Source organism: Rattus norvegicus, chromosome 2 (assembly GCF_036323735.1).
Source record: "Rattus norvegicus strain BN/NHsdMcwi chromosome 2, GRCr8, whole genome shotgun sequence".
NCBI classification, from domain to species: domain Eukaryota; kingdom Metazoa; phylum Chordata; class Mammalia; order Rodentia; family Muridae; genus Rattus; species Rattus norvegicus.
In genome coordinates this window covers 156,737,432-156,809,520 of record NC_086020.1, presented here as the reverse complement: position 1 = coordinate 156,809,520, position 72,089 = coordinate 156,737,432, and the positions used below count along the sequence as shown (strand labels likewise).

At 40.0% G+C, this 72,089-nt stretch overlaps 1 long non-coding RNA gene across 1 annotated transcript; it reads right to left on the bottom strand.

Moving 5' to 3' along the window:
- Positions 1-38,264: 38,264 nt before the first annotated feature.
- LOC134485739 (uncharacterized) lies at positions 38,265-47,788 on the bottom strand. Its single transcript, XR_010064001.1, has 2 exons — positions 47,504-47,788; positions 38,265-38,719 (listed from the first exon to the last, which is right to left on the bottom strand). It is a non-coding gene; the product is annotated as an uncharacterized LOC134485739 (long non-coding RNA).
- Positions 47,789-72,089: the final 24,301 nt, after the last annotated feature.

The window sequence follows — 72,089 nt, the reverse complement described above, 5'->3', positions numbered from 1 at the left end:
AGTCCGGGAGGATTCTCAACCTGCAGGGCAGTAGTAGACACCTCGACTGAGGAGCTGGGTTCAGCTCTAAGTGAGGACCCCTGTCTACACATCTGGGAGCCAAGAGATTCCGTACACTGCATTCGGTCACATAGTTCATACTCAGTGTAGGAAGCCAGCGTCCCTAATATGGAATTCACGGATGCAAATAGTAGGGCTGTTCTTCTGACAAGGAGCTGTTAGCATTTATCAGGCAAAAGGGGGAGGGAGGCTACCTGAGGGATTGAAGTCTAAACCCCAACATTTTCCAAGAGAGTTAAAATTATAGGAGAGAATTTGGCTTTTCTTGGATGCAATTCTGCATACTGATTAGCCTCCTAAAGAGGCAAATTTATTCAAATCTACCTCCCTAAAACAAATGTCATCTCCCCGGGGGAGTAAGATGGTGTGGAACTATAAACAGAGCTCACCATTTCGAAATCCTTTTTCAAGAAAATTCCTCTCTCTGCTCTCCTGCATTAGAGTATTTGTAGCCTGGAAGCAGCAGAAATTCATTTAAAAAGCACTGGCCTCCCAATCTACATATACACTGTGCGCTCTGTAGACTGCTATGATTGCTGTTGGGTGGTCTCTCAAGAGCTCTGCTTCATGGCAAATTAACCTTAGCATTTTAATCACCAAGACCATTTCTCATCTAAGGGGAAAGGCAGTTTTTGTTTTCTTTTTTGTCTCAGTGTATTTTCCAAGCAAGCCTCAAACTTGAAATTCACCTACCACAGCCTCTCAAGTATCTTGGACTATAGGTGTACCGGTATGTATCACAATACTGGGCTTATAGCTGGTTTCCTTTTAACATTTACTCTATGTCAAGTTTTACAAAGGAAGCTGACCTGACAACTCTCTCTCTCTCTCTCTCTCTCTCTCTCTCTCTCTCTCTCTCTCTCTGTCAACACACACACACACACACACACACACACACACACACACACACACACATACAATTACTACCTGGGGAGACTTGGAAATCACAAGGAACGTAAATAGAGCTGACATGGCCCTTTCCAAGCAGCTAAAAGACCTAATTACATTTAGAATGTTGACTCTTGCAACGTGAAAGATCCAGTAGCCCAATGTTCCCATCACACTATTTATAAGGCAGAGTTAAACCCAACATGGAGTATACCCTTCCCTTCGGTTAAGGTAGACTGGCTTTTTTTTTTTCTGAAAAGAACCAAAGAGATTGAAAAGAAGCATATTGCTTTCTTATATACTTGGGAAGAAAAGTGACTGCCATTAAAAATCATACCATTCTTTCTGACAATAGATTTGAAGTCTATAATATGTCTCCAGTTTGCTCTCGGAGGCATCAAATTCCAATTGTAGTAGGAGTATTAAGAGTCTATATTTGAAGCCTCCAGAAATATTTAGAAAGACAGAGCTTCTTCAGCAGGAAGTCGATCTTCCTGGGAGATTCAAGTATACCTGACTTGGATCCCTGGAGAAAAGAAGAACAGCTGAGAAGAAGTGGAAAGCAGAAGAGAGACTAGCACCTACGCACAACCGAGAGGTCAGTGAGATGCCTCTGCCAAGACTCAAGTTTCCGGAAGCCAGAAAGCACATTTCTTCTCTACTACATCAGCATAGCTTCTGGACAATTTATTTCTAAATGAAGAAAAGGCAAAGGTTTCATCTAAAACACTTCCATATCTACCTCAATTTTGGCTTGCTAAAATCTTTGTATTTTACAAACCGTCAGCAAAGTATTGCCTGAATCTCCTGTCAGCCCATAACATCTCTCTTCAGATAGTCACAGTACACTGTTTTCTGGGCCGTAATTTGTACACAGGTAAAATAAGTCATCTGTTTGCTTTTTTCCTATTATTTTCTGATCCGTGATCCCATGTCCTTTAAGGTTTTTGGAGATCGTGGATCTCTTTCAATCTCTTGGCTTTTCTATTATGCTATACAGCAGAAAGCCTTACACAGAGGGAGTTCGGATTGCATTCCTCTGAATTAATGCTTGTGCATTTTAAAAGCCTATACCTTATCTTCCTTTTCTAGTTTTCATATAACAAGTTGATCCTTAATGCCCGATCCTTCCCCCACTACACTTTCACAAGACCTGTATGTTTCTGACATTGATTGCCGAGTGATACTTTGCCATTGCACACACTTCTTTACCATTAATCATGAAAATCTCTTCATTCGTGAACATTTTTTACTCTTTTTGAGAAGACCTATTTCTTCTCGAACTGAATGGCTATGACTTTTTAATCTGCCCACCTAGTGCTACTCATCAGGGTGAACTGGATATGCTCAGTGGGAAACAAAGATGAAGGTTGGCTCACTAGATGACTTATTAATCCGCATCAGCCAAAGCACTTCTGACTTCTCATTTGTAAAATGAGATTTTAAGACTGTCATCATTATTTACTAAGCATTCACTATACCCTGGGAACATAATAAAAGAGACTGCCTTCAAAGAGCTTAAAAAACAAAGCCTCCACTTATAGTAAGGAGGCATAGTGGGAACTCTCAGTAAGGGTCACTCCATTTGGGGTGCTCTACATATTAAAAAGACATCAGTCTTATAAGGGCTCAGATGCACAAATGTTTCCTCAGAGGGAGGTTGTACCCTGATGGCAGAGAAGTGGGATTAGAGATCCCACAGTTGGAGCTTCTAATAAGAGATGGAGAGAGGAAGATAATGTCAGCCTTTAGTTCAGCATATTAGAAGTTTTATAGGGAAAAGCAGGTGCTTCTCTTTTACAGACAGTAAGTTGTGCACATCAAGACAGTCTAGGTGCATTCTCTATTCTCTATAAGAAGGATTTGTTTCCTTGAACACCACGCCAAGTGTGGTAACAACCTCTGCCCAAAACAAGTCCTGCCCGGACTCTTTAAAAAGCATTTTTAGAAAACTAATTTTTACTTACTTTTTACTACAGAAAATGAAGATCTGTTATACTCTTAGTGTCCCCCTGATACAATATAATTAAAGAACAGTACTCTATGTACAAATTTGACTTACCAAAACATCTCAAAATAGAGAAATGATTTCTGCGCTTGGCCCTCTGATCTTTATTTCTTTCTATTCTGAATGGAGAACTGTTATTGTCCTTACTATTAGAACTAGTTAATTAAACCTAAAGTAATCTCTCTCGTGTGACCAACATTAGAAAAACTATCATTAAATAATTCTTTTTTTTCCAGAGCTGAGGACCAAACCCAGGGCCTTGTGCTTGCTAGGCAAGCGCTCTACCACTGAGCTAAATCCCCAACTCATTAAATAATTCTAATAGGCAAATATGGTAAAGAAAAAATTATGTTTTAAAATTTGCAGTCCTCTATTTTCCTTTACAACCTACAGCTTGAAGAAGTATCACTCCTTTTTATTACATCATACAATGTGTTGCATAGTCATTGAACCTTGAGCTCGAGGGAAATCTGGCAATCATATTGCCTAACACATTCATTTTACAGGTGGAGGGCACGCATTTAATAGCAGTGCCAGGTCTTGTGATGCCAAACCTGGTGCGCTTACCCTGTTATTCCACGTCTTCCCTGCCTTGAAATGCTCTAAAGCAGGAATTCCTGTGCTTTATTCTCAACAAGGGTAGAGAATTGCCAATGACTACTATGATTAGATGCTCCCATATGAAAAGCTAAGGACAGGCTGGTGGGGTTTCACCTTGAAGGTTTTCCCTCTGTACTCAGAGCATTGCAGCCAATTGTTAATGTTCCTTAGGTGAGACAGCCTTCTGTGAAAAATCAGCTGATTCCGATGATCAAACAAAACTCCTGAGAAGATATTTGATGTCACTTTAAGCAAAGAAACTTAACTTGGGTAAATGGTGGCTTGTTGGTTATTTCTTAAATACATTGGTGTGTTTATGGGAAAACATTTAAATTAAAAATTAAAATTCTAAGAGAGTATAGCTGCTTACAAAATATATCTTTAGAATGCTTTCTCTCTTTTGTCAAATATAATATGCAGCTGTGTGTAAACAGAGTTTCCAATTGCAAGTCTACATTTTTCACTTCCTTAAATAAAATACATAGTCCATGATGAAAACCATTAAAAGGAGCTATGTTTAAAAGATGCAATTTTCTATTCTGTTCTTATAACATTTTTCTCAAAATGAAACATCTTGTGTCAAACTTACAAATTAGCACTAATTTTTAAGAGGCATTTTTTGGCTGTTCAACAGTGAGATAGTTCTTGGGAAAGAAAAAAAATGATCAGAAAGTGTAACAAAAGTAAATTAGAGTTAGTATTAAAATCTAGGGAGGGGCTAATACATAATGCAAATGAGTTTCAGTCCTGCTTCTGTGTCTCCTTTTGCTTTAGAGTCAATGAGAAAACAGTTCCACTATTGAAAATCACGTAACAGCTACATTTTTGTGAAAATGGTGTTCCAACTGATGATTAACTATCTTTGTGGTTATATGTTATTGACATGCATTAAATATAAACTCAGAAAGTCACATAGGGACTAGTGGAAGAAATCTCTTACCCAGTGGGCCTGGTGACCTGAGTTCAACAGTCACAGCATGTTTGGTTAGAGTAGAATATTCTCTGACCTTCACATGCATGCCGTGCATAGATGCTCATGCATACGCAAAAAGGGTAAATAAATAACTGTTTATAAAAGAATTTTTAAACAAAACAAGCCTGAACACAGACAGAATATGAGCCTCTTGAATCCAGTCTGGGCCTGACATGTTGATGGTAGAAATCTGATAAGCTAACCCCAGTCCTTGACTCGCTGGAGAAAGTGCTGAAGAAAAACAGCCTCAGTGGATTCAGAAGTACAGGTACTTTCGGTATTAGTCAGTAGTCTCAGCAGCTCCCAGCTTTAAAATGTGCTGAGGCAAGTGAAAGAAAAAAATGAGTATTAGGTGGTGCTGGCTGGATCCCAGAAACAGAGCCAGAAGGTCAGGTCCAAGGCTCTGTGGCCAGAAAACAATTCCCCAAGCACACCGTGTACAATCCCTGCTAACCGTGAGTTGGATCCATCCCTGAGCTTACACCCCATCTTAGTTACTGTTCTATTGCTGTGAAGAGACACCATGACCACAGCAATTTATAAAAGAAAGAATTTAATTGAGGCTTTGCTTAACATTTTTTGAGGGTGAATCCATGACCATCATGGCAGGGACACATGGCAGGAGGCAGGCAGGCTTAGCAAAGAACTTTTATCTGATCTGCAGGCAGTAGGCAAAGACAGACAGACAGACAGACAGACAGACAGACACACACACACACACACACACACACACACACACACACACACACACATATATATATATATATAGAGAGAGAGAGAGAGAGAGAGAGACAGAAAGACACAGAGAGAGGCAGACAGAGATGAGCTTTTGATATCTCAAAGCCCATCACCACTGACACACCTTCTCCAACAAGGCCACACCCCCTAATCCTTCCTAAACATTTCCACAAACTCTGAAACCAAACATTCAAATATATGAGCCATTCTTATTCAAACCACCACACACTTCAATGGAGTTAACAGTATATTGTGTAGGGCTTACACACTAGTATTAAACTTCTCCCTCATGTCCTAGAAACTCTTGCTCTGTTCTGCTCCCTGGGTGAGGGTTTTGTTGTCCATCTCCTTCGAGAAATTGACATATTACTATTCTCCCTGCCTTAACTTTTCCATTTTTAATCAACCACACTGGCTGTGATGTTATACACAATACTCTATGCTGAAGCATAGAAGTCAGTCAACCTGGACTACATCTGTAATTTATAAGTTGAGTATTGTGGTTCACACTTGTAATCAGAGCATTGAGAGGCGGAGTCAGGAAGATTTCTATGAGTTCAAAGGCAGCCTGGTGACAGAGTGGCAATCAGGCCAGTTGTGCTATAGGGTAGGTAAAACTCTCTTGTCTGAAAACAAGCAAGTAAATGCCTGCCCCTGGGAAAAAAAATCAAAGAAGGAGACATTCTGTGCTGGAGAAATGGCTCAGAGAGTAAAGTTCATAAACTGGAGCACGTGAGTTCATTCTCTGGAATGCACGTAAAGTGGAGGAAAGAGCTACCTCCTGAAGGCTGTCTTCTGACTTACATACAGGCACTGTGTGTGTGTCTACCCTTTCACAAAGACACACATAGTCACGGTTCTTAAAGAGCAAGGAGATGGATCAATGGGAAAAGTTCTGGTTCTGCTTGCCAAGACTGATAACTTGAATTTGATCCTCAGTACCCACATAATAGGAGGAGAAAAATTATTCTCAAGGGATGTTCTCTGACATCCACAGAAATGCCATAACACACAAACACACATACACACAAACAAATCAATCACTCAACTAATAAGTAAATATAAATGTTTTAATCAACCACTAATTTAGTACTATACCATTTAGGGTATTATTATGATTATTTTATTATTATTATTATTACACCATCTAGGGTATTATTATTATTATTATTATTACAGTAGCACCCAATTTAATCACATATTTCTGTACTAGTCAAGACAGATTTTGATAACAACAACAACAAAAAAATCAAAACTGTCAACTAACCAACAAACGTTCATTTTTCATTGTTATTACTTGTCCAATTTGGGTCAGCCTGAAGGCTCTGTCTGTTGTAATCACTCAAAGACCCAGTCTGACAGGAACTCAATTGCAGAAAATTTTTTTTCAAAGATGGTAAGCCAGATAAGGATGACCAGATATCAGGTCATATGCCCTCACACTTCATTTCATTGACCACAGCAAATGACAAAGTACTCAACTCAAAGGGGGTTAAACAAGTATACAGTCTTACCGTTGCCTAAAAATGAAAGGCAAACATTTATGACTAAACATTTTTGAAACCGTTGTAACCCATTGTTGCTTCTATTATACTATCCATGAATCAATCTAAGGAAAAAGTTTTAATTAGCTCAAACTTCCAGAGGTTCAAAGTAAGAGGAGCAGCATCAAATCTCCCTGGTGGACACCTCTTGATGTGCAACTCCATGCTGGTCAAAGCACTTGTAGGAAGATGATATGGCATCATCAGATAGGAATGCATAGAGCAACTCAGTAATCAGGCTTCCTCTCAGGATAACTTGCTGTTTTAAGGGCTCAAGCATCCCATGAAAATATCCCCCACTAAGTCCCACCTCCTCTAATACCTCCTAACACCATGACCCTACAGAGCAAGTTGCCAACAACTGAACCAAAGGACACAGTCAAGCTCTACCCAAACCGTGGCAAGGAGAAAGAAACTTTTGTATTTCTGAAGCATAGTAACTATGTTCTAAAGATTCTACAAAAAAAATGAGAGCTGTTTTCTTCAGTATAATTTTTACTTTCAAATGCCATTAAAAAACTGAGAAAGTTATGTTTTTATTTCTTAGCTTAGTCTGATTTTGAACACTCTTTGAACTGAATGTACCATAGTCCATGTAGTAAAGTCTACTGTAGTGGACTGACCTTGGGAAGGACATCATGGGCTCTGATGGCTGAGTGTCCAAAGCTGTGTATAATCCCTTCCCTATAACCTGGAAGACCCGCACCATGCCTGTGCATAATGTAATAAATGGAAACAAGCTAACGCCAGATACTCATGTGCTGTCCTTGATTAATATCTGAATGTCAGAACTGTGGCTACTCTCTGAGATAATGACAGGGTTTAAATAACAGCTAGTGAGAAACAGAGACCCTCAGTCATAGAACCTCAAGCAAATAACTTCTTTGCACAGACTTAGTGATTTTTTATAGTGTCTATTTATTGGATACTTTGTTTCTTTACATTTCAAATATTATCCCTTTGCCGTGTTTCCCCTCTGGAAGCTCCGTATCCCATCCCCCCTCTCTCTGCTTCTGTGAGGGTGCTCCCCCTCCCACCCACCCACTCCTGCCTCCCTGCCCTGACATTTCCCTATGCTGGGGCATCAAGCTTTCCCAGGACCAAGGGCCATCCTTTGCTACATATGCGGCTGGAGCCAAGGGTCCCGCCATGTGTACTCTTTGGTTGTTGGTTTAATCCCTGGGAACTCTGGAGGGTCTAGTTGGTTGATATTGATGTTCTTCCTGTGGGTTCCAGACCCCTTCAGCTCCTTCAGTCCTTTCGCTAACTTCTCCACTGAGGACATCGTGCTCAGGTCAATGGTTGGCTGGCATACCCCTCTGTATTCCTCAGGCTCTGGCAGTGCCTCTCAGGAGACAGCTATAATAGGCTCCTGTCAGCAAAAGTATCTGGGTTTGTGTCTGTATATGGAATGGATCCCCAGGGTCGGTGGGGCAGTCTCTAGATAGTCTTTCCTTCGGTCTCTGTTCCACACTTTGTCTCTGTATTTCCTCCCTTGAGTATTTTATTTCCCCTTCTAAGAAGATTGAAGCATCCACATTTCCGTTTTCCTTCTTCTTGAGCTTCATGTGGTTTGGGAATTGTATCTTGGATATCCCAAGCTTCCGGGCCTCCAAATTAAAATGCAGCCTGAGTCAATCTTTTGATCAAAATCTTGTAAAATATTAAGATGAACTGTGTTTAAAACTCCATTTCCCCAAAACTGAGTAAATAAAAGGTGGTAAATTGTTATGTTTTATTGCTCTACTGCAAAAAATAAAAATAAAAAATAGAAAAACACATCTGCTTCTTACAGTTCATCATCACTAGTCTTATTTATCTTTTGCATGACTTTCATCAATTTTTATTTGAAACCTTGATTTGGGAATATAAATTTACTGAAAAGTTGCAAGGTTGATATGCAAGAAAGGTCCAATACTGGACCTTCTAGACATCTCAGCAGGATAAGGCACTTGCTAGCAAACCCAAAAACCTGAGTTTGATTCCCTGACCTACAAAGAAGAAAGAGAACTGGTCCCTAAACTGCACATGCGAGTGCGCGCGCGCGCGCACACACACACACACACACACACACACACACACACATACACACACACACAGCGGCATGTGTATGTACACACACGAACAAACAAACACTAATAAATCAATGCAATTAGCAGAAGGGGAGCACTCATATACCCACCCATCAATGCCCCACCCATGCCAATAACTTTACCATCTACTCTTTTGCATACGAAAGTTTTCTGAACCATTTGACAATTGGCTGGAAAAAATATTTTTTTAAACCTAAACATCTTATGTCCCAAGACATGGCATTTTCTAGCAGTGTGGTCTAATTATTTAAAATGAAGATAAATGTTTAATTTTCTAATCCACAGTTACTATTCAAGTGTCACAAACTGTGCTAATAAAATAGGTTACATCCAGCTCCTTTTTACCTCTTTGATCTAAAATACAAATTAAACTCATGCCATTTCAGTTAGCTTTGTTCTGTGCTCCGTAATTGTTTCTAAACGTATCACCAGAATTCTTGGCTTCACATTTTAAAGCACAGGGACAGGGCTGATTCGGGGTTTCTTTGTGATGGGATGCAATTGTGGAAAACACCACGGAGGTGCCCTGTGTCTGGTCCATGGTACCATTTAGAAGGCATGCAGACTCTGCCTGAGGATTATACCATAATGCCATGAACACTTAGTGAAATTTTTCCTGCCAACCTTTTTGTTTAGTCCTATTGGGTAGATATCTAGGAAATTTATTTCTCAATCATAGGACATATGGATGCTTAACCTGATAAGAAACTACAAAGACTTTTCAAATGGTCCTTTGTACTAAGTTCTTCACACCCTCACCAACCATGAGGTGTGTCCAAACTGTGGCCCATAGGCCACTTGGGATAACATGTAGCCTAAGATAGCTATCAATAGGGCTCAAAACAAAGTCATGAACTTACTTAAAACATTGATTTTTTTTCTTTTTTTATGATTTGTATTTAGAACTTAATTGTAAACTTCTTATTTTCATGTCAGTTTGAATAGTTCTGTCTTGGTGGTAAGCACCATTGAATGCTCAAATATGCATGTTGGCCATTATTATGCATGTTTGAGTTCTCTGAGTCATACAAAAATCATATTTCCTGTGTAGAAATTCTTAATCAAATGCATTCCACAATGACTTTCTCCAAATCCATGATGTTTCTACTCATTGTTGTGATAATCACTTGATGAGCAAGAAATCTCAATTTTAACAAAGTCTAATGTATCACCTTTTAGTTTTCTTTATGATAATCATTTTCAGTATTTTTATTAAATTTTGCTAGAAAGAATATAGCTTTTGAACTCTCTTAAATTATTTCCTAATAAGTAAGAGTAGTAATAATTTTGAGAACATGCTTATAGATTTAGATTCTCATATGCCATTTAGCCTTTTTTTTTTCTTTGCAGTAGATTTTAAACAAGCTTGCTTAAACTCTCAAAGATGTTTGGTAATGTATGATGGCATGAGAAAAATGTCAGATCTGGAGGAAAAGGGAGTGCCACAGGCTCAAAGTTCTAGTGATGGGGATGCTACCAATACCCTATGCAGGACAATCTTGACAACGAAATATCAATGGTGTCAAGACTGGGAAACTGAATTATAAAGTAGAGCCAGCAACAGAGGCAGTGATTTTTGTATTAGACAGCAACAAAGAGAATTCCATATTTGTGCCAACAAAAGGTGAATAACGACTTGACCTCTGTGCAAGTGCCTAGGTTAGTATGAAGCCCCTGGGACTTTCTGAGTCAAAGGAATCTAAACCAACATATTGGAGAGAGAGAGAGAGAGAGAGAGAGAGAGAGAGAGAGAGAGAGAGAGAGAGAGAACAAGCCTATTATAGAAGGAGTCACATTAGTGAAGGGTTACTGATCAAGCTAAATTAAAACAAATCAGTGACATTTTTCTCTCCATTATGTGCACAAATCTCCCATAAAAATCAATGAAAACCACATCTGTGCAACTGAGATCCGAATGCAGCTAATTCCAGCTCTAACTCGTCAACCCTTCCAGGGCTCATAAACCCCACAATCATTGCTCAGGAACAGGGGGACCCTAAGATGAATACAGCAGCTCAAGCCAAATCCTGGATGAATCGTCGAGATCATTCTGCTGTCTGGTTTATTGGGCAGCTGAGGAATCTGAAGGTTCTGGATGCAATCACAACTGGAGCAGAGCGTACGGGAATAGTCCTGAATCAAAGGAAAAGCTACTATGGTTTAAAAAAAAAAGCAGGTGGTAGGTTGTGTCTCCCAATTACAAAGGCAGCCAATACTGACTGGAGGGAGGGAAAGATGAGGGACAGAGGGAAGGAGGAAGTGGGGAGGGAAAGAAGGAAGGAAAGAAAAAGGGAGGGAAGGAGAGAAGGAGCTATAAATCCAGAAATCATTATTTATAAGCAGTATAACAGATTTAAGTACAATTTGTCTACATGATTCTGTCAATTTACTTGGGATCTAGTGTTATATACAGTTATGTACACTGGGCCTATGTGCTTATAAAATCCTTTGAAATAGTTTCCATGTGTAACTATTACGGCTTGGGCTTGGGGATGACTTCCTTGATCTTGCTGAGAGATCGGTCTACAATGAAGTGCTGCTGAAAAATGATGAGCTCTTCAAGATGTGGAACCTGATGGAAGATGGTCAGGTCATCGGGATACTGTCTTAGAGGGGCTTCAAAAAGTGTTTTCTAGACAAGAGTTAGATGCTATACAAAGAGCTTGTCCACCCAATAACTGCTTATGTCTTATTTTGTGAAGAGATCTTTGCCTCCCACGTATGTAGCTCACCACTGTGCCCTCTGCATACGCCACTAGCCTCATGTTCTTGAACCATCAGATGCTAAATGAACCTTATTTCATTGTAGCATTAGCTTACATATCAAATTATAATTATGCAAGCAAATACAGCACTTAGTCAGGAGGTTTTGCTGCAATTTTTACCATTCCAACTTTATTTCACGTTGAGTGTCTGGTTACAATTTAGGTTTTGGATCACACAATAGTAATTTTATGTAAGAGGAACTGTTCCTCTCCTTTTATTGTCATAGACTATAACATACAAGGCAGAGTTGTAGAATCATGATTTTTACTGTTTTAATATCCATTATAAATGGTAATATTGCACCAATATAGCTTATTCGGATCATAATACTCACCCTATTGAAGCATGCTTTAAACTATACTAATGGTATTATTATGATGTGTGTTTATTTCTTCTCCTTCTCTGAAGGAAGCAACAAGAGAAAAAATCTAATAGACAAACATATTAGGAATAACATAGTCTTCAATTGATAATAACCCAAATGTTTTCCCATAAAATATCAAGGAAACAATAAATCATAAACACATGGAAAATACTTATCTAAAGTGATAAATCTTACTTATTAAGGTAATAGCTCCTAAAAGTTTCACATAAAAATGTTTTTAAAAAAGTAAAAGCATATTTAAAGGTATGAAGTCAAATACAACACATTTAACCTATTTTTCTTTTTTAGTCTTTAAGGTAGCATACAAGATAATGGATTTTATTATAGCATTTTTATATGTGTTTCATTGTTATTTATGTCTCTCTTCCAGGTTCCTGGCACCCCTTGATGCTCCTTTCCCTCTTCCCAAAGCTTCTTTCTGTCCTTTGTCACATGTATTCTAACAGACTCGCTTCTTTTCTCCGATCCTCTTAAAATGTCTTCTTCACTCTCATGCTCTCCTTTTCAGTTCCATGTCTTTTACACACACACACACACCCCCACACACACACACACACATACAGTTAATACCTAGAGGCAATTCAGTCAGTAAAGCACCAGCTTACTACACAAGCTTGAGGAGCTCAGTTTGAGTCCCCTATACCAACACCAAAAATCCAAGAGTGTGTATCATCATTTATGTTTTATATTTTCTCTAACAACTGGAGCTGAGGGGGTTGGGCTGGGTAGAAACAAGCTAATACCCAGAGCTCATTGGTCAGTCATCCTAGCCAATCCATGAGCATCAGAAACAGTGAGATACCCTATCTCAAAAGATAAGGCACAAAGTGATCAAGAAAAATACTCAACATTGACTCCTAGCTTTCACACACATACATACTTGCAAGTATTGATATGTACACAAATACACACACACACACACACTACAGATACGCATATATGCATGATAAACTAGAATCCACTTTTTCACAAATGTTGTGACTTCATGTACAAAATTCCATTGTGTATATAAACATCATTTTCCTTACCTGTTCAGATGTTAATGGACATCTAGGGTGGATCCATTTCATAAAGACTATGAATACTTCAATAATGATAGCTATACAAATACCTCATAGCTAGGACAATATATCTGAAGTAGGACTTACAGCCCTTTGCATGTACACAAAGGAGTAATATGACTTGCTCATATGAAAGTTTGACTTGCAGAATTTTGAGGAACTTTCATCCGGATTTTTATAGTGGCTGTACCAGCTTATATTCCCACCAACAATGAATGAATCAGTGATTTTCAGCCTTCCTAATACTGCAACCCTTTAATTGCAGTTTCTCATGTTGTAGTGACCCCCAGTCATAAAACTATTTTGTTAGTACTTCATAACTGTAATTGTGCTATTGCTATGGAATATAATGTAAGAATCTAACATTCTGGATATCAGATAGATGACTCCCAACAGGATGTGACCCACAGGTTGAGGATCACTGGAATAAATGGTCCTCTTTCCCCACATCCTTGCCAGCATTTGTTGTCATTTATTTTCTTGATATTAGACATTATAGCTAAAGTAAGACAATGCCTCAAAGTAGTTTTAATCTGCATTCCCATTATGGCTAAGGATGTTGAACACTTTTTGAGATATATATTAAATAAAATCTTTTAAAATCTTCATAGATGTAAAAAAACACATAAAAATCATCATTTATCTTCTATCTTTTATCTTGTACTTACTTTAATCATCATGAATTGGCCCAACCACAAACATGGTTAATGTGTAGATTTGAGATGGGTCAGTGGGCATCAAAACAGACATTGATGACCAGGAAGCAAGTTAAGGAAGCAAGCAATCTTTGAAGGATTGAGGCTGAGTGCTTTTGCAGCATCGATCCCAGGAATAACTAGCATGTAGACCAGGGATTCACAGCCTATGTAACCCTTTGATCGGGATCACATAAGACAATTGGCAAGCACAGATATTTATATTACAACACATAACAGCAACAAAATTACAGCTATGAAGTAGCGACAAGAATAATTTTATGGGTCACCACAACATGAGGATGCATATTAAGTGGGTGCAGACGAAGGAAGGTTGAGAAGCACTGATATAGATTACTGTTCTTTGTCTCCTACATGTTTTTCTATGTTAACTACATTACCGTGGCTTGAGAAATGGGAAAGATGTAGGAAAGGACAACAGATTTGAAAGGACAAAGCCGAAAATAAAAAGACAGCCTAGGGGTTGGGGATTTAGCTCAGTGGTAGAGCACTTGCCTAGGAAGCGCAAGGCCCTGGGTTCGGTCCCCAGCTCCGAAAAAAAGAACCAAAAAAAAAAAAAAAACAAAACAAAACAAAACAAAAAGACAGCCTAGAGGATGGGGAAAAAATGCTCCAACTCCACATCTCCTAGAGGACTAATATATAAAATATATTTAAAAACTCATGAAAGTAGACATAACAAACCAAATAATCTGTTTTAAAAAAAAAAAAAAACAGGGTAAAAGTTTAAAATTAGAGTTCTTTATAGATGAATCTCAAATGGCCAAGAAACACTTACAGAAATGTTCAACATCCTTAGCCATCAGGGAACTGCAAATCAAAACCACTTTTCCACCTTACACCTGTCAGAAGGGCTAAGACCAAAACACAAGTGACAGCATCTGCTGGCAAGGATGCAGAGCAAGGGGAATATTCCTCTAGTGCTGGTGAAAGTACAAACTTGTATACCCACTATGGGAATCAATATGATGATTCCTCAGAAAATCTGGAATCAACTTACCTCAAGACCCAGCTATACCACTCTTGGACATATACCCAGAAGATGTTCTATCCTACCACAAGAACATTAGTTCAGCTATGTTCATAGTAGCTTTATTCATAACAGATAGAAATTAGAAACAACGTAGTTGTTCCTCAACAGAAAAAAAATGTGTAAAGAGAATGTGGTACACCTACGCAATGGAGTATTACTCAGTTGTTTAAAAAAATGACATCATAAAATTTGCAGGCAAATTGATGGAACAGCAAAAAGTAATACGGAGTGAGGCAATCCAAACCCAAAAGACAAACATGGTACACATGCATTTATAAGTGGATATTAACTGTTAAGTAAAGGATAACCATGCTATAATCCACAGACCCAGGGAGGCTAAGTAACAAGGAGAGCTCCAGGGCATATGTATGGACCTCCCTGAAAAGGAGAAAGAATATATTTTGCATATGGACTGGGGCAAGTGGGGATGGAAACAGAGGGATTAGGTGGAGGAGTGAAAAACAAAAAGAAAGAGAGAGGGGAAGGGAGAGGGGAAAGGTGGAGAGAGAGAGAGAGAGAGAGAGAGAGAGAGAGAGAGAGAGAATACTGAGAGAACTGAATTGAATTGGAGGGCATGTGTCAACAGTGTGGAAACCTAGTGCAGTGGAATTTCTTGGAATCTCTGAGGGGACCCTAGCAAGGACTCCTGATAGTGGAAAGTGTGAAGCCTGAACCAGTCATCTTCAATAACCATGCAAGGCTTCCAGTGGTGAAACTAAGACACCAACCCAATTGCAAAACCTTTGACCTAGGGTAGATTCAAACACAACTGGGAAAAAAAGTTAAAGGATTCTTAATGACGTTCTGCTCTACTCATAGATAAGCACCAATCCATTCATCATCATAGAGGCCAGAAGGTCATGGGAGCAGATACAATGACCCATAACCAAACGCTAGGCAGAGAGAAAGCCCAAGTTAGAGATCTCCACTGGGTCTCCCCCATTGGGAGCCCTACAATGAGGGGGAAGAAAAATGTGGGAGCCAGATGGGTTGAGAACACTAGAAGAACATGGTCCACAAAATCATCTAAGCATAGCTCATTGGGACTCACAGGGACTGAAGAGGCAATTACAGAACCTCCGTGAGTCTGTGCTAGGTTGTCTGTGTATATGTTATGGTTGTTAGGTTGGTGTTTTATTTTATAAGACTCTTAACAGTGGGGGAGAAAGAGCCTCTGACTTTTTCATCTTCTCTTAAGATCCTTTTCTTCATACTGAGTCATCCCAACCAGCCTTAATATGAGGGTTTGTGCTTAGTCTTATCATATTTTGTCATGCGACACTCAGTGGATATCCCTGAGAGGTCTGTTCTTTTCTAAAAGGAAATAGAAGAAGAATGGATCTGGGGGCAAGGGCAACAAGGTAACTAGGAGAAGTGTAGGGAGGGGAGACCACAGTTGGGATATATTGTATGAGAGACAAATAATGTTTTTAAAAGTAACTACTAGGTCTTATCTAAACAACTAACTGGGTAGACAAGTTTGTATTAGTAGTAACAAAGAAGGCTGGGTAGATATGTGTGTAGAGTCAGAAATCCATAGTTTTCTTGGGGATTTGTAAATTTGAGCCTTATGTAAAAAAAATCTAAGTGGACTGATAACTTTGGAACTTGAAGGTTTGGTGCTAGAAATACTCATCTGAGAGTCATCAGTATCCAGATGTTTTTGGATCCAGCAGAATAGAACAAATCTGGGAAAACAGTGAAAGAAAAAGGTCAAGGCTGACACCTTAAGATTGTAACATTTTGTAGCTGACAAAGAAATGCGGGTGGGGAAGGAGTTAAAGGGGAAAGTCCTTAGAGAGATAGTAAGAAAAATAGAAGAAAACAAGAAATGTGTGGTATCCTGGAAACCAGGAAAGCTTCCTTAAGTTTGAACTCACTCGAAGTCCTTTGTAATGGACAATTATACGTCTCTAATAAAATAAGAGTTAAAAGTACAGAAACAATTCCTGCTCCTCTGCAACAGGGCTCCACAACAATTTGAAAACCTTACAATGGACAGTTGAGGACAAGTCTCATAATTTGATCTGTGATGTACACTCTTTCCAAATCTGAGAAGAAATATGCAAAATCATTTTCCAGAATTCTGAACATTACTGAGATAGGCTATAATAGAGGCAATAAAGAGAAATCATCACATAAATGCCAAGACTCATTACTACATATGAAATAAATCCCCTATGTGGCTACAAAGATATGGAAAACTCAATGTGCACCTTTAGCAATTAGTCTGTAAAGATTGATACAAAATTAATTAAAGAGATTGATAGCATTGTGGCTGAAAGCTATACCAGTATGATTATTGGGTAATGAAAGCATGTTTGAATGTCTTATTACAGAAGATGTAAATGAAGTCATTTCATGAAGTACTAACTGAAAAGTAACGTGCAAAAGGAAGCAGAGCTCTTTTGTTGGGAGGTCTTAGGGCTTTGGTTAGTTGATATTGTTTTTCTTCCTGAAGGGTTGCAAACCTCTTCAGCTCCTTCAGTCCTTCCCCTAGCTCTTTCATTGGGATCCCTGGATTCAGTCTGATGGTTGGCTCTGAGTATTGGTATCTGTCTTAGTCAGCTGCCGGCAGAGCCTCTCAGAGCACATCTATACCAGGCTCCTGCCAGCAAGCACTTCTTGGCGTCAGCAATAGTGACTGAGTTTGGTTTCTGCAGATGGAATGGATCATATGGTGGAGCAGTCTCTGGATAGCCTTTCCTTCAGGAAGAGGAAGAGGAAGAGGAAGAGGGATGAGATGGAGAGTTTGCGGAAGGGAGATTGGAAAGGCAGACAACATTTGATGTGTAAGTAAAATAATCAAAAAAGTAAGGGAAGCAGAGCTGTGTTAGTGTCTGTACCTGTAATCTTTGCACTCAACAGCCTGAGGTAACAAGTTAAAGGTCAGCCTAGGCTACATAGCAGACTCCAGGCTATCCTGAGTTATGTAGTGAGACCAGTTCTCAAAAACTTAAGACAAAAAAGAAAAGAGTAAAACACAAAGAGAATTTCTTTGAGAGTCTGAACAAGACCTAATCTGCTAGGTAGGTTTCCACAATTCTACACAAAATCTTATACTGATGATAGGTATGATAGATTAAGTGTGGCAATTTCAAGTGTTGTCAAGGAATTTTATTATTATTCATAATTTTTGCAGCTAAAACCATTAAAAATTACATCTTCACGTTGTTCAGCATCATTTTTCCCAAAGCAGAGTCTTCCATATTTATTTATATCTCACTCAGAATACAAAGAACTAATGTTTAAAATTTTATGGAATACAATAAATAAGAGTAAAAATGAGTGGAAATTAAGAATAAGAAAACAGCATTTCCTCTAGAAAATCTTAACCATTCTATTTATTATACACATGTCTAAGTGTGATCACAAACTGGGTTTCTATTTCCAAATAATCAACACAAAAAGAAAGAAAGAAAATCATAAGGTTTGAGTCTCAATTAAAAAACGTTTCAGAAAATACTCCTACATCATAATTCCATTATGCCCTTTAAATTGATGTATCTACAATTATAAAATCCAAACATGATATGTACTTATTTATAAGTGGACATTAGCTATTATGTAAAGGATTATCATACTATAATCCACAGACCAAGAGAGGCTAAGTAACAAGGAGAGATTAAGGTAGCTGCATAGATCTCCCTGGGAGGGGAAATAGAATAGATGTTTTGAAGGTGACCAGGAGCTGGCAGAGATGGAATCAGGAGGAATCAGTCAGGGGCCATGAAGAGAGAGAGTAGTAGAAGAGATGACTCAGATTAGGGGGGATGGGGGGGGGCAATGTGAAAATCTAGTACAATGGAACCTACAAGGGTGACCCTAGTGAGGACTTGTAGTAATGGGAGATACAGAAACTGAGCTGACCATCTTCTGTAACTAGACAAGGCTTCCAATGGTCAAAAACTTGTTACCAAACTTCAACTTACAACCTGTCCTGTCTGCAAGATATACTAGCTTAATGGTGGCTCAGAATCTGTGGGAGTGGCCAACCAATGAGTGGTCTGACCTGAGGCCCACCCCACACACGAGAGGGAGCCAATGTCTGACACCAGACTTTGGATAAAACCAAACCTCAAAATAAAATTATTCCTTATAATAATCTGCTATACTCATGTATTGGTTTGAATAAAAAAATGGTCTCATAAGCTCATAGGGAGTGGCCCCATTAGGAGGTGTAGCCTTTTGTAGTTGGTGTGGCATTTAGTGGGAGGAAGTATATCACTGGGGGTGGGCTTTGAGATCTCAGATGCTCAAGCCAGGCCCAATGCAACATACTCTCTTCCTACTATCTGTAAACCCAGAAGTAGGACTCTCAGCTACCTCTCAGCACTATGTCTGTCTGTGTCACCATGCTTCCCATCATGACAATAATAGACTAAACCTCAGAACTGTGAGTCAGCCCCAATTAAATGCTTTCCTTTATAAGAGTTGCCATGGTAATGGTGGCTTTTCACTGAGACACTCATAGATCAGTGCCTAAGGGCTCATGGAGACTTACACAGACTGAAGCTGCAATCATAGAACTTACATGGGTCTGCACTAAGTCCTCTGCAGCTACCGTACATATGACTATTAGCCTCATGTTCTTGTGGGATGCCTAAAAATGGAAGTCAGGTGGCAGTGTATGTCTCTGACTCATTCACCTGCTCTTGGGACCTTTGATCTCCTATTGGGTTGCCTCGTCTAGCTTTGATATGAGAATTTGTGCCTTGGCATATTGTATTTTGTCATGCCATGTTCTGCAGATATCTCTGGAATGCCTGTTCTTTTCTAGAGGGAAACGAAGAAAAAGTAGATCTGGAGAAGGGGGGAGGACTGGGAAAGGTGGAGGGAGGGGAAATTGGGGTCAGGATATATTGTAAACAATGAAAAAATGTAAATTTTATTGTATTACTGAATAATGTTGCAATGACATTTTTTAAAAAGGAAAAACACAGGCAGAGAGAGCTATAGAGAGCAAGAAGCCAGTAAGCAGCACCCCTCCATGGCCTCTATAGCATCAGCTCCAGTGCTGGCCTTGTTTGCGTTCCTGTGATGACTTGTCAGTGATGCATTGTGATATAGAAGTGTATGCCAAATAAACCCTTTCCTCTCCAAGTTGGTTCAGTCATCACCATCACAGCAATAGCAACCATAACTAAGCCAGAGTGCTCACTATCAAGCTCATTGCACAAGTGCTATACCCAGCACCACCACAAAGATGAGACTGCCTTCCTTACACTTTTACCTTTTATATACACACTAGGCACAAAATAGACAATGATTAAAATCTTGTTCTTTACTGAATGCCTAGTGAATATTACAATTTTAGGTTAAAGAGGGGAAAAGGGTGTCTAGAAAAGTCAGAAGAGGAAGTCTGAGAGAGAGCTCAACCAGTGAGAGGGTTGTCATCAAGCCTGACATACCAAGTTTGATCCTCAGAACATACAGAAACACATATATTGGAAGCATAGAACAGGCTTCTCCAATTTCCACATAGGCATTATGACATTTTATGACACACACATACAATAAATAAATGTTTGAAAACTAATTTTTAAGTCGGAACAGAACTCAGTCTGAGGGGGTAGTTTTGAACCTATAAAATGAACAGTTGTAACCCAAAGCTGTGTTAAAGCTTACGGCCACTTCCATCCAGGCTGCCGTGGTGCCCTATTATTGCTCTGAGCACAGGGATAATGGATGTTTGACACATCCAGCAAGTTGAGAAAAGAAAACTGAGAAAGGTGGTAGAGACCTATAAATTTATATTACCAAAGGCAATAGGAGACACAGAGCATCTGTGCATACATTTCAGCATTGTCCCTTCTGGTGGCTGCCAACTCCTAGGCCAGGGGATGCAGCCTCACCTTTTAGAATATGGTCCAGGTTCGAGGATGAAAATAATCAAGAAATTATGATCTAAAAACTAAGCCTTTAAATATCAGAGTCTGTAAAAATCTCATTTTAACCTGGAAAATTTTCTGTTTTCTCACTTTCAGGGACAAAAGAAAAGGAAACACCAGGCTTATATTATTTAGAACAAAGAATCACACTTTTTTTTTTCTAAATGTCAGCAGATACTTTTCTAGTCAACCCTGAAAGAGTAACGCAGCAACCTTGAAAAAAGGAAGGACTGAAGAACAGAAGCCCAGCTTGACCCACCTACATTTATCTCTATTAGCTTTAATGTGCAAAGCAGTACTGAAAAGCAACAATAGATTTTCTGCATCCTGTTGTCTTGAGTGTAGGAAGGGAGAAAATTGTAATCTCTGGTAGAGTATTCCAATTCGCATGTTGTGTATGCTATTTGGAGATGTGAAACACTTAAAATTACCATCTTCAAAAGCTCCACTGGTGTTTCTACATTCAAAGGGGGAGAATTTATGTGAAAATGACCTCGGCTGCTTCAAGGACAGTGAATAAGGAAGATGAGTTTGCTCTTGGGGCAAACTTGGAAAACGCCATGTAAACTTGCAGATGTGTCTTGGTCTCTGCCGTTCTCTCCTTCCTTCCACATCTCATACATGTTCTATATTGTCCTTTACCTCTGGCCTCCCCTCCATTCCCTAGAACTTGTAAAGGAATTTGGATGACACACAGAATGCAGGATGGAAGACTGGATTTGTTACATTGCATAACAGGAGGCAACCTCAAGTGTAGGAGCAGGGTGGAAGACAGGGTTTATTATGTAACATGAGGCTCTCTCAAATGTCAGAGTAACTAACAACCACAGGGCCATTATGGAGAAAAACAGTCTCATGGGTGAAAATAGACCATGGCCAGGGAGTTCATCCTTCTGGCCCAGATGTTAAATAGGTTATCTAGTATCTGCTCAAGTCTCAGGAACAGACGGCTGTGCTCAGGGCCATGTGTTCTGCTGTCCAGGTGACTGGACAATGTTAAAGCCTCCTGCTATAAACTAATTATGTCTCCACCTAGGATCAGAGCTCATCTTTCTGACTATAAATACATATGTGACATATACATATATATACATACATGTATGTATGTATATATATGTGTATGTGTGTATGTGTGTATATATAAACACGCACATACACACACATATATGTAAATTGAAAATAATTAAAGAAATCAAAATATATTAAATAAATCTAGTTATTTTTTTAAGTGTTGTCTTTTATTTTATTTTTTTTAAGTGTCTTTTATTTTATTTTTTTTTCACTGTTTAGATGGTTTATTTCTTTCTTTTTTTTATTTTATTTTTTTTTTATTATCTTGAGTATTTCTTATATACATTTCAAGTGTTATTCCCTTTCCCGGTTTCCGGACAGACATCACCCTCCCCCCTCCCCTTCCTTGTGGGTGTTCCCCTCCCAAACCTCCCCCCATTGCCACCCTCCCCGCATAGTCTAGTTCACTGGGGGTTCAGTCTTAGCAGGACCCAGGGCTTCCCCTTCCACTGGTGCTCTTACTAGGATATTCATTGCTACCTATGGGGACAGAGTCCAGGGTCAGTCCATGTATAGTCTTTAGGTAGTGGCTTAGTCCCTGGAAGCTCTGGTTGCTTGACATTGTTGTACTTTTGGGGTCTCGAGCACCTTCAAGCTCTTCCAGTTCTTTCTCTGATTCCTTCAATAGGGGACCTATTCTCAGTTCAGTGGTTTGCTGCTGGCATTCGCCTCTGTATTTGCTGTATTCTGGCTGTGTCTCTCAGGAGCGATCTACATCCGGCTCCTGTCGGTCTGCACTTCTTTGCTTCATCCATCTTGTCTAATTGGGTGGCTGTATATGTATGGGCCACCTGTGGGGCAGGCTCTGAATGGGTGTTCCTTCAGTCTCTGTTTTAATCTTTGCCTCTCCCTTCCCTGCCAAGGGTATTCTTTTTCCTCATTTAAAGAAGGAGTGAAGCATTCACATTTTGATCATCCGTCTTGAGTTTCGTTTGTTCTAGGGATCTAGGGTAATTCAAGCATTTGGGCTAATAGCCACTTATCAATGAGTGCATACCATGTATGTCTTTCTGTGAGTGGGTTAGCTCACTCAGGATGATATTTTCCAGTTCCAACCATTTGCCTACGAATTTCATAAACTCGTTGTTTTTGATAGCTGAGTAATATTCCATTGTGTAGATGTACCACATTTTCTGTATCCATTCCTCTGTTGAAGGGCATCTGGGTTCTTTCCAGTTTCTGGCTATTATAAATAAGGCTGCGATGAACATAGTGGAGCACGTGTCTCTTTTATATGTTGAGGCATCTTTTGGGTATATGCCCAAGAGAGGTATGGCTGGATCCTCAGGCAGTTCAATGTCCAATTTTCTGAGGAACCTCCAGACTGATTTCCAGAATGGTTTTACCAGTCTGCAATCCCACCAACAATGGAGGAGTGTTCCTCTTTCTCCACATCCTCGCCAGCATCTGCTGTCACCTGAGTTTTTGATCTTAGCCATTCTCACTGGTGTGAGGTGAAATCTCAGGGTTGTTTTGATTTGCATTTCCCTTATGACTAAAGATGTTGAACATTTCTTTAGGTGTTTCTCAGCCATTCGGCATTCCTCAGCTGTGAATTCTTTGTTCAGCTCTGAACCCCATTTTTTAATAGGGTTATTTGTTTCCCTGCGGTCTAACTTCTTGAGTTCTTTGTATATTTTGGATATAAGGCCTCTATCTGTTATGGGATTGGTAAAGATCTTTTCCCAATCTGTTGGTTGTCGTTTTGTCCTAACCACAGTGTCCTTTGCCTTACAGAAGCTTTGCAGTTTTATGAGATCCCATTTGTCGATTCTTGATCTTAGAGCATAAGCCATTGGTGTTTTGTTCAGGAAATTTTTTCCAGTGCCCATGTGTTCCAGATGCTTCCCTAGTTTTTCTTCTATTAGTTTGAGTGTGTCTGGTTTGATGTGGAGGTCCTTGATCCACTTGGACTTAAGCTTTGTACAGGGTGATAAGCATGGATCGATCTGCATTCTTCTACATGTTGACCTCCAGTTGAACCAGCACCATTTGCTGAAAATACTATCTTTTTTCCATTGGATGGTTTTGGCTCCTTTGTCAAAAATCAAGTGACCATAGGTGTGTGGGTTCATTTCTGGGTCTTCAATTCTATTCCATTGGTCTATCTGTCTGTCTCTGTACCAATACCATGCAGTTTTTATCACTATTGCTCTGTAATACTGCTTGAGTTCAGGGATAGTGATTCCCCCTGAAGTCCTCTTATTGTTGAGGATAGCTTTAGCTATCCTGGGTTTTTTGTTATTCCAGATGAATTTGCAAATTGTTCTGTCTAACTCTTTGAAGAATTGGATTGGTATTTTGATGGGGATTGCATTGAATCTGTAGATTGCTTTTGGTAAAATGGCCATTTTTACTATATTAATCCTGCCAATCCATGAGCATGGGAGATCTTTCCATCTTCTGAGGTCTTCTTCAATTTCTTTCCTCAGTGTCTTGAAGTTCTTATTGTACAGATCTTTTACTTGCTTGGTTAAAGTCACACCGAGGTACTTTATATTATTTGGGTCTATTATGAAGGGTGTCGTTTCCCTAATTTCTTTCTCGGCTTGTTTCTCTTTTGTATAGAGGAAGGCAACTGATTTATTTGAGTTAATTTTATACCCAGCCACTTTGCTGAAGTTGTTTATCAGCTTTAGTAGTTCTCTGGTGGAACTTTTGGGATCACTTAAATATACTATCATGTCGTCTGCAAATAGTGATATTTTGACCTCTTCTTTTCCGATCTGTATCCCCTTGATCTCCTTTTGTTGTCTGATTGCTCTGGCTAGAACTTCAAGAACTATATTGAATAAGTAGGGAGAGAGTCGGCAGCCTTGTCTAGTCCCTGATTTTAGTGGGATTGTTTCAAGTTTCTCTCCATTTAGTTTAATGTTAGCAACTGGTTTGCTGTATATGGCTTTTACTATGTTTAGGTATGGGCCTTGAATACCTATTTCCAGGACTTTTATCATGAAGGGGTGTTGAATTTTGTCAAATGCTTTCTCAGCATCTAATGAAATGATCATGTGGTTCTGTTCTTTCAGTTTGTTTATATGATGGATCACGTTGATGGTTTTCCTTATATTAAACCATCCCTGCATGCCTGGGATGAAGCCTACTTGATCATGGTGGATGATTGTTTTGATGTGCTCTTGAATTCGGTTTGCCAGAATTTTATTGAGTATTTTTGCGTCGATATTCATAAGGGAAATTGGTCTGAAGTTCTCTTTCTTTGTTGGGTCTTTGTGTGGTTTAGGTATAAGAGTAATTGTGGCTTCATAGAAGGAATTCGGTAGGGCTCCATCTGTTTCAATTTTGTGGAATAGTTTGGATAATATTGGTATAAGGTCTTCTATGAAGGTTTGATAGAATTCTGCACTAAACCCGTCTGGACCTGGGCTCTTTTTGGTTGGGAGACCTTTAATGACTGCTTCTATTTCCTTAGGAGTTATGGGGTTGTTTAACTGGTTTATCTGTTCCTGATTTAACTTCGATACCTGGTATCTGTCTAGGAAATTGTCCATTTCCTGAAGATTTTCAAGTTTGTTGAATATAGGTTTTTATAGTAAGATCTGATGATTTTTTGAATTTCCTCTGAATCTGTAGTTATGTCTCCCTTTTCATTTCTGATTTTGTTAATTTGGACGCACTCTCTGTGTCCTCTCGTTAGTCTGGCTAAGGGTTTATCTATCTTGTTGATTTTCTCAAAGAACCAACTTTTGGTTCTGTTGATTCTTTCTATGGTCCTTTTTGTTTCTACTTGGTTGATTTCAGCTCTGAGTTTGATTATTTCCTGCCTTCTACTCCTCCTGGGTGTATTTGCTTCTTTTTGTTCTAGAGCTTTTAGGTGTGCTGTCAAGCTGCTGACATATGCTCTTTCCTGTTTCTTTCTGCAGGCACTCAGCGCTATGAGTTTTCCTCTTAGCACAGCTTTCATTGTGTCCCATAAGTTTGGGTATGTTGTACCTTCATTTTCATTAAATTCTAAAAAGTTTTTAATTTCTTTCTTTATTTCTTCCTTGACCAGGTTATCATTGAGTAGAGCATTGTTCAATTTCCACGTATATGTGGGCATTCTTCCCTTATTGTTATTGAAGACCAGTTTTAGGCCGTGGTGGTCCGATAGCACGCATGGGATTATTTCTATCTTTCTGTACCTGTTGAGGCCCGTTTTTTGACCAATTATATGGTCAATTTTGGAGAAAGTACCATGAGGAGCTGAGAAGAAGGTATATCCTTTTGCTTTAGGATAGAATGTTCTATAAATATCCGTTAAGTCCATTTGGCTCATGACTTCTCTTAGTCTGTCTACATCTCTGTTTAATTTCTGTTTCCATGATCTGTCCATTGATGAGAGTGGGGTGTTGAAATCTCCCACTATTATTGTGTGAGGTGCAATGTGTGTTTTGAGCTTTAGTAAGGTTTCTTTTACATATGTAGGTGCCCTTGTATTTGGGGCATAGATATTTAGGATTGAGACTTCATCTTGGTGGATTTTTCCTTTGATGAATATGAAGTGTCCTTCCTTATCTTTTTTGATGACTTTTAGTTGAAAATTGATTTTATTTGATATTAGAATGGCTACTCCAGCTTGCTTCTTCTGACCATTTGCTTGGAAAATTGTTTTCCAGCCTTTCACTCTGAGGTAATGTCTGTCTTTGTCTCTGAGGTGCGTTTCCTGTAGGCAGCAGAATGCAGGGTCCTCGTTGCGTATCCAGTTTGTTAATCTATGTCTTTTTATTGGGGAGTTGAGGCCATTGATATTGAGAGATATTAAGGAATAGTGATTATTGCTTCCCGTTATATTCATATTTGGAAGTGAGGTTATGTTTGTGTGCTTTCATTCTCTTTGTTTTGTTGCCAAGATGATTAGTTTCTTGCTTCTAGGGTATAGCTTGCCTCCTTATGTTGGGCTTTACCCTTTATTATCCTTTGTAGTGCTGGACTTGTAGAAAGATATTGTGTAAATTTGGTTTTGTCATGGAATATCTTGGTTTCTCCATCTATGTTAATTGAGAGTTTTGCAGGATACAGTAACCTGGGCTGGCATTTGTGTTCTCTTAGGGTCTGTATGACATCTGTCCAGGATCTTCTGGCCTTCATAGTTTCTGGCGAAAAGTCTGGTGTGATTCTGATAGGTCTGCCTTTATATGTTACTTGACCTTTTTCCCTTACTGCTTTTAATATTCTTTCTTTATTTTGTGCGTTTGGTGTTTTGACAATTATGTGACGGGAGGTGTTTCTTTTCTGGTCCAATCTATTTGGAGTTCTGTAGGCTTCTTGTATGCCTATGGGTATCTCTTTTTTTAGGTTAGGGAAGTTTTCTTCTATGATTTTGTTGAAGATATTTACTGGTCCTTTGAGCTGGGAGTCTTCACTCTCTTCTATACCTATTATCCTTAGGTTTGATCTTCTCATTGAGTCCTGGATTTCCTGTATGTTTTGGACCAGTAGCTTTTTCCGCTTTACATTATCTTTGACAGTTGAGTCAATGATTTCTATGGAATCTTCTGCTCCCGAGATTCTCTCTTCCATCTCTTGAATTCTGTTGGTGAAGCTTGTATCTACAGCTCCTTGTCTTTTCTTTTGATTTTCTATGTCCAGGGTTGTTTCCATGTGTTCTTTCTTGATTGCTTCTATTTCCATTTTTAATTCCTTCAACTGTTTGATTGTGTTTTCCTGGAATTCTTTCAGGGATTTTTGCGATTCCTCTCTGTAGGCTTCTACTTGTTCTCTAAGGGAGTTCTTTATGTCTTTCTTGAAGTCCTCCAGCATCATGATCAAATATGATTTTGAAACTAGGTCTTGCTTTTCTGGTGTGTTTGGATATTCTGTGTTTGCTTTGGTGGGAGAATTGGGCTCCGATGATGCCATGTAGTCTTGGTTTCTGTTGCTTGGGTTCCTGTGCTTGCCTCTCGCCATCAGATTATCTCTAGTGTTACTTTGTTCTGCTATTTCTGACAGTGGCTAGACTGTCCTATAACCTGTGTGTCAGGAGTGCTGTAGACCTGTTTTCCTGTTTTCTTTCAGCCAGTTATGGGGACAGAGTGTTCTGCTTTCGGGCGTGTAGTTTTTCCTCTCTACAGGTCTTCAGCTGTTCCTGTGGGCCTGTGTCTTGAGTTCACCAGGCAGGTTTCTTGCAGGGGAAAAGTTGGTCCTACCTGTGGTTCCAAGGCTCAAGTTTGCTCGTGGGGTACTGCCTAAGTCCTCTCTGCTGTGGCAGCAACCGGGGAAATCTGTGCCGCTCCTTCCGGGAGCCTCCGTGCACCAGGGTTCCAGATGGCGTTTGGTGTTTTCCTCTGGCGCCTGGATGTGCACAGAGTGCAGTCTCTTCTGGTTTCCCAGGCGTGTCTGCCTCTCTGAAGGTTCAGCTCTCCCTCCCACGGGATTTGGGTGCAGAGAACTGTTTATCCGGTCTGTTTCCTTCAGGTTCCGGCAGTGTCTCAGGCGCAGGGGTCCTGCCACTCCCGGGCCCTCCCCTACGGGAACCCAGAGGCCTTATACAGTTGCCTCTTGGGCCAGGGATGTGGGCAGGGGTGGGCAGTGTTGGTGGTCTCCTCCGCTCTGCAGCCTCAGGAGTGCCCACCTGATCAGGCGGTGAGGTCTCTCTCCCACGGGGTTTGGGAGCAGAGAGCTGCTAATAAATCTAGTTATAATAGTCATGCCTTCCCAAGAAAACAATACACTTCTCTTCACTGGCTCCATTGCACCCCTGTGCACTTTCCTCCTTCCAGATCATCTACTGTTCTCCATTCATCTTAAAGACATACGGGGAGGGGGAAACTGTGATTCCCCTTCCTTTCATGTAGTGTTTTAAATTCTAATGAGGGGCAATTTTGACATTTTCCCTTCCTTTGAACTGATGTGTTAAGACGGAACAAGAGGTAAAGCCTGAAGCTCTCTGTGAAGGGAAGGGTCCATACTCACTGACCTCTGAGCAAGCGCATGTCTCACTAGCTACTCAACACTACCTACACAAGAGAAACACAAAAAAGCTCCTGACTAGAGCAGAAGTTTGCTGAGGAATCATAGGTATCTGCATTGCTATAACCTCCTTGCCTGCTCTGCCCAGCTGTATTAGTCGGATGATGCTATCTCTTGAATTTATGTGCCTATTTCTAAAGTTCTTTCTGTGCCCTCCTGGTCCTCTTCTGCTAATCCTAGGAAACATTTGCACCTGAAAACTGGATCCTGCAGGGCCCCACATGTTCTATGTTGAGCCTCCAGCCTTATTCTTGGCACCAAGAAGCATGATTTAAGACAAGCATGACAATTGCAGGCTAGAACTTCAGTGACCCTGAACTTGAGCTATCTTGGAAACTAAGCCACAAAGAATATGTTCAAGGGGAAAATACTATTATAAAGACGTACGGCAGAGGGTCTCAGGCTTACCAAATTCTGACTGTGACTCTTCCTCTGGCCCCCACTACTGTCTGTAGGAAAGCAAGGGCAAAATATTGGGCAGCAGGGAAGAAGAACGCTAAATGCTATTCCACTTTATTTAAGGAAGCAAGGGATTTATAGTGCCCTGGGTTCAATCCAGGACCATGTTTGTTTGCCATTCCAGTCTGGACTGCACCAGCCGAAACATCTTCTCTCCTGTATCCATTCTCCATTCACTTCTTTTGTTAGTTTAGTTTTGTTCAGGAGGACTTTCTGTTTGTTCCGATTGGGGGCGGGGATATTGTTTTGGCTTAGTTTGGTTTGTTTTAGTTTGGCTTGATTTTTGAGACAAGGGTATCATTGTATAATCCCAGTTGGCCAGGACCTGGCTGTGTAGATCAGGCAGGACCCGAAGTCACCGGTCCTTCTACTCACCAAGTGCTAGGATGAAAGGTCAACTCACTTCAGTATTCTCTCTCTCTCTCTCTCTCTCTCTCTCTCTCTCTCTCTCTCTCCATTTTATTCTTTGTGAATTTCACATCATGCACCCCAATCACAACCGTCTCCTCATTTCTACATATCTGCCCTCCACCCTTGCAACATCCCCCCAAGAAAGAAGACAAAGTAGGAAAGAAAACACTCTTGTCGTAAAGCTATAGTGTGTGACACAGTATAACCTTCTGTCTACACATCATTACTTGCAAATGTTCGTTGCAATGAGTCTGTTTCAAGGCCTCTGACTTCTGTTACATTATTGATACTTGATCTTCATGGATACTCCTCATGAATATCTTGTTGCCCTGTGTCATGGAAATCCTGAGGCTTTGGATCTATAGGACCCACTCCTTCACTTGCTCCTCCAGCAGATCATAGATGGGGTAGATGTTAAGGAGCAGATCATATACGGGGTAGATGATGAGGTGGGCCAACTCAGAGTCCTGGATCTGTGCTTGAGAGGTGGCTGAGTTAGTCAACTTGCCAGTTCCCCTGTGCTTGCACCACCAGAGTAAGCTCTCGAGTACTGCCCCAGCTAGCTCACCCAGTGCTGCAGCCAGCAAGGGGCAGGGGCAGCTCTTCTGCCCTCATGTCCTGGGCCTGGCTCACCTCTGCCTTTAATACCAAAGTCTACTTTACTGTGCTGCCCAGGCATAGGCCAGGGCCAGCTCTCCTGAGTGTAGTGACCAGTAAGAAGCAAGGCCATCATAGCACAGTGCCTTAGGTAGCAGTCCAGATGAGGAATATCTGCATGGCCTTTGTTGGTAACATAGACCTGGGACATCAACACAGCCCATGGTTGCCATAGGACCAAGGATCCAGACAGGCTTCAATGTTCCTGTGGCCCTGGGTGGCAGTGCAGCCCACTCAGATTAGCATGCCCCTCTCCCACCCCCAGGCAGCACAGATGCCAGATAGCCACATGATCTACATTGGCAGCTCAGACTACAGGTATCCACTTGGCCTTTGGTGGTAACTCGGGCCTCAGACATTGCCACAGACAGGAACATGGTCCAAGACATGGCCCTTGGCAGCAGTCTGGGCCTCATCGCTATCATGTCTTCCATTTCACCTTTCCCTACAGTATTCTAACCCCCCAGATTCGCTTACCCATCTATCCCTCCATGCCACACTCTAACGTTCCCATCTCCCCTCCATTACACATTTATTTATCATAACAGTGCCCATAGCAGGTGTTCGGATATCTTTCTTGTGTATTTTTTGGATCCCCCAGAAGGTAGGAACAAGGCAGACACTTGAGTCTTTGTTATTCTTTTAAATTTTATGAGGATTAAATCTTTTCTTTCTCATTGAGGTTTATAAAAATGAAGTACATTCTTAGAATGCATGATCAACCATAAAGCTTTACTCCGAAATGTGAGTGAAAACTATGACCAAGATGGCTCCAAGTTAACATGGTTAGAAACTAAGAACTTGAAAATCCAGGCTTGAGCACCCCTTTTCCAGCTTCACTTCCTGTGTCCGTGTTTATGTACCTATTTTAAGGAAAGTGAAAATGTTAAAATTACCCTTTCTTAAAATTTGAAATACTGTGTGAAAAGAAACGAAAACAAAAGGAAGGTCTGCCCATCATTGAGATGCAGAATGTGTGAAAGACAGCTACAGAGTAGAGCATCAAATGAGGGGAAGGTAGGGAGGCAAGACTTTAAGGAAATGCTGATTCTTTCAGGCAGAGAACGGTTATGTTTATAGAATTACTTCTGTTCTACCTTATTTAGCTCCCTTTAATCTACTCAGTTCCATAATATTTGGTCAAGAGAATCAGATATGAGTTATGCCTTAGATGTTAAATGAACACATGGCTTTCTAAATCTCCCCAAAGCTCATTAATACTATGGACTCATTATGATATATTTATGTGTAATATGTATACAAAAAGCAGTAGTAATAATTAAGAAAAATATTTGATGAATTGGGAGGACACAGAAGGAGTTGGAGGGGACAAAGAAGATAGAAATAATATAAATATAGTACTCATGCATGAAATACTCAAAATAATTTTAATTGAAATATATTACTCTCTAGTTTGAAGCTTTCTGGATCCTTATTGCCACCCTTAAGAGTTAGTTCAAAAAGGTCTGTCAATGACCTAGAGAGGAAAAAATATGTTCCCAGGAAAGTTGTTTATCCCAAAAACTTCAAGAAATGGTAAAAAGCATACCTAAACATGTAGACTGTCATGGTAACTTTGGTCATTGTCTACTGCACCCTAAGACAGTCTCTTTATACTTAATTAATGTCTCTAGCCTTGAGAGTATCACATGTCAACAAACAACAAACTCTGTATCCTATGTGTTCATCTAAACTTAGTCAACAGAAAGCAAAAGGCCCAGAACAAGAGGACACCATGATGCCCTAGCAACAATAGGAAATAAAGACTTAGAAGCCCATTGGCTGGAGAATTAAGTAAATTATTAGTAACTGGGTTTGCCTTTGGGAAATGAAAGGACAGGCTTCATGACATTGAAGTGAGTAAAAATTACAGAAAGAATGGTTTCGGTTTTCTAGAGGTGGAAAAGAAAGAGGTGCGGGCGTGCTGGAGAGTGAGAATCAAATTTTCCTTTAAATAAGAGGTCTATCATGCTAAGAGCATGATAGGAATCTGAAGTAAAATTTCAGCTACCCAAGATGAGACCAAGTAAGGTGTCTTCTTTGAAGGACACTCAAAAGAAGAAGGGAAAGGGGGAATTTGTTGGTATTATGTGACTGGCAAGAAATGACAATGGCCAACTCTCTCCAACTCTGGTACAGCCTTGTCAAACATCTCAGTCTAGCTTGCCTAGAAGGCTTGTTTGTTTCTTTTTCAATATGACAGGACAGCATGGAAACAGACCTAACCTGTATTCCTATTTCCAAAAGTCTTAGGGTAAAAGCATCTAGCTCCAGATATTTCAATAGATTAGAATGAACCCACTGACTCTAATACATCAGTAATAAGAGAAGTGAGAGAGAAAAAGGGAGATTGAATCAGTGTGGCCATGCTTTAGGTTAACAGTCTAAAATTGGTCTTCTAGGGACTGACGGGACCTTAGATGTTTTGTGGAAAAAAGACACAAAGGTAAGTGTTGCATAACTGATAGAAAACACAGTCTTGAGCATGTGTGGCTTGCTAGCAATCATCTCAAGGTGGGGCCAAGGACTGAACACCATAAGGTACCTTAGTATCCATGTTTCAAGGAAATTAAGGAACAAAAATTGGCAAAGGAAAATTACTATATTTATATCATGGCCAAATGAGTAGAACAATTGAAACTTACTGAAAACCTGAACTAAAGATACATACACTGAACTAAACATACACACACACACACACACACACACACACACACACACACACACATATATATATATATATATGTATATATATATACACACACACAATGTGTGTAAATTTAACTGTGAGACAGGTTGACAAATCATTTCCTGAAAGTAAAGAGCCTTGGGCTCTAATCTGACTCCACTCTCTACAACAGATACAGATTTTTTTCTTCTCTTATATATTACACTCTGATGACAGCTTCCCCATCCCTCTCCTCCTCTCAGTCCTCTCCTCCACCTCCCCTCTTCCTCATATCCATCCCTCCTTCCATTCCCTTCAGAAAAGGGCAGGCCTTTGAGAGACATCATACAAACATGGCACATCATGGCAACCCACAGATTGGGAAAAGATTTTTTACCAACTCTACATTTGATAGAGCGCTATATATACCACCATGTTCTCTCGCCTGCTTCCTCTTTCCTCCAGCCTTCTCTGCCTCTCTAAAACTTTCCTCCTGCCCATCCTTCCTTCTTGTCCAGTGACAGGCCTCATTCTATACAATACCTGCCTTCACCTGTATAATGACATCAATCTACAGATTCTACCTCATACTAGTCAGAATGACTAAGATAAAAAAATTCAGTGACAGCAGATGCTGGGGCAAGGACGTGGAGAAAGAGAAACACTCCTCCATTGCTGGAGGAATTACAAGCTGGTACAACCACTCTGGAAATCACTCTGGAGGTTCCTCAGAAAATTTGAAATAGTACTTAAGGACCCAGCTATATCACTCCTGAGCATACACCCAACATATAACAAGGACACATGCTCCACTATGTTCATAACAGCTTTATTTATGATAGCCAGAAGCTGGAAACAACCCAGATACCCCTCAATAGAGGAATGGATACAGAAACTATGGTACACTTATACAATGGAGTACAATTCAACCATTAAAAACTACAATTTCATGAAATTTGCAGGCAAATAGATGGAACTAGAAAATATCCTGAGTAAAGTAACACAGTCACAAAAGAACACACATGGTATGTATTCACTGATAAGTGAATATTAGGAAAAAACTTGGAATACCCAAGATACAATTCACAGACCACATGAAGTTCAAGAAGAAGGAAAACCAAAGCGTGGATACTTTAGTTCATCTTAGAAGTGGGGATAAAATAATCACAGGAGGTAGAGGGTGGGAGGGACTTGTGAGGAAGAGAGGAGAGGAAGAGGAAAAGGGGAGCAGGATCAGATGTGGGAGGAAACAGGGAAATGCACAGAGGGTCAGGAAATTGAACAGAGGTGTGTAGCAATGGGGAAGCCAACAGGAAGTCCCAGATACCAGGAAAGCAAAAGGCTCCTAGGATTCAATGAGGATGACATTAGCTAAAATATCCAACAAAGGGAACCTGTAGAGATCATATCCAGAGGGTAGGCACAGCCCCCAGTTGAGAGGTGGGGCCACCCACCCTTCTCAGATTTTTAATCCAGAATTGTTTCTATCTAAAGGAAATACAGAGACAAAGAGTATAGCAGAGACTGAAGGAAAGGCCATCCAGAGACTGCCCCACCTGGGGATACATCCCCTATGCAGCCACCAAACCCAGACACTATTGATGATGCCAAGAAATGCTTGCTGACAGGAGCCTGATATGGATATCTCTTGAGAGATTTTGCCAGAGCCTGACAAATACAGATGTGAATCTTTGCAGCCAACCATTGGACTGAATAAGGGAACCCTAACGAAGGAGTTAGGGGAAGAACTGGAGGAGCTGAAGGGGTTTGCAACTCCTTCATAGGAAGAACAGCAATATCAACCAACCAGATGCCCTAGAACTCCCAGGGACTAAAGCACCAACCAAAGAGTACACATGGAGCAAGCCATGGCTCCATTCACATATGTAGCAGAGGGTGGGCCTTGTCTGGCCTCAGTGAGAGTGCAGGCCCTTGATTCTGTGAAGGTTTGATGCCGCAGCATAGGAGGATGGTAGAGCGGTGAGGCAAGAGTGGGTGGGACAGGAGTGGGTGGGTGGAAAAGCACCCTAGTGGAGGCAGGGGAGAGGGGTGGGGGGTGAGATAGATGGGGAACTCTTTGGAGGAAAAATGAAAAGGGAAATAACATTTGAAATGTAAATAAAGAAAAATAACCAATAATTTAAAAAAAAACTAGGCACCCCCCCCCCTTATGTTAAGGATGGAGGAGGCAGCCCAGTTGGAGAAAAAGGGTCCCAAAATCAGGCAAAGGTGTCAGAGACTGCCCCTGCTCCCACTGTTAGGAGTCCCACCAGAAGAAACAGACCACCAAAAAATGGAGTCTTAAGTATCTTCCATTTATGAAATGGAAACATCAGGTTTGGTGGGAATCCTACCCATTCTGACTCTAGCAGAATTCTATGTCCTTGGTCCATTACTTTGATAAAGGCTGCTTCAGCTCTATTTCATGCCTGTTAACCACACAGATTTCCCACAAGGTAACATTGATAACCTGATAGCTGATAAGAGGGATGCAAATAGCGTGCTTTAGGATAACTGCTTGTCTGGTGTAACTGCTCCGAGGATTTGTCCTGTGAAACGCCAGGGAAACCATCATCTTCATTGAGGGACCAATTCAGTTCTGTCTCTTGTCTTGAAATATTTGTTCCTGTTTAGGGAACAGCCTAGATTTAGGCCACAGAATAATGATCTTCACTCAGGAGGAGACTTTCTGTTGATTTGGAGACATTCAGCCTTTCACATATAAGATCTGTATAAATCAGGCCTGCTTTTTTCCTTTAGCAGAAGTGTGACTCAGGAGAACACAAGTGGAAAATAGATTAGAATTCAGGAAGGCACAAGGTAGAGTTACTTAGACCTGGCTGTCTCTCCTTCAATAATGTAAATAAGAAATAGCCACGTAGGTGGGCTATAGATACCTAGAGGCCTACTTGACACTATGCCATGCAGCACAGACAGAGGAGGTCACCCAGATGCCCACCAAACAAGTGACCAGCCTGCAGCAGGAGCCACTTCGATGCCATCATGTGCATGGACAGATGAGAGAGAAAGAGAAGCACAACAGTTTGGGCATTGTGAAGAGAAATAGAATTGGAAATATAGGTGGGGGCTGGAGAAAAGTAGCCTGTTGTGAGCAGCCAGCCCTCTCACCAGAGGCCATGGTGACATGCTGGCATGGTCACTCAGGGCCATGTCTGGGTTCATAGCTATGCAGTTGATGTTGATGTCCATGGCTCACTACTAGAGACATAGTCTGGGCAGCCACTGGGACCACATGGGTGTCCAGGACCTGCATAGATAAAGATATACTCAGAGGGGAATATGTAGACTAAAATTTATTTAATCGAAAGAATGAAAGAAAGTTTATGTACTAGGCAGAATTCAATTAGAGAAAACAGATAAAAGAAAAATCAAATAAGCATAAATAAAGTCAAAGAAAATTAGCTTAGAGAAAGCATCATATGTAATGATGAAATATTAAAAGAGGCTGCACTAAATTCAGAAACAGCATTAAACATTAGCCTACGGGGTCACAGCCATTATTCAACAGTCCTGGAAAAGAATGAGGCTCCAGCATAGAGAAGGAAGGCAGAAGTATGACGTTCAAGGATGCTGGAGTGGTCCTACTACAAACACAAAGGAACAGGGAAAGCCAAAATGCTCACTATAAACATGGAGTCAGGTTGTTAGCCGATACTCTAGCAAATGGGTGGAATGTCTCTGTGCCGAGTTTACACACACTTGCTTCCCACTGCCCCCGCAAGTATAAATATAAAATAACCACCAAAAGCCATTATTGGTAGCTACATATTGAATGGCCAGATGCGTTTATAAAGCATACATTTTATGACACAGGCAGCCAACTTCATAAAATTTTTCTACTGACCTACAAGAGTCCAATAGTTTATTTTACAGCACAAGAACGATTTCAAACAGTGGGCGAGTCGAATGTTGAATTGATAACGAATGGCAATAAGTGTTGTCATCACTGATCCGCCTTTTCCTTTTCTATGTGACTTTGCCAAATTATCACAAGAAAGCAAATGCCCCAGAGTTATATTTTTTCCTTTGTGCTCTAATTTTGCTTAATTTGCAGCGTGGATGAGCTACTGAAATTTTACTTAGAATAATAGTATTGTGTAACTGCTGAGGCTGTACAATGTGGCTCTTAAAACGGGAACAGAATGGGTAAATTTGTATTCTTTAAATTCTGTGTACATGATGCCAAGCAGGCAAAAAAAATTTAAATCAAATAAACCATTCTTTTTAAATGCAGAAATAGAAAGCAAAAATGGATGCTGAGTTGTTTGTGAACATATATTTTGAAGATCATAACTGAGTTTTTAAAAAAAAAATTAACTCCCATTACCCCTACATGTTGCAGCTAACATTACCTATATTTCTCTGCGTGCGCGCACACACACACACACACACACACACACACACACACATTCACACTCATCTTTATGTATAAAAAGGAATGATAAGCTTTCCAAGACATAATTAAATGTATTTCTTCATCTCATTGGACCACAAAAGCTATTTACCTGTATGTGCTCTATTGCTTTATCTTTCTCTCTTTGGGTATATTGCAATTTAATTCCCTTTTAGTGGCAAGAGCTACAATGCTACGTACCATTTTCTATTCTATTTGAAGTCAGTGAGCACATGGGTAGATTCACATGGGTTAGTAATTTCAAAGTTTTGATGAAGGATTCGTGTGTCCCAACATTTTATTTCTGTTCACTGGATTTGCTCACAGCATCCTTCCTGAACACCTTGAAACCTTGATGTCGGGAACTGTTTTGCATCGGGGTTAATGCCCCATTGCAGGTCAGAGTGAATTCCGTAGGTCCAGTGATCGTGGGCCAGCAGAGGGAACGGCCGCATTGTGATGCTTTTTCATTCAGTCGTCTCTTGTGGAACAGTGTGCCGTGAATTCAGAAGTGTAATGTGTACAGGGAAAACTCAGCCTGTAATGTCAGTTCAATCTCATGCTCGCTAATGGGAAGCTATCCTGAAGATGGGTAGAGTGTCTGCTCTCTGGCTGGATAATAGAGTAGGGCAATGTCTAACCGGGAAAATAATCTGCATTTAGATAGCCATACATGTATAAGAAGCCAGGATAAGAAAGCCTTTTTGGAGACAATATAATTTTACATGTGTAGAGAACTGTTTAGACATTAAAACTATCCTTGGTATCATACAACAAAGGCCAATTTCTTATACTAGTTTTAAAGGCTGTAAGAAAACCGAAATAAATACTTGTCTTCACTTGAAAATTGCAGATAGTTAACTACCTTGCTTTAGAGAACTTTATAGAGATTATAGCTGCTGGAATGACAATATTTGAAAGTTCTTCTGGCTTATGAGATTTAAATTTCTATGGTCTATTGCACTGAGCTGATGACTTCGGAATCTGGGTTTTCTTGCTGACTGATTTGACCTATTATGAGACAGCCCGGAAAGGAGGCATCACCTCTTGTTGTGGTTATTAATTCTTCCTCCTGGGAACAAGACTGGAAGTCGGCTACTCTTCCCCCACACTCGTGTGAGAGTGGTCCGGATGCAATAGATTCTTGTGTCAGAAAATGCAGCATCCAAACACCAATTGGCATCATTGCGGGGATCATATTCCCGGGGTCAGCAGGGGTCACTCTTGAGCTCTACTAAAGATGAGCTGGAGCACTTCCTCATCCTGCCAAGATTTGCTTCTCAAAGAGCATAGGCAGGACAGCAGCATCCGTATCATCTGAGAGAAACAGGAGAAAAGCTAGGTCCATAAAGCTCTATTGAAAAGGAATGTGCATTTAAAACTTGAATTTATCCTTTGCTACTAACTAGGCCAGCCCAAAAGCAACCTTATCTTACCCACTTACCAGCAGGACCGACATTAGTATTTCAAAGAGTGATTTTTTTTAAAAAGTGCTTCATAGGATCAGCTAGGTTCAGTAAAACTACATAATCAAGTAGAGTCTGATGCTAAAGACCTATAATCACTTGAGAAGCAGAGGCAGGAAAATATGACTTTCAGGACAGCCTTGGCTATATTACCAGCCACTGCCTCGAAACAAAAGAAAGTATTCAGATTCACTTTAGTGAGCATATCTAGCACTCCATATCAGTCCTTAGTTACATAAGTAATGATTTCAGATGTCTTTATAAAAGGGAACATATTCTTATGAAATCTATACGAATAAATTTATCCTAAAATTGGTATTTGTCACGCAGTGTTAAAAGGACAGTATTCAGTATTTATTTTTTTACTGTAATGAATACTTTTTTATCTTTATTAACTCAAGTATTTCTTATTTACATTTCAATAGTTATCCCCTTCCCAGTTTCCGGGCCAACATCCCCCTAACCCCTCTCCCTCCCCTTCTATATGGGTGTTCCCCTCCCCATCCTCCCCCATTACTGCCCTCCCCTCAACAATCACGTTCACTGGGGGTTCAGTCTTAGCAGGACCCAGGGCTTCCCCTTCCACTGGTGCTCTTACTAGGCTATTCATTGCTACCTATGGGGTCAGAGTCCAGGGTCAGTCCATGTATAGTCTTTAGGTAGTGGCTTAGTCCCTGGAAGCTCTGGTTGCTTGACATTGTTGTACTTTTGGGGTCTCGAGCCCCTTCAAGCTCTTCCAGAAAGGACAGTAGTTATAAATGTTCTCAGTTTACGGTAAAACAGTTTTGGGTGACTTGAGAAATAAAGAGAGGGGTCTTTTTTTCTTGTACATAGAAAGAAACAAAAGCATTAGTTATAGTCCAAACATCAGCATGCCTCAGGCTCACATAGTCTTGTGCAGATAACATTTATCCTGATCATCTTGTTAACTATCCCACAACCCATTGGCGTCTCAGTTAGAATACACAAATCCCCTGCTACAATTTCAAAGGTATTTACACAATGTTATTCGTGCACATGAAGAGGTACGTGGTGCACATCCCTTCAAAACAGCCCTGTTTGTTGAAAACAAAGAGCTCTGACCTTGTAGCCCATTGTGAATGCTCTGGGGAAAGTAAAATAAAAATTCTCTGTAGTTGACAAAGTGTTGAAAATAGTTGTGGCTGATGGATAACTGACAGTTTTCAAAAATCTGATAAGTTCATTGAAAGAACGACACAATTGACAATGGAATTGGGTTCTTTCGAGGTCATGAAGAACTAACATATAAAAATGAATACAGCTCTCCACGGGCTCAAGTCTTTCCATGGCTTTCTAAGACTTTGAACTGTACCAAGAATCTAGTTAAGAATATACCAAGACTAACAAGAACAGGGTTCATCTCAGCCGTGTTTGCTAAAAGTTTACCTAAGATCTCCTGAACTTAAATTCCTAACAAGATTTCTGATTAGTTCACATTTTTCACATTAAGAATATTTGGTTCATAAGTTTTGGGAACTTTATAAATATTCAATTTTACAAGTACCCTAAGCCCAAATGGAATAAAACTCTCCGGGGCTATAACTCACAATATGTTCTCAGCACACAGAAGCCCCAGGTTAATTCCAGCACCACAGAAAACCAGACTTAAGGCTATGAACACTACACTCTAGAAACAGAGGCAAAAGAATCGGTAGTTCAAAGTGTTCAAAGAAAGGTAAATATTTTTCCATCTAACTGGGTACTTCCACAGAGAGAAAAATACTGTATAACATCACAGTAAAATACAAAAGGCCTCCCTAAAACCCAGATATACTAACAGACATAACACAGAAAAGGCTTGAAATTTTGATTTCAAATTTTACTCATGGGTTGAGCCCAAAAAAATAAAACCTACAGAAAAGGAAGGCTATTCTCCTAATGGACAAAATTCACTTAACCTCAAGTAAAGAACAAAATTACATAAATAAAAATACCAACCAATCGTAGTTTAATTAGTCTATTACCTAAGAGAGGTGAGAGTTCTACCAACTGTTAATCTTGGACAGAGTTCTCCAAGTATTTAGATCGTTACAACAAAAGAGCTGGCACCAGAAAACAGCAGAGAACCCAGGAAGAGTCAACATTAAGCCGGTGTCATCCGTATGTGACCCTCAGCATAGCATCAGAAGCTGACTTGCCACTGGGACCCTTTACAGCCAGACCAGAGTGGAGCGCAGAGCTCTGAGAGACTAACTCACTATCCATGTGCAGTCACCGACCAAAGGACCAACTCAATCCAAGTCACAGCACCAAAGATATGGCAGGCAAAAATGCATAGGGTAATTAAGGACATGGTTATATTCAAGCTACTGGTATAGGGATCACATTCACTAGTGAGAAAGACGGCGAAGGAAAGGAAGGGCACCTCAGGTTTTTATAGGAGCAAATAAATAAGAAATCATGTGTGTTTTGTGGGGGCCAAGGGAAGGTTGGAGAGACTTATATCTCACGACAAGCTCAATTTTCTTTTGTGGCTATCCATTCTACAAAGGATAAAAGGATTAAGGAATTTCTTAACCCACATTGATTGCTACACCAAGGCTCAGAACTCAGGCACAGGGTGATGCCGTGATTGGTGGTCTTTACAAGCCTTTAAGACATATGTGATCAGAGAGGGTGTAGGTTTCCTTCAGATAAATGTTCTTTCCCCTCACAAGTTCTGAGAGCTCCACTTCCTTCCAAATCTGCATGTGTGTGATTAGATGTCCCTGCTTTTAAAAACTCTGATGAGTCAGCCATTGTTCACTCGTGAGCCCACTCCCATTTTTGATTCCACTTGTCTTTGTTAACCTCCCCTCAAAAAGAAAAAAACTAATTTGCCACTTTGCTATGTGGAGAAATTCAGCTTATGCTTTTTCAGTACAAATAACAGACTCAGCTCTGAGCCTCCCTCTGCTGAGTAAAGATTTGGACAAACCTCCAGAATTTCTAATTTCTATCTGCCAAGTCCTCAGTAAACTTACACAACGTGGCGCCATGCACCTCACTTTGTGGTGAGGTGGGTAGCAAGGTTTTATTCCTCCAATAACCCCAGAAGGAAAAATTATATAAAACACGCAAGTCCTGCTGATAACTGCAGCTGGAAAGAGAAATGATTTGCCGCAGAAGCCCAAAATTCGCATTTCTACTCTCTCTCTCTCTCTCTCTCTCTCTCTCTCTCTCTCTCTCTCTCTCTCTCTCTCTCTCTCTCCTGTTGCCTCAACACTCCTCAGTTCACTTATATGCAGTGCACCATACAGGCCTTCATAGATGCCACCACAAAGTGGACTGAGACGCCATCTCCTCCTCCCCAAACTCAGCGAACTACCAGCTGGAAAGCAGTGAGACATTGTACCTGGAAACAGAGCTTCCTAATTAGCAGAGTCAATGAGGGCATCTTATCTACTCTCTTCTGCTGACCTTCCATACATACAACCTGGTGTTAATGCTGATTCTCACATATTCTCTCTCTCCCTCTCCCTCTCCCTCTCCCTCTCCCTCTCCCTCTCCCTCTCCCTCTCCCTCTCCCTCTCCCTCCCTCTCCCTCTCCCTCTCCCTCTCCCTCTCCCTCTCCCTCTCCCTCTCCCTCTCCCTCCCCCTTCCCCTTCCCCTCTCCATCTCCTTCTCCCATCCCTCTACTTCTTTTTTACCCTCTCCCTCCCACCTTTCTGCAAGCTGTTAGAAGTGCCCACTCTCCTGTCAGTTCCCCACTTCTGTGTTACACAGCATTTCTATAGAGCATCTCCACTGCCAGGAAAAGACTCAGGGTCACCTGAGACACGGTGAAATGTTTAGTCAGCAGGTTAGACTGGGACACTTTGCTTGGCTTTGGGTCCATGTAACATTCTACAAGTTTGCTTTAGTGTCTATGTAGGACTTTGGTTGGGAACCTTCGCATTCTTCAAAGTTATTTTTCTAGTTACCCAAGATGACACTACAAGTATTTTTCCATAATACAAGTATTACTAGACGAGTAATATGTATTAAATAGAAGGATTTTAATGTCACATCTCCTAAACACTGAAGTGCTTGATCCTTTCAGTCCTTTCCATAGTGAGAAGGGAGAGAACGCCAAACTCAGAGTATCCTAGAGAGAGTACGGTGCAAAGAAGACAGCGAGAAAAAAAAGAGCAAACATGATTCTGGAAGCTAGCATCCAGGAGACAGCCAACCTTCTTCTACAGACCTCAGTCCCCAGGAGGGATTTTAAACATCATGTATTTTATTCTAATTGCTAATAAGTTACTAGAGCTTTATAGCACAAATTTGTTTTCTGGAAAAAAATTGAAAGTAACTAACTTAAACAAAGATATTTAGTTATTTCTAAGTGTAAAAGAACTTGTTTAGTGAAGTGCTGTATTTAAAAGTAAGAACTATTTCACACATTTTGTCAGCAACAGATTTACTATAGTTTTGTTTTTTGTCTTCAGTGATCACTATCATGAAGTTGTTCTTTGAAAAATAATAGTTGCAAAAGTAAGGAGATAGGAGGGTGCTTTGACATACCTTGTGATCACGACTGTAAGAATTGGAGAACTATTACTTTAGAACACACCTGACCACAAATTTCTTACTCTCAGTATATACAAGAGAAGTGCCATGTTACACACTTACTACAAATTTGTCATTAAGACTTTACCAAGCTATGTAGATTATGTAACTTAAAGAGCTTCCTCTCAACACTGTAATAGCCACAGGATCACAAATTAAAGTCTAAACCGGATTCTGGTGGGAAATTGTCAGAAGACCAGAGTGAGATCTACTCATGCCTCCTTCACAATTGATTCTGTCTTGACTTTGTATAATTTTTACATGGCAAATATAACTGAATACAGATCCCCAGTCATTACCCTGGGCTCCTAGTCCATAAATACAACTACGATCCTTCTAAATATTTAACTACAGTTATCAAATATATCACATGCAAAAAGAACATTAATCTCCATGTGTGTGCTCGGCCATACATGCCAGATCTTAATCATTTTCCTTTCATTACATGACACCACCCAGTTCCTCATACCAAGAACCCAATGAAATGATATGATTTTAGTCTGACCCTGTCATTTCTTCATAGTCTCTCTCTCTCTCTCTCTCTCTCTCTCTCTCTCTCTCTCTCTCTCTCTCTCTCTCTCTCACACACACACACACACACACACACACACATACACACACACACAAACACACAAACACACCCATCACACCACACCACACAGCGATGCCCAACCATACGTGCACATATGCACACACCACAAGTTCTCCACAAAGTGTCCTAGATCTTATCCGCTCCGTCTTGAAACCAGCCTTGTAAAAGGTTATTACAATGTCCTCCTGACATTTCACTTTCCATTTTTGAGCACGCTTGCAGGAGATAAGCGCACAACACATGTCTGTATGCCGTGGAGAATTAACAAATTTGCCGTCACCAATTAAACACACGCTGAGAAAACAAGCACACCTCACTTAGGCTGAGAGTGTCTGTGATGTGAACATTAGCTCCGTGCCCTATGCCGGTCTGCCAATGTGATGCTGACTAGCCTACACATTTTTCTGAGAACATTACAATTGATTCTGGAAACGTGGTAAAGGCTAGCTCCAACCTTCCACGAGCAGTACAGCAAGCCCACTTTTAGTTTCCGGAATGGAAGCTTTGATAACTTCATCTACCAAAGAGCGCGGTCATTGGATCCACTGGATGTTCTTTTACCTCAGAGAAGAAAGCATTTGTGCTTTGACATTTTTACTGAAGATGAGTAATTATGTCCCTTATTTTATTAATGCTTTCGTTTTTCAACACGCGTAAGATGAACAACCTATCCCTTTTGCATGCCTACTTTGTGCTGGGCATCTAATTTTATATTCATTAATTTTCACAGCAATTCTGAGATCTCAAATAACTCATAGCTCTATAATTAACTGGTTGTACTGAACCCTCAAACTTCTTTTATTCTTGCAGGAGAACAACATTTCTTAGCAATTGCTGGTCCAATGTTTTTCTCAGCATTAAATTAAATAAATAGTAGATGCATTCGTTTGTTTTGTCATCTTTCCTCTAGACCATGACTTCTTAAATGACTTCTTTTAACTAAGAAATATTTATGGGATTTCAGGTATATAAGTATATAAACAGGTACACAAATCAAACACAAATCATACAGAAGTTTATTTTGGAGTAATTATTTGGTATGCATCTACTTTTGCCATTTATTAAAGATGAAAGCAAATTGACATTCTAATGAGATGCTTGTGCTTGTTTACTTTTAATACAATCTTAATTCCTAGTTGAACATCAGATGCTGTGGAATGTAGACATCTTCAACATTTTTCATAGTTGATTGATATTTTGATTTTGCAATTGTTTTTGCTGAGCACATCACTTTCACTCAATTCTTGCAAGCTAGGGAAGGCTAAGTATAGCACACCATTGTCTGAACAACACACCCCCCTTTTACCTGTCAGGAATGGAAACCCTGATAGATTCCTCCACCATGGGGCCATGGAAATGCATCGTGCAAAATGGGAAACGTGTCGTTAGAGCCATTTCTGAAATAACTGGAAATTCTATCCTAATCTCAAGCCAAAATATGTTTAATGTGTTGTGATTTTTACGGAACTCAAGTAAGCAACTCAACCACTAAGTTTTAAAACCAAACATTCAAATATCATATAATTTGAGGACATACTAATTTGATACCTGCTGAGTGATGGTGGTAAGAAAATGGCAAAGTCTTCGTTTTCCATCATTAAGCCAATGTTTTCTCTAACACCACAAAGGTTTGTACATACAATAAAAAATACCACAATTCCTAAGGCAAAATAATCTCTAATCTGAGACAAGGTGCCTTTGACAGCTTGTGTCTGTGATGCACAGTATGACATCATGCATTGCACAAAGTAGGCACACTGTGTGCTCAGAGCCAAGACTTCCATGAAACTGTACACTGCAACCCAGGTGAGTATTGTCAGAACCTCCTCTAGCCCTTACACGTTTGATTTTTAATTAATTTGTGGTAGTTGTCCATTTAGAAACCTCTGTGCCGCAATATGTCTCACGACCTCCCCATCTAGTTGCATGATTCCGTGGCGATCTGAAACCCACCATTCATCAAGTCCGGTTTTAATCTGTGACATAATGAGGCTTAATTTTTTTTCAAATTCATTCTAAAGAAGAGAGGATAAGAATTCCACTTATGTTTTTTCAATGTAAAATTAGAAACAAAGCCTGACATCAATCCTTTCCACACAGAATAGAAAATGATTACTTCTACCATGCCATCTCCCTGACACACACATAGGCTCGGTTCACAATGGATAGAGCAGGAGGCAGCTGAGGTGGGGCACACGCTCAAAGATGAGGCTGCTCTCGCAGCTCCTAATGCACGGTTTCCTCCCTTAATAAATGTGGCCCATCTGTCCACATAGCTGGACAGATTTTATTAAAATTCCCTTCCTGAAAATTTATTTATCTACAAAGCACTTCGCAAAATAACCTCTCTCCAGAGACATCGTTATGAATATAGCAAACACAGCCAATTTTTAAAAATAAGCCAAACTATTATTATCTGCTTTTATCTGGCCAAGTGAACCTCCCTGCCTGAATCAGTATTGAAAGCATGCTTTTGAACACATTAGAATGAGGGGCCTCTGCGAGCAAAAAAAAAATTTTTTTTTCAGTTTGGCTGCCTGGTTTTGATCCAAAATAGATTCAGCCATTTCTACCACACAGTGATTCCTGTCACAAGAGAGTCACCTTTCAAGGTGATGCTAAAACTGACCATGAGGATTTTTTTAAAAATACTATTATTTCTCTGTTTCTATTTGGGCTTTTTCTGATAGTCTCTCTGTCAAAGACATTTCTCTTTGTAGAAGGTTTACCTTCAAAATATTCATGATTTGTAAATTGCACAGCAGGGGTAATGGCCCAGAACCTCCCTACATTTTATAAGTGAAAGACCACAGCTAGGGCTCACCTGTGTTTCTATGAGGGCAGCCCCACACTTAAATTATAAAATATACTCTTTATATAAAATTTTGGTTCCATGATTTTATTGGCCGAGTGCTGGAAGTTTATCATTCTTAAGCTTGTTGAGGGTTTTATAAACAAAACTAGGCTTACTTCACCCTCCTGGTTCTGCTGTTTGAATTTTTTCCTGTCATCTGTCTTTTTTTTCCTTTTTTTTTTCTTTTTGACCTACACTTGAGACACCTTCCATCCTTAAATATTATTACCAACGGAAAATTCTAAACAATATACCCTAAGAACGTACATCTACATACATGTATCAGTCAGTAATTGTCACAGGAAGAAGAGCTTCAACACAGCAGTATACAGGCAGACAAAGTGTCCGGGTGCAGCTTCAGCAAGAAACAACGAACTGTTAAGACACAGTCTGTCAACGGAGAATCAAAGCTTGAGACGCCTGATTTGAAAGGAAGAAAACTTTGGTTTCAGAAAGTTAAAATTGAGGAGCACAACTCGGTTCCTGCACTGCATCAGTCTGGAAGTGAGCTCCTGGAGATGCAGAATGCCCAGCTGCCCTGCCTCCTCCCAAATGTATGTCTCTGGTGTACGAAATCCCACTCAGCGCTGCCCTGTGTGCATGGCGCAAAGCTACCCACGGAAGCACAGGAAACCTACCAGTGGCCACATCCTCAGACAAGAATGGCTCTCTTTCCTCCAGCAGCTAACAACTGCCAGTAACTCCTTAGTAAAGCATGGGGAAGGAAGGGAGATCACTTACCCCATCTGTACCGGGATTTTCGCTGGCGTCGTCTTGTGCAAGTCTTGTGTAGGTAACTATAGCCGCTGTGAGGTCACAAGGGGAATAGCCGAGTCATGACCAGAAGATGGTGTGTCACAGCACTCTTTCCCCATCTTTTAGCTCTTACCTTCTTTCTAGCCCCTCTTTGGCGATGAGGGACATTGTAGATGACCTATTTAGAGCTTGGCCCCGGGTCCTTCTTCTGAGTGCTTTGAACATTTCCATGTCTACTCGTTGACTGCTGTGGAGTGCAGAGGCAGCTTCTCTATCCAGGATGGAGAGCAGACCAGGACTGTCTGCATCGAGCTGGAAGGACTGCCTCAGGAGCATTTTCTCAAGGAGCCTTTTAGTTATTATATCCTAAACTCCAACCTCTTGTCAAAAGAAATGTTAGCATTACAGATCGCTCTGTATGTGTGTACATATATGTGCTTGTGTGCCATTAACATCCATTGTTTATATATAAAAAGATCAAGAAAGACTTTCATTTTGTAAGGGACACTGGCCCCATTGAGAATACATGACGTACACATATCACTTGGTAATGTTTTCTTATTTCCAATCCCCTTGCTTTCTTTTCCTATTATTTATATACATGTATGTGGACACAGAGATGCATGTAGTCACACAGCCATAATTTCATATAAACAGTCACATTTGCTAAATATATAATACCACGATTACCGTACTCAACTTTGTTTCCTGTAAAGAAAAATCAATGATTCAAAAAGAAGTGTCATACTTTGATGAACACCTGTGACCTGGAGAGACGCTATTCCCAGGTAGAGACCCATGCTATGCCATTACAGCTACCTGAGATTCACTACCTCATTTGAAGAAATATGTGGCTATGTTGAATTTTTCATTATAATTTAGCCAGAAATTACACATCCATGTAACTGAATTGTCAGGACTGCTATGCACGCTGTACCATAAATCATCAGGTTCACACTTGTCCACCCAAGCACACCATTTTCGCCAGCATTAGTCAGCATAACCTTCCTGCAACCAGAAAGTAATCAGTTTTCACCTCAGTTCTTAAAAAGGCTTGCTATTTTTCCTTGGATAATTAAGGTAGGCTAAATAGTATTTACAATGCCAAACTTGATCTCACACACAGGAAGTCTCCACCAGGATCTTGCAGTAGACAGTTATGGTGGGAATGGCCTTGCAGCTGGCAACCAAGCACTAATCCTCCCATAGGATTTATTTGAGCTTTTTAAAGTCGATAAGGAGTCTATAGTATTCATCTTGACAAGATCTTAAGTGGTTTCTTCCAAAATCCATTTTTAAAATGAATTTGTTTTATGTATTTAGATATGTGCATAAGATTTTTGTCGGAAGAAATCATTCCAAGATTTAAAAAAAATACTTAAATTTACTGCCACTTATTGAAAGCTGTCCTCCCCTTCCCAATGTGTGATAAAAATATATAAAACCGAATGTTTCCACAAGGAAGATTATGTGTTTTATATGGGGACAAAAAAAATGACAGAGAGTTAGACTTAGCAGCCCTCAATTCTGAAGCTTATAAGCCATCCCCTTAAAGGAATAGAGATTGGGAGTGGCCAATTCCCAGATGTCTAAGAGTAGAGTGAGTATTTCTCTTGTTACAGTGGAGAAGAAAGAAATGGACAAGAAGAATGTCATTTTAATTATTTTGAATGGAGCATCATAAACACACTAGTCAGAGGAAAGGAAATACAGTTGTCCTTCACCTTAAGTTCCATTGTTCATAGTTTCAGGTACTCACATTGACCATGTCTGAGATATTAAATGAAAAATTCCAGAAACAAGCAACTCAAAAATATTAAAGTTAGTTTGAGTTTGTTTTTTGTTTTGTTTTTCAAGAAAGTGTTTCTCTGTGTGACTCTGACTGCCCTAGAACTTGCTTTGTAGAACAGGTTGACCTCTAACTCATAGAAATCCCCCTGCCTCTGTTTCCCTCATGAGCACTTGGATTAAAGGGATGTGCCACCACCACCTGGCTTAATGTTAAATCATTATTAATCATTCATTGTGCCTACCATGTTAAACTCTATCCATGATGGTTTGTATATGCTTGACCAGGGAGGGGAGATCTGAAGACCACTGTGACGTCAGACATGGGGATGTTTGGAGTTTGGTCAGCTGGTTTACTGTCTTGTTTTGGGAATTATAGTTAAGTGATTTGATGAATCTCAGAAGAGACTTTGAACTTTGGACTTTTAACATGGTTGAAACAGTTACAGACTATGGGGACTTTGGAAATTGGAATAAATGCAGTTTTTTTTATTATGCTATGTTTAGGTATGGCCCCATAGACTCATGAGTTTGAACAAGCCTATGGGGCCAGGGAGTGGAATGTGATGGTTTGTATATGCTTGGGCCAGTGAGTGGCACTATTTGGAGATGTGGCCCTGTTGGAGTAGGTGTGTCTCTTTGGGCATGGGCCTGAAGACACTACTCATAGCTGTTTAGAAGCTAGTATTCTGCTTGCAACCTTCAGAGGAAGATGCAGAAAAATGAGCTCCTCCTGCACCATGCCTGCCTGGATGCTGCCAAGGATAATGAATTGAACCTGTAAGCCAGCCCCAATGAAATGTTGTCATTGATAAGACTTGCCTTGGTCATGGTGTCTGTTCACAGTAAAACCTTAACTAAGGCACTATCATATGAATGCACAGTTTGAAAACCCATAGCAGTATATGTTACAATAATGCATGTGGTTTCGAGTGCCCACTGTAGTTTTTGCATAAGATACACTGAAGATAAGGGAGGAATCCCATAAAAATTAGCCCACAACCAAAATAGGCCAAGGTTCAGGTCTCCTCAGCACTCACATGGTGGTTCACAGCCGGGCACGACTCCAGTTCCTTTGGCTCCCATTCCCTCTTTTGATTTCTGAGGCATAAAGCACACATAGGTACACATATAGGCATGCAGGCAAACACTTACACATAAAATAAAATGAACGAATTTTGGTGGGAAAAGGAATGATTTACAATGAGTTAAATTATACCAGTAAGTCAAGTCAAAGAGCACTGGTGTAGTGCACACAAGCCTTAGGTTCAATCCTGATCAGCAAAGGAGTCACCAAGTAGAAAACAAATAAAACACACTGAGCCTCAGCTGCAGTCGGTTTTGTTTATATTGTTTTATTTTTTAATTGTTTTACTTATTTTTACATTTCAAATGTTTTCCTCCTTCCTGGTCCCACCCACCTCCAAGAGTTCTTCACCCCTCTGCCTCCCCTTTGCCTCTGCGAGGGCGCTCCCATCCCGCATACCACCATGACCACCACCATCACCACCCAGCAGTATCCACCTTCCCTGGGGCATTAAGTCTTTGCAGGGTTAGGCACATACTCTCCCACTGAGGCCAGACAAGGCTTCTTCTGCTACATATGGGGTGGGGGCTACAGACCAGCCCATGTATGTGCTTTGGTTGTTTTCTTTACCAAATAAAATCTCAGAGCTGAACTTGGTGACAAACACCTGTAATCTCAGCACTCACAGGCTGAAGCCGAGGTACTGCTGTGGGTCTGATAGGACCCTGCATGAACTCCTGGTCAGTCTTAACTAATGAAAGAACTTGCCACAAAATGAAAGAAAAAACCTTTAGAAGAAAAGTTGAGAACAATAAAAGACCCTAAAGCGTGCTTTTGAGGTATATGAAATTCTAAGTCCTTGGAACTCAGAGGTGTAGCCTTGTACTCTGTAAAACCATGCAGCAAGAACAGCTCTAAGATCAAGAATCGGCAAATGAGACCTCATAAAACTGCAAAGCTTCTGTAAGGCAAAGAGACTGGCAATAGGACAAAACAGCAACCAACAGATTGGGAAACGATCTTTACCAATCCTACATCTGATAGAGGGCTAATATCCAATATAAACAAAGAACTCAAGAAGTTAGACTCCAGAGAATCAAATAACCCTATTAAAAAATAGGCTACAGAGCTAAACAAGGAATTCTCAACTGAAGAATAGCAAACGGCCAAAAAGCTCCTAAAGAAATGTTCAACATCCTTGGTCATCAGGGAAATGCACATCAAAACAACCCTGAGGTTCCACCTCACACCAGTGAGAATGGCTAAGATCAAAAACTCAGGTGACAGCAAATGCTGGAGAGGATGTGGAGAAAGAGGAACACTCCTCCATTGTTGGTGGGATTGCAAGCTGCTACAACCACTCTGGAAATCAGTCTAGAGGTTCCTCAGAAAATTGGACATTGTACTACCTGAGGACCTAGCTAAACCACTCCTGGGCATATACCCAAAAAATGCTTCAACACATAACAAAAACACATGCTCCACTATGTTCATAGCAGCCTTATTTATGATAACCAGAAGCTGGAAAGAACCCAGATGCTCTTCAACAGAGGAATAGATACGCAAGGGAGTACTACTCAACTATTGAAAACAATAACTTCATAAAATTCATAGGCAAATGGATGGGACTAGAAAATATCATCCGAGTGAAGTAACCCAGCCACAAAAGAACACACATGGTATGCACTCACTGATAAGTGGATATTAGCCCAAAAGCTCAGAACACCGAAGATACAATCCACAAACCACATGAAGCTCAAAAAGAAGGAAGACCAAAGTGTGGATGCTTCAGACCTTCTTAGAACATAGAACTAAATGCAGAATTAGGCACATCCTCTTCCATAGAGGCCAGATAAGGCTCTTCTGCTACATATGTGCTGGGGGCCACAGACCAGCCCATGTACAAAATGGGAAACAAAAATACAGTAGGAAATATAGAGACAAAGTATGGAGCAGAGCCTGAAAGGCCATAGAGAGGCTGCCCCACATGGGGATGCATCCCATATACAGCCACCAAACCCAGACAATATTGCAGATGACAAGAAGTACATGCTGACAGGATCCTGATATAGCTGTCTCCTGAGAGACTCAGCCAAAGCCTGACAAATACAGAGGTGGATGCTCACAGCAAACTATTGGACTGAGAATGGGTTTACCAGTGGAGGAGTTAGAAAAAGAACTGAAGTAGCTCAAGGGGGTTGGAACCCCATAAGAAGAACATCAATATCAACCAACCAGACCACCCAAAGCTCCCAGAGACTAAACCACCATCCCAAGAGAACACAGGGATGGACCTATGGCTCCATCAGCATATGTAGCCAAAGATGGCCTTGTCGGTCATCAATGGGAGGAGAGGCTCTTGGTCCTGTCAAGGCTCGATGCCCCAATGTAGGGAAATTTCAGGGCAGGAGGTGGGAAGGAGTGGGTGGGTAAGTGGGAGAGGGAGTACCTCATAGAAGCATGGGGAGTGAGATAGCAGGTTTCTGGAGGGGAAACCGGGAAATGGAATAACATTTAAAATGTAAATAAAAATGCAATAAAAAAGAATGGTATGTATAAATAAATAAATAAATAAATGCTCTTGGAGCATATAAACACTACTGACCATGTTATATGCATTCCAAAACACTGAGGAATTTTATAATGGTAAAGGTGATCACAAAACTTCATCAATAAAGTTCAAGTGAAATTATCATAAAAATATCAGTCAATAGGATAAGATGAAGCTCCATGTGTTTAATGAGGGCTCTCTAAGATGCATAATGCTTAGGAAGTAAACTGAAGGAAAAATGTTTTATCTGGGCTAAAATATTATTTATAATCATTTCAAATAGGACACAGCCTACTTCTAGAAAGAAACAATATGATCCAGTAAACTTAAGCAAGTGAAAGAGAAGCTAATCTTTATGCTCCCTAACTACTAGATTCTAAACCACTCGAGCGTTATGCTTACCTAAAAACAGAGGGCAGGCATAGGAAAAGAAAAAGAGAGCATGCGTCTACACAACTTCACAGGCGAGTGTTGGCTGGATTCGACTCTTGGGCCACAGCTTCCTGACTTGTTCATCTAGCTCACAGTCATAATTATAGATACTTTTGCCCCTTTATAAGTTCATAACTCCTACATGTTGAAGTCAGACAAATAATGGTTAAGATTTCCCAAACATAAAAAAAAGTTATTGAGAATCACTTAATCACATCCATTAGATAAAGTGCAAGTGAAGTTGGATATTTTTCCCAAGGAATCTGTAGATGCTATGTATTTAAATACTGAATAAACTTAATATATAGAGTAGAAAACAGCTATGAAACCTTACCTTTTTTATTGCAGCACACACTATAATTTAAGAGCCCTGTTGAAAGCTAATTGCTCTAGACTAATAAAAATATTACATCTCAAAATAGTAAATATTGACAAATAAAACTAGAAGAATTTATTAAACTATAAAACTCATCCACTCTTACCACAAGCCTTAATGTAGTATATTGAACAGATAATAAAATTTTGAGTAGATAATAAAACGTAATGGTTTAGCTTTAATAACTTGTAAGCTAAAAGTTCTTCAAGTAAGAAATGTTTGGAACACTGAATCCAGTGTTCTTGCTTATTAGTGGCCTTACGTAGTCAAGACCTTAGTGCAATTTGTTTCGTTGTACATTAAGACGTTGTCAAGGATTTTTGTGCATCTCAATTGACGAGAGAAATACGTATTGTTTGCTCTGGTTTGGCCTGTATGGTGCATTGAAGCAACTTATCAGACTCCAAGGCTGTTTGTGGACTGCATCAGGATGGTCAAAACTTACTAAAGTTAATAATTCCCATGTTAGATAGTGTGTCCACTGGCATCAGATATTAACGTTTTAATAGAATTTGGGAAAATAAATATTACTTTTAGAGACTAGTTTAGTGGGTTGTTAGGGTTATCCTCCAGAATTCTGTCAAAATTATACCTGGAAAGAAAAGTTTGAGTCTCAGATGGGAGACGTTTGACAGGTTGATTGTAACTTTAAATGACAAAATCACTTCTTGATGCCCAAACCAACAGTAAGGAAACACAGCGGTTAAGTGTGTTCAATCACGCTGTTGAAAATAGTTTCTTTTTTATTTTATTTTTCTTGGATATTTTATGTATTTACATTTCAAATGTAATCCCCTTTTCCCCCTCTCCCATACCCCCTCCCCTTATTTTTATGAGGATGCTCCCACTCTCACCCACCCACTCGAACCTCACTGCCCTGGCATTGGGGAAATGAACCTTCACAGGACCAAGGGCTTTTCCTCCTACTGATGCTGGACAAAGCCATCCTCTGCTACATATGCAGCTGGAGTCACAGGTCCCTCCATGTGTACTCTTTGGTGGATGGTTTATTCCCTGGGAGCTCTGAGAGGTCTGGTTGGTTGTTATTGTTGTTCTTCCTATGGTGTTACAAATCCCTTCAGCTCCTTCAGCCTTCTCTCTAAGTCCTCCATTGGAGTCCCCTTGCTCTGTCCAATGGTTGGATACGAGCACCCTCATTTGTATCAGTAGTGCTCTGGCAGAGCCTCTCAGGATGCATTCATGTCTGGTTCCTGTCAGCAAGCACTTCTAAAATAGTTTCTAAACCTATCATTACAATGTAACCATGTCCCCAAAACACGTTCACTTCCCACTTCTTTTCTTGGCCCATAAATGGTAGCACTACAAACCTCTTCACTGTAAGTCACAAGTCTAGCAGCACAAACTGCACAAATCTCCCATCTGAAGACTGGAGGTGAGGGCCATGGTATCTCCCTTAGACCACAGCTTTTCAACTTTGTGATCTCATTAAAGTAACCATGGTATTTCGCCCAAAGGAGACCAGATGATCAAAATTGTCAACAAAAGTTGTTTCTTCACAGTAGAAAATTTTCTAAATAATCTTGGAAGTCCTTGGAAGGAGAAACTCATATGCCTTGACTTCAGGAAAACATATTAGTTGTATATAAATTTCTATGATATTTGTCCAGTAGCACTGGTCAATCATCGCACTCCTGAATCCCAGCCTGACTTCAAGAGCCTTGTATCTCTAATTGAACACATTACAGCTGTAAAAATATGGTAAGAAATCAGGGAAATCAGAGAAAGGAGATGGTTTGGTAGGTAAAGTACTTACTGCACAAGGATTAGCTGAATTTAGACATCAAGCAGCCACATGAAAACTGTATTGCTGGCCCACAACCTTAACCCCAGGGCAATGATACAGAGACATGTGCAGGACCCCCACGCAGGCACTCTAGCCAAGCAGCCACAGGAAATTGTACATCCTTAACCTCAGGGCGAGGACACAGAGACATGTGCAGCCCTCCCCCCTAGCCATTCTAGCCAACCAGCGCGAACCAGCTTCAGTGAGGTAACCTATCTCAAAAAATAATGCAAAATGCAATAAAGGATACAGAGTTCACCTCTGTCTTCTCCTCATACACATGAAGATACACACACACACACACACACACACACACACACACGCACACACACACACATGCACACACATGCACGGGGTGGGGGGGCTTAAATCAGGCCAAATTTAATTTTGTAAAGGTGAAAAACTCTTCATTAAAACATCAACATATATACTAATAATGTACCTGGGATAATAAAAAGATACCAGAAACCCCACTCAAAATAGTTAATTTAGCTACTTAAAAGATAGAAAGCCTATGTTTAAAAATGTAAAGGCTATATGGGGCATGTACATATATAGAGATACATGGAGAGATAGATGATAGATAGATGATAGATAGATAGATAGATAGATAGATAGATAGATAGATAGATTATATATGTATAATCTGTTAAACATATATATTATGTGATATACATATGAAGGTATAACATTTATTCAATAAATTAAAATACTTTTCCAAACTGTCCATTTCAATAACTGTCATAGTTTTTGTGAATTATTGAATGCAGAAAGTCCATAAAACCATTATTACAGAAAAAGTAGTAAACATTTCATAGATGCAAATAAATCTTTGAACATTAACAATGGTATATGTTATTTTTCATCTATCTGATTAGCAAAGGTTAAACACATTGGGAGAACATGCAATGTTGGTACGGAAATGGTGAAATATATATGTTATGGAATCATAAAATGATATTAACTTCTCAGTTAACAGTCTGTCAAATTTTAAGACTGTTACAGATTATAATATGCAGTGGTAAAAAATATATGGATTAAGGCAAGTATTGAGTAACTATTCAAAGATGTGAGTTGTGACTCATTTTATACTAGGTGATAAGTGATCTAAGTATTCAATGTAAAACTCATCAAATTCTCATGACAAATCTTACATGGTACTAAACATCTGTGGTGTATTTTATAGGTGATTAAAAAATCTGAAACAAGTTCTCAGAGTTTTACCCAGAGAATGAATGCCATAGCCATTCAAATCAAGACATACCTGATTTTTAAATTATTACTGTTTTATTTTATTTATTCTTGTCTAATATATTACGCCACAAATACAGCTTTCCCTCCTTCCTCCCTGCCAGTCTCTTCCCACCACTTTTCTCTTCAGCAAAGGGCAGACCTCCTCCGGCTAGCAACAAGCATGGCATATCAAATTGCAGTGAAACAAAGCACCACACCGTTGGAATAAAGCTGGAGGAGGAAATAGGAACAGGAAAAGGTCTCAAAAGCAAGCACAAGATTCAGAGACGACACCCTCTCCCACTCTTAGGAGTCCAACAAGAAGACTGAAACGTCTGCACAACTGTAACGTATATGCAAGGGATCTGATTCAGACCCATGCAGGCTCCCTGATTGTCATTTCAGTCACTGTGAGTCCCTATAGTCCCGGGTTACTTAATTCAGAGAGCTTTCTCTGGTATCCTTGACCCCTGTGATTCCTATAATCTCTCCTCCTTTTTTCTTCCATGGTATTCTCAGAGCTCTGCCTAATGTTAGGCTGTGGGTCTCTACATCTCTTTCTATCAGTTGCTGGATTAGGCTTCCCTGATGATGATTATTCTAGGCTCCTACCTAGGAGGATAAGAAAAGTGTCATTAAAAATCATTTCATTGGGGCTGGTCCTGTTTAGTTCTATCCAGAGTCTATGGGCTATTAGGCTGCTAAATTCTGGCAGTCTGGGTAGTGGGCTCCTACCCATAGTGTAGGTCTCAAGCTGGACCAGTCATTGGTTGGACACTCCCACAATTCCTGTACCTCTTTTATCCCAACACATCTTACAGGCAGGACAAATTGTACATTGAATGGTTTGTGATTCAGTTGGTGTCCCAGTCACTTCATTGGAAGTCTCTCCTGGCTACAGATGTCCAGTTCGGGTTCCATAGCCCACATTACTAGGTGACTTTGCTAGAGTTACCTTCACAGATTCCTGGGAATCTCCATTGTACTAGGCTTCTAGCTAGTCCCTGCTATACACCCAATACCAGTTGCTTCTTCCAATACTCTCTCTCCCTCCATCCTCCCCCCAGCTGATCCCTCCTGTTCCTGTCCCATCAAATCCTGCAATATCTATTCTATTTCCCTTTTCTAAGGAGATTCATTGGCATACATGATTTTAAAGCTACCACTATAAAGAAGGTAGATACAAAATAATGTTTACATATGCAAATAGTAGGCAGGCATGTGACAGTTTATATATACATATGTGTGAGTTATATATATATATAGCCATTTATATATATGCAAATGTATATATAAAAGTCTAAGAAATGGCTTTTAGATAAGATCTCAAAAGCATAAGCATAAAAAAGCAAAAATAATAAATGCCATTATACCAAGCAACCAGAGCTTCCAGGAACTAAGCCACTACCTAAAGACTATACATGGACTGACCCTGGACTCTGACCTCATAGGTAGCGATGAATATCCTCGTAAGAGCACCAGTGGAAGGGGAAGCCCTGGGTCCTGCTAAGACTGAACCCCCAGTGAACTAGACTATGGGGGAGAGGGCGGCAATGGGGGGAGGATTGGGAGGGGAACACCCATAAAGAAGGGGAGGGGGAGGGATTAGGGGGATGTTTGCCTGGAAACCGGGAAAGGGAATAACACTCGAAATGTAAATAAGAAATACTCAAGTTAATAAAAAAAAAGAAAAAGAAAATATAACCCTTAAAAAATAAATAAATATGCCCTAAATTTTTATTATAGAAAACAATACAAAGTGTTTTCTCGTTAAAAAAAAAAAAAGAGTATGTGTAGGGGTTGAGGATTTAGCTCAGTGGTAGAGTGCTTGTCTAGCAAGCACAAGGCCCTGGGTTCGGTCCTCAGCTCTGGAAAAAAAAATTAAAAAAAAGAATATGTGTAAGCCTACCCTAAGTAAAAACATGTTCACAGACTAGGTTTGTTTTAATGAGGTATTTCATTAAATATTATCAGAGAATGCCTTTGCCTAAAAGAGCTTTAACAATATGATCTTTGGAGATTGCCTCCCACTCTCACCTGAGGCATTCACTCCCAGCTGGAGTGGCATTCTACAAAACTACACACATTGTAGGATGGTTGTCATGCCAGTGTCCTGTGTTCATTGTCCAGGCATGCCTGGGCACCCAGAGAAGGAAAGAACAGAGGATGCAAAAATGGCGGCTCAACCCCAAAATGCATAACACAAATATCTTCATGCTCCTGTTATTTATGTAAAACGGTCTCTGAGTACTTTAAATTATCTTAACACTTTTAATACCTAATACAATAGAAATACTATTCACATTTAAAGGCACTGTACATTTTGGGAATAAGCAGAAAAACCTGGTTTGTCTATCTTCAGTATTGATACACACTTTTCTAATAATGCTTGGACTCATAGATGTAACCTATGAATAAAACCTTTGAGAATATGTGAAAAAATAAATAAATGCCATTATAGCAAATGAAAACCTTTTGTGTAACAATAGAAAATAACAAATAAATCCTACACAATGATAATAGGGATATATATATGCATGACATATATGTGGGGTTGGGGTGTGTATATATATATATAATATGCACATTTATGATACATAATTGGAAACAGACAGTTTTTAACAAATTTTGTTGACAAAACTAGTTATATGCAGAAGAATGAAATGGAGAATCAGGAGAGAACATCATAAACATAAAAGCTGATCTTTTGTCTTGATAAAAGAAAAGTCATTGGTCTGAAAAATGACTTTTAGATAAGATCTCAAAATCATATGTTAAAATTAGCGAATGCCATTATATCTAACTAAAGGCCTTCTATGTAACAATGGAGATATAACAAAGAAACCTGATAGAACAGGGGGAAACATTCACAAACCGTACATCAGAGGGGTTTTTGTATGAACAACATAAAGAGCTCAAAAACTCAATTACAAGAAAGTAAATAAGTCAATTTAGAAATATGCAGAGGAAACTAGGAGATGGTTCCATGTGTAAAACACTTTCTGACAAGCATTGGGACCTCGGTTCAAACCTCCAGAACCCTGGAAGCTAGGCAAAGCAACTTGTATTTGTTATCTCAGGGTTCATAAATTAAGATGAGAGACAGAGTAAAGTTCCTTACAAGCTCAGGGCCAGCGAGCCTGGTGTATGCAGCACAGGAGCAAACAGCACACAGTGCCTCCCAAGGTAGAAGGTGAGAACTTACACTTCAACCTGTCCTCTAACCTAGTACATGTGCTGTGGTAAATGTGCATAGCACACACACACACACACACACACACACACACACACACAGACACACACACAAACACAAGCACACACACACGCACAGACAGGCATTTCCCCAGGCCTTTTCAGACACATAATTTGTCAAGGTGAATTTACATTTTTGTCAAGTTCAATAAACTTTGAACCAAAGTTTCAAAAATAGTTAATTCTATGCCAAAGAGTCCAGGTCAATTGACTAATTAGAATTGTGCAGTTATGAAGAGTTGAATTACACTAGTCTGCCTTTAATCCAGATATTTATCAATCGTGTCTACATCTCTCCAGCATCTCCTATCATCCCTCCAACTACTAGATAGAACCTTTAAAGCATTCTCAACACACATTCTCTTCCACCCATGAAGAAGCTAAGGATGTTATGATCTATGAGAGACACATTCCTGCTTTACTATACCCTCCTCCCTGATGTCCCCACCAACGTTTTTGAAAACTGCCTTAATTTATGACTTTTCTTTTGTTCTTTGATTATAAAATAACATGTAACAACTTTCATGTTGAGACATGTCAATCACAACCTAAATCCATGTCCCTCGAGCATAGTCACTCATACTTGGCTCAAGAATATCCTTCACCTTGAAATGAAAGCTATATTTTCTGTTGACAATACTTAATACTTTTAATTGTCAAGTTTCTTTGGTGTCTCTGTATGGAAATTTTTCAATAGAGAGTTAATGGAATACACAATGACTAAAGTGAAATCATTTGAAGACAAGGCCAGAGAAGGATGGTCTGGAGTATCCCTCATTTATAAATTCATTTCAAAGATAAAAAAAATAAAAAAGCAGGAAAAATTAGATATTGATAGAGGAATGAGGGAGCCTACCCAGAAGCTAAGTCATTTTTAATTATTGTTTATAAAAGAAACAGACTCTCGTGATTTAAGAATAGATTTCAGTACAGAGACACCAACTGAAAAAAGTTGCTTTTAGAAGTCAGTAAGTAACTAGTCAGGAAAAAAATGGTATCATGAAATTTGCAAGCAAATAGAACTAGGAAAAAATCGTCCTGAGCAGGACAACCCAGACCTGGAAAGACAAACACGAGATATATTCACTTTTAAGGGAATACAGCAGTAAGGTAAAGGACAGCCACAGTGCAATCCACCGACTCAGAGAAGTTAAAGAGGAGAAATCTAGGGATAGGAGGAGAATGCCTGAATCTCCCTGGGAAGGGGAAATCAATTAGATTCTGTAGGTGGAGTGGGGACAGATAGGAATGGGAACAGGAAGGATTATGTCGGAGAGGGAGGAATGGAGGGAGAGACAACTGTAATGTTGGGTATGATTAAGGGATGATATGGAAAGCTGGTGCAGTAGAAACTTTTGCACCTGGAGCCTACGAAATTTTTCTTAATTTTTTGACTTTTCATCTTTGAGAGGAGTTTATAAATGACGGACGCTCCAGACCATCTTCCTCTGGCCTTGTCTTTAAATAATTTTAAATGAGGATGACCCTAGCAAGGATTCCTGATAATGGAGGTTAGAGCCTGAAGTGGCCATCGTCTGTAACCAGGCATGGCACCCAGTGGTGAGGCACCAACCCAGTCACAAAACCTTCTACCCACAACCTGTCCTGCCTGAAAGATGAGCTGGAGCAATGGTGACTTAGAGCTTGTGGAAGTGCCCAACCAATGACTGGTCTAACTGTGGCCCATACCAGGAAAGGGAGCTCATGTTTAACATTGCCTAGATGGCCAGGATACAGAAGCTAGATGGCTTAGAGACCTATGCTAGGACAAAACATAACTGACCAAAAAGAACAGCAAAAGGCAATGAAATGAGACTCTGCTGTATTCACAGAATCTGCGTGGGTCTGCACTAGACTTTCTGCATGGTTGTTTAGCTTGGAGTTTCTGTTGGACTCTTAACAATGGGTAAATAGCAATTGAGGGAGACACCCTGACACTCTGAGAAACAGAGACAGAGACAAAGCAAGAGAGACAGAGACAGAGAGACAGACAGAGACAGAGAGAGGCAGAGAGATGTCAAATCAAAAAGAAAGTCTTAAAAGGCAAAAATTTCAAGCTAAAAGAACTCCCTTCATAAACACCCAGAACTTATTTCATACAATTTATCTTTGCCATGTGTGGATGGCAGAAGCAAAAATAATGCAATTTTACCTTTGGAAGGGAGTTTGAATATTTCCTGGTTCAAAGACATCTGTGCTGTTTTAGAAAGGAAGGGAATGAGTTGCAAAGAGATCAACCAACTTGCCCAACGTTCAGGAGCCAAATCTGGCAGCAGATCCAAACTAACCGTAACTCTCACCCTCACGGTGAGAAATAATAATAATAATAAACTGAAATAATATGATAAATATTAACTTCAAACAAAATGAGCTCTAACACGCAACACTTTCCCAGCCTTCAAAAGTCACACCTCCTCTCTACATAAACAAATACAGCCTCCCAAATTGTTACTTTGCGTAAGACAGTTTGGAAAAGGTGATTTCATCAGCATCTGGGAATCTTTTCTTTTCCAATCACAAAGCAAGAAGCACCTAATACCTATTTAGGTATCCCCAGAATGTGAAAACAATGTTGAATGAACATATGCAATTTCTGGAAAATCTATGCAAAGCAAAGGAGAAAAAAAGAATCTAACAAGTGAGTGCTCACTACAACCAAGATGTTTGGATCACAGGGAAATCGTAGTTCTTAAACTGGTCACAGATAATGTATGTATCCCTTCCTCAAACGGTCATACGATATACCCAGACCACAGTTTTCCCTACCTCCACTCCTGAGTCCCCACCACCATATGCCACCTCCCACTTCCCTCAAATCCACTCCTCTGTTTCCCTTCAGGCTCCCAGGGATAGCAACAAAACAGGGCTTAACAAGATACAGTAAGACTAGGCACAAACCCTCATATTACGGCTGGGCAAGGCAACCCATGTAGAAGGAGCCCATGAGTAGGCAAGAGTCAGAGACAGCCCCACTCCTACAGTTAGGAGTCCCACATGAACACCACACTATCCGCCATGACATAGGGGAAGGTCTTCAAATCTAATTTGTAGTTCAAATTGTGAATTATATGAATTATATGAAATGGTATCTCAAAGTTGAACCATGTAAATTTTTTTTAACATTTTTTAGTTCTTTAAGAGCTTTGTACAATGTATTTAGATGACATTTATTCACCTCAATTCTTTCCAGACCACCTCTCACTTCCATGCTCATCCAACTTTGAGACCCTTTTTAAAAAGTCAAGATCAATTTGTGCTGCTCAAAGATTCTTGGATATGTGGTCTCTAGTGGAATGTGGTCAACTTACTAGGTACTACACCCTTAGAGAAAACTGTCTCTCCCTCTTCCAACAGCTAACAATTGTTAATGGCTTCATGACTGGGGGTAAAATTTTATGCTCAATTCCCATCTCCGTGCTGAGATTTTGTCTTACCTGGGACTGGATAGGTCTTATGAATTCTACCACAACCACCGTGAGTTCACATGCATAGCCACCCGGCTGTCCAGAAGATGCTGTTTCCCTATACTCATCTACCACCTCTGGTCCTTACATTCTTTCATCCTTCTGGTCTACTATTATCCCTGAACCTTGGGAGAAAGGGTTTTGGTAAAAATGTTCTATTTAGAGCTGAGAATTCTGCTATTTCCTATTCTTTACAATTAGGAGAGTTATGAATTTCTACCATAATCATCATCTACTGAAAGCAGAAATGTCTCTGGTGAGGACTGAAAGATACATTAATCTATGGGTATAAAGATAAATCATAAGGAATTATTTTAGTATTATGTCCAGAGTAATATTAACAGGCTCTCCCCTAGGATCTATGTCCTGTTCATCCACAGGTTTTTGGCTTAGTAATGGTGCCATGTAAGGGTTTCATCTAGTGGAATGGGACTTAAAACCAACCAAAAAGTACTAGGTTACTCCCATGATGCCAATGCCACTAGAGTATCACTGGTATATCTTACTAGGTCAGCCATTATTCTAGCCAATGGAATTCACATCTGGGTGTGCCTAGTGATTACCTAGCTACTTGAGTAGCATGTTTGGAACCTTCCAGCACTATGAGAGCTAAACAATAGCTCCAGGTCAGTTTCAGTTCGATTTCTCCATGTTCAATGTCTTACTATCAAGTTCTGGACAGTTTTAGGAAAAAGTAAAAGACCCTATAATGTTTGAGACGTTGTGTTCTTTTAGAAGTCCTTTTATAGCAGGGCAAGATTTCCTCTTCTTAAAGGTAGTAACTTGGTAATGTTCATTTATGGTTTCCTTTTTACTGAGTGTGTGTGTGTGTGTGTGTGTGTGTGTGTGTGTGTGTGTGTGTAAAATGTGTGTGCATTGGCTTGTTTTTAGGTCTATGAACATTCTTGGTTTTGCAAACCTTGTAAGTTTTTATAGGTTTTATACTTTACTTTTTAACAAATATAGTTACTCACCTGTAAATACAATTGATATAAATTAGAAATGTCAGCCTCAATTAAAACATGAGATCCAAATATGTGTACTTTATATTATATTTTATATTATATATTATATGTAAATTATACATATAATTTTATTATACTTATAAATAGCTTTAAAATACATAGCATGCAACAAAGAAACTAATAAAGTTAATGTGGAAAACACACACTGAGAAATGACTTCTCAGGCACGCATAGTTTGAACTGAACTTTCCATATCAACTTTGGAGAAGAATTAGATACAAATAGCCATTTAGTTTCCCTTGTTCCTTGCAAGAATAAGCAAAACTCACAACACTCATTTAATCATGGACTATCTGTAGCCAGCAAGATGGCTCTGCAGTCACAAACAGGTGTTACTATTGCAGAGGACTCAACTTTTGGCTACTAACACCCATATCTGACTGCTGACAGCCATGGAAACCACAGCCCAGGGGAGCTGACACCTTCGTGTAGCCTCCACATGCACCTACACTCAGATGCACAAATACACACAGACACGCAATTTAAAATAAATCTTTAAAGGCAACACTGAATGCACTCAGGGAGTGTTAAATTCAAGAGAGGAGGAGCACATGAAGTTGAGAAGGAAAAGGACCCTAGGAAGGAAATTGAAAGGGACAAGATGTAGAGTAGATTGGATCCAAATACATTATATGCAGGTATAAATCTTAAATATTTAATTAGTTCATGGGTTATACCAGGGAGGGTATGTGTAATAAATAAACAATATTCGCAATATGTCAAGCCTGACTGACAGGTGCTCGCGCGGTCAGGGTGAAGCGGGAAGACAGAGTCACCTCCTGTTAGGGCGGGAGAGTCTTAAGAAAGCGAGGCTGCTGCTCACAGTGGAGGAGCCAAGCACACACTAGTGTCCCACTGCCGAGTCGGATGCGTAGGGACTTTCAAGCTGTGAGTTTCCTGCTTTGTAGGTAGGAAGGCTTAGCTGTAGCTCCCCCCACTGAAGAGGTTCCGAGGACAATACTGTAGAATCATCTCTCTCCTTCCACCTTTACTTGCCTTCTGAAGTTAGACTCAGCCCACCAGGATTGTGAAGAAAGTGCCTTTACCTGCTGAACCATCAGCCTCAATATTTCAACCCCCCGGTATGTAGTTGGTTGACCTTTCTCTTTAAAAAAGAAAAATGGGGAAAAAAAGCTACATGAACAAGCGTATTCACGTATTCACGCTGCATTCTAAGTCAACAGCTGGAATCTCAAACAGCAGCCAGGAGGAGACAGACGAGAGTATGCGTGATGAGATTTCGGGGTAAGACCCTTTCTGAGAAGAGCAGCAGGTAACAAAATGGTTGTGCGTGGTTGTTGCCGTGCACCAGCATGGAACTGCTTGTCTCAAGTAAAATCAGAAACCTGTATTTTTATATATTATATATTCTTCTTTTAAACTGCAGGAAATCAATTCATAAAGAAGCCGATGTTTCTCAAATAATGAAACCTGCATCTTTGGACAGATAGGGCCTATGGAACCTAAGTTTGGGACAGAGTCACAGATTGCTCTGACCCACATCCTCTGTTGTCTCTCATGCTGCCCCTGTGTGTTCCTTCAGAATGTCTAGATTTGTGTGTGACCTTGAAGGGCCATTTTACTTTCCATTTCTCCTAACCCTTTCCTGAACTCACTGAAAGTACCCATTTGTCCGCTGAAGCACCGTTGTTGTATTTGGATTCTTCCTTCTTTACAACAGTAAACACTCCGAGCTCAGTAATTCTTTTTAGTAATGTTTCACTTCAATTAAATGACCGGGCATGCTCCAGTCATACGGATTCAACTTTAAATATTCCATCTCAAACTACACGGTCTTGCATCCGAGCAATAGGGCAGTATTTGAGGATTAATCACCACACATTTTTAGTGAAAGACAACAATGCCAACCAACCAGAGCTTCCAGGGACTAAGCTACTACGCAAAGACTATACATGGACTGACCCTGGGCTCCAACCTCATAGGTAGCAATGAATAGCCTAGTAAGAGCACCAGTGGAAGGGGAAGCCCTTGGTCCTGCCAAGACTGAACCCCCAGTGAACCGGATTCTTGGAGGGAGGGTGGTAATGGGGTAGGATGGGGAGGGGAACACACATAGAGAAGGGGAGGGGGATGGGTTAGGGGGACGATGGCCTGGAAACTGGGAAAGGGAATGACATTTGAAATGTAAATAAGGAATACCCAATTTAATAAATATGGGGAAAAAATGTCGATGTACATCTTTGAAAGTCTAAACTGCTTTTTTTCTTTTTGGGTACAGTACCCGGAAGTCATGTGTTAGACAGATGGCTTTCTTTCCCCCTTCACAGTTTGTATACATAGTTTAGATAGGGAACTTTCTAGCAAAACATCGATTTTCTTAGCACTGACTTCTTTATTTTCCCATGAAATGAAGGTTCACACTCCCTCAAGCACATCTTTAAAATATCTTGACTCTGCATGTAGTGATGAGATTGTTTTATAAACCAATTTTAGGCTTGTGATATATCTGTGCCATTTGTCTGCAAATACAATATTTTCAAATTGCTGTATCTTGACCTGAATATTTTCACAAGCTGAGAAGTAGCATCATTTCAAATTTACCCAGCTAACCATTTTAAAGTCCTGAATATTTTTCCTGAATTGGGTTAGTTTGTATTAAAATAAACTTTTGAAAAGATTCATATGTTTTAATTCAGAGATTAAGAAAACAGATTTTTCTAAAACCCACTCTTGTAACCTTCCTTCCCTGTAGCCTCACCGGAAGGTGATGTCAGTCTTAATGCTCATTATCAACTTCCAAGTCATTCATGCACCCCACCTATGAAGATTCAAAATGAATTCCCCATCTGCAAGGGAGCCAAACTACAATTTAAACTTGGAGACAAAGGAAAAATGCTAGAAAATGTATTCCTCAGAATATTCTAAAAATTACTCTGTCTCTCCCTTCCTCCCTCCCTGTCTCTCCCTCCTCTCTCTCTCTCTCTCTCTCTCTCTCTCTCTCTCTCTCTCTCTCTCTCTCTCTCTCTCTCTCTCTCCTCTAGTGGAAGTATAGGAGGGGGCAGAGTTCCCTAAAGGTTCCATTAAAAACGTAGGGAACTGAACACAAATGAAATATCACAGGAGTTAAGGAGACTTTCGTTGATATTTAAATTTGAGCAGCTGAAGTTCAAACTGGCATTTCCACAATTTAAGCTGCATATTTAAGGAGGAGGGGAAAAAAAAACAAGTGCTGAAAACTGAAACCCTCCCATGAGCAGTCATTCTATTTGAAAAATTAGAGAGTTGTCAAAGAACAGCCATAACATTTACAAGAATGTGGGGACAAAGTAAATTAAATGACAGACCTGTAAGAAGGTTTTGTGAGTGTGTGTGTGTGTGTGTGTGTGTGAGCATTTCTCCCTGCTAAGCAGAATAGACATAAATGGGATGTCATGTGAAAACTTTGTGTAAAGAGATCTACCTCCAAATCTGCATGCCCATGAAGTAGTTCATAGCAACACATCCGTAAGCATCTGGTGTGGTCCTGGGAATGGGTAGCAGTATGTGTGGCAAATGGTTATGTTATAGTGATGGTTATAGTTGTAACTTATAGTTATGGTAAATGTCCAGCCCCTCTGCCTACATCTGAAGCCTTGGGAGAAGCCCTAGCACTTGGCAGATTACCCTAAAGAAGTTAATAGTCAGAAATTCAGAGAGCAAGTGGAAATTCATAAAAACATAGGGATGTGTATGTAAAAAGAAACATAGCTATGTATAGACTAGTGATGCAGAGCTGTTTGCTCTTTTCTTTTCTTCAGCATTGGGGATCACACTTGGAGCCTCTCTCATACCAGTCAAGCACTCTACCTCTGAGCTGAATACTAGTGTGTATGTTTAAACCAGAGGAACATAAAATTATCCAGTTTTAATCAGAAAATAAACCAAGAACACCAATAGACTTTTAATTGTCTCTGTCGGCCAGCCACCTCTTTCTAATAAGTATGACATGAAACATCTGTGCTCTTTAGAGGTTAAAATAATGGTCATGTCAGAGAGTAATATAATCAGGATAAAAACAAAACCAACTTCCTCGATGACCCTCTCCCATGAAGCAATAAAAAGCCTGCCCACTGGAGGCAAAAAACCTCCAACAGAAAATGTCAAGTTGAGAAATGCTTTGACATAAAGATAATGCAATAATAAAAGGAAGGAATACTTAGGGAGGGGAAACACTTGGAACAAAAACAATTTATGTGTAATAGAGAAGCTTCTGTACACATTTAAGGCATAACAGTGCTGGTAAAGGTTTCAGAAAATGATGAAATATTTTTGTTGATCTCACAGAGAGAAGAGAAAGCTTCGTTGAAAAATCACCAGACTGCAAGATTCACACCAGCTTCCCGATAGCACATGGAAGTCTGTGTGCAAAATGTTGGTTGGCAGATGTAATGGTGGACTTCCTCCAAAGCTGACCATGATAATCACCAAAACCTGTGACTAAGAAGCCTTCCGTGACAAACAGGATTTTCCTAGCATGGTTAAATTAAAGACTGAGATGGGGGAGGGTACTCAAAGGTATTCCCGAGTTGGCTCAGTTGATTAGACACATATGCTTAAAAGAAGAGCTTACCCTAGAGGCAGGGTAAGGGAACCAGGAGCCAAAGCAGGCAGGTGACGTCTAAAAACTGGACAAGGCTATAAAGGTGGGTATTCCCAAGTCTCTAAGGGTGACACCAAGTATCCTGGTAATAAGCTGGTTAGCCAACAGGGCCCAGGTCCTTAAATGAGGAAAATGATGTTATTTTTGAGCCACTAAATTTGTAGTAATTTGTTACAGGGGAAAGAGAAACTTATAACAGAGGAAGTCCTAGAATAAGTGTTTTTAAGGGGCATCTTCTCTTGGTGTGGCCTCGTTTTGATTTCAAGTTGTTTTGCTTTATACTTGTTTTGAATGCTAAGGATCAAACTCAGAGCCTTGCACACATCAGGCAAGTGCTTTGCAAAAAATAACTTGCAAATACCTGTCTCAATTATGCGGTGGAATGACATGCTATTGCATAGAAAATATGAGCAAACACACAAGGGTTTGAAGCTAAAGAAATGTAAGGACCTTTGGAAAAGCTGACTAACTACTCCATCATCTCTTAGAGCATCGAAGATGTTTTACTGTGCAAAACCTGCCTGCCAATTTTTCATTTGATGGTAAGATACTAAATTTGGCAATATCACTCCCTCTGTGAAAGCTTTGATAGTGTCCATTTCATTTTAGAACTAGGTACCAATTTCACACCACCACTCATGTCCTCCAGGTTCTGACCCTTAACCGGTTTCTAGCTTTGCACCATTGTTGTTCTGCCTAGAATGTCTGAATGCATGAGTTCAGGACCACAGATTCCTCACTTCAAGAAAAATAAAGAGGGAGAGATTCCAAGACTTGGATACATCTGAATCTTTCAAGAAAGTGGTGTGCACCAGAAGCACATGGACAGGATGGTAGACTCCATAACAGAACCCACCCTGCTGTCAATCTGTGTAGGTCTTCTATAAACTCTCCAAGGGATGGTGGCAGCAGGACAACTCTACCCTTCTGAGATAGAAGCAGCATGAAATGTACCCCTCAGGCCAAGAAAAGACAACACTAGAAAATGATATGATGCCTTTATCTACCTCCTAACACTCATATCAACAAAATTAACTGTTCTGGCTATAATTAAAGTGCCTCTGAGGCGGCTTCCAGCATATGCTAGCTAGGACCTCAGATACCTGGATTCCTGAACCATCTCTGCTGCTTCCTCAAAGCTCTACAGAGGCTGCTCAAGAACCTTCAGGAAACAAAGAAAAAGGTAATTGCAACACCGACTCACTGAATTTTGTAATACACACTGCATACTAATAGTAAATGCTCATGAAAAGCCGTCCGTGCTTTATGAGAGACACTTCTCTGCTCAGAAAGCCATCCTTCTACTGAGGCTTCTGCTAACATCTGAAAGATGCTCCCTGAATATCTAAACAGATCTATTTTCATCTTTCACAGATGGTCCATGAAATACAATAAAAAATTATCTATTTCTCCTGATGATTTCTAAACTGCTTGATCGATGACTGGTATTAAGCACCTGGATCATAAAATCTTTGCAATTGCTTTATGTGGTTATTCTTTCTCTCTGTTCTCGACTGGATTATCCAAAGCCACAGGAAAATGGGACAGAAAATACCAACAAAATCTCTGCTTTAATTCTCTCAGATTTCCTGCTGATTTTTCCCCTCCTCTAGTGGCTAAACTAAAAGGACATAGATCACCATAGAAATTGATACCCAGAAACAAAACTTTAACAATAACATCCAGAATGACTAAGTGGAAATGAGGTTTACTACTTAGTGCTAAAAGTCAAAATCCAGAAGAGATAGGAGTGAAGTAGTATTACTTCATTGGCCCTTGGCATCCTCAAGAATGTGAAGATTCATGGGTATTTGGGCAAGAATTCTGGATAGAGAGCATGTTCCTATGGATGAGCATCTCTGTAGGCCTCCTCAAAGGATAACAGAAACACCTCAGCTTTCTTTATGAAACTGAGATCTGGAAGCCAAGGGCTAGTCAATTTCAGCGACACTGTTTTTGTTGGAACCACTGGAGAACAGAACGCCTAGATCTGCCCTTTGATGCTGATAGAGAGAACAGATAACTACAGAGAAACCTTTAATGCTGGACACAGAGAACCAGAGAGATACCTTTAATGCTGTATAGAGAGAACAGAGAGCCATAGAAAAATAAAAATGCAATAACAGCACAATGGGGTGAGGTAGGAGAAACTGAGTGTGCCTGGGCTGGTTCCTCTCTGTGATCCAAGAGTGGAAAGGAGAAAAACCCAGATTTGAAAGGTGGTATGCCTGCTTCAGGGCTGGAGAATCCTCTTTAAAAGAAACCCTTAAAGAGGTGAAAGCATAGCAGGTACTGGCTATGCTGTGATTTTTTTCTAGAGGCGCAAGGAGTAGCCACATTGTTAATTAACATCCCTATTGAGTAGGATAGCCAAAAGTTCCCTTTTTACAAGCTAGTGGTGAAATATGACTTATCTATCAAATTCAGACAAATTTCAAAAAAAAAAAACAGCCTAATCAGATCCCTCATTGTATATTTTTAGACCATGGAACTATGGGAGAAGGAGGAAAAAGACCTAGTACTATAGACAGGGTTATACAGAATCTACAGAAACCAGAAACCACACTGTCCCCCCACACCACCAAAAGGAGGTGAGAAAGAAAACAAACAAACAAAAAAAAACAGAACAAGACAAAAGACAAGAGAGATGCCATGTTTGAATTGGAAGGACTTCAGAACAACTAAGTTTTAAAGTGGAATGAAGGCTGGGGGGAAGTGAGGTTTATTTTAGAAGTAGTTCTCTTTTGCATACATCTGAAATGGATCTATCAAAACTGTGTATATACCATTATTGAATTCTAAAGTTTGTTTTTGCCAAACTAAACTTCATTTTCCCAGCAATAGACAAAAAAAAAAAATGTGGAGGCAATCATGTTAGTAATTTTCATGAGGTCAAATATAACCAAGGGCATTTTC